At 42.3% G+C, this 72,089-nt stretch overlaps 2 protein-coding genes across 3 annotated transcripts; one reads left to right on the top strand and one right to left on the bottom strand.

Annotated features, from left to right (window-relative positions):
• The first annotated feature begins 14,776 nt into the window (after positions 1–14,776).
• On the top strand, positions 14,777–39,975 carry LOC120035758 (UDP-N-acetylglucosamine/UDP-glucose/GDP-mannose transporter-like). Of its 2 annotated transcripts, XM_038982304.1 has the most exons (12): positions 14,777–14,943; positions 15,385–15,418; positions 15,494–15,580; positions 15,662–15,729; positions 21,799–21,870; positions 26,165–26,233; positions 28,415–28,517; positions 34,140–34,232; positions 37,559–37,626; positions 37,711–37,789; positions 39,096–39,178; positions 39,299–39,975. In XM_038982304.1, the coding sequence occupies exons 1-12, from the start codon at positions 14,834–14,836 to the stop codon at positions 39,399–39,401; spliced, it is 969 nt and encodes a 322-aa protein (XP_038838232.1). In that variant the 5' UTR covers positions 14,777–14,833; the 3' UTR covers positions 39,402–39,975. The 2 variants fall into 2 exon arrangements, with proteins under 2 accessions (XP_038838232.1, XP_038838233.1); XM_038982305.1 differs by lacking the exon at positions 37,559–37,626.
• Positions 39,976–45,358: 5,383 nt separating this feature from the next.
• On the bottom strand, positions 45,359–60,244 carry si:ch211-121a2.4 (transmembrane protein 205). The gene is made up of 4 exons (XM_038982306.1): positions 60,169–60,244; positions 47,135–47,281; positions 46,881–47,044; positions 45,359–46,463 (listed from the first exon to the last, which is right to left on the bottom strand). Exons 2-4 carry the CDS (start codon positions 47,232–47,234, stop codon positions 46,161–46,163), a joined length of 567 nt encoding a protein of 188 aa, XP_038838234.1. The 5' UTR covers positions 47,235–47,281; positions 60,169–60,244; the 3' UTR covers positions 45,359–46,160.
• Between the last annotated feature and the right edge of the window lie 11,845 nt (positions 60,245–72,089).

Below are 72,089 nucleotides of genomic sequence, written 5' to 3'. Positions count from 1 at the left end.
GGCATCCTCAAGCAGTTCAATGGTGAGATGCTACAGGGCATCCTCAAGCAGTTCAATGGTGAGATGCTACAGGGCATCCTCAAGCAGTTCAATGGTGAGATGCAACAGGGCATCCTCAAGCAGTTCAATGGTGAGATGCAACAGGGCATCCTCAAGCAGTTCAACGGTGAGATGCAACAGGGCATCCTCAAGCAGTTCAACAGTGAGATGCAACAGGGCATCCTCAAGCAGTTCCACGGTGAGATGCAACAGGGCATCCTCAAGCAGTTCCACGGTGAGATGCAACAGGGCATCCTCAAGCAGTTCCACGGTGAGATGCAACAGGGCATCCTCAAGCAGTTCCACGGTGAGATGCAACAGGGCATCCTCAAGCAGTTCCACGGTGAGATGCAACAGGGCATCCTCAAGCAGTTCCATGGTGAGATGCAACAGGGCATCCTCAAGCAGTTCAATGGTGAGATGCAACAGGGCATCCTCAAGCAGTTCCAGCGGGACTTTTACGGGATCAAAGCGAGCACACAGCAGGAAAAGCTTTCTCTCTGTGACCCCCCCCCCCCCCCCCCCCCCATCCTGAGTGAGTCTGATCACACCTCTTCAAACTGTCCTACAGACGAGGATAGTCACCCCCCCCCAGCACTGAACACACCCAGGGCCCACAACTGCACTGCTCCTCCATCATTGAGAGGGATACATTCACAGAGCTGGAAAGAGACATGGTGGAGCTCAGAGAGCTAGCCCACACAATCCAGACAGAACAAACCCACAAAACAGACCAGCACAAACCCCCCCCCCCCCAACAAGATCCGGAGGGCAGAAGGTGGAGATGGATGGCTGCCTGAGAGAGCCAGCTGCTCTACGGACTGAGGTGAGGGAACTTAAAGGGGAATGGAAACATAAGGATTTAGAACTCCAGCGAACTGTAAATCCCCATATTGGCATTGTTGCATCACTGGCAGGAGAGAACATTTTGGAACTCCCAAAAATGGCTGAATTTACCGAGTAGCTCTGAGTCTGAGAATGAGTTTATTTACAGAGGATGAAATAATGTTAGTTAGGGAGCCAATAAACCTACTGAAGCCCTTCATGTTTGAGCCGATCGTTGCCCCAGATCAAAGAGTTCGTTCTAGTATTACATCCAGTCAGAGGTTCCTGTCAGTCTGTCTGGATGGTGATGTATTACATCCAGGTCAGAGGTTCCTGTCAGTCTGTCTGGATGGTGATGTATTACATCCAGGTCAGAGGTTCCTGTCAGTCTGTCTGGATGGTGACTGTAATACATCCAGTCAGAGGTTCCTGTCAGTCTGTGTGGATGGTGATGTAATACATCCAGTCAGAGGTTCCTGTCAGTCTGTCTGGATGGTGATGTATTACATCCAGGTCAGAGGTTCCTGTCAGTCTGTCTGGATGGTGATGTATTACATCCAGGTCAGAGGTTCCTGTCAGTCTGTCTGGATGGTGATCTATTACATCCAGAGGTTCCTGTCAGTCTGTCTGGATGGTGATGTATTACATCCAGGTCAGAGGTTCCTGTCAGTCTGTCTGGATGGTGATGTATTACATCCAGTCAGAGGTTCCTGTCAGTCTGTCTGGATGGTGATGTATTACATCCAGAGGTTCCTGTCAGTCTGTCTGGATGGTGATGTATTACATCCAGGTCAGAGGTTCCTGTCAGTCTGTCTGGATGGTGATGTATTACATCCAGTCAGAGGTTCCTGTCAGTCTGTCTGGATGGTGATGTATTACATCCAGTCAGAGGTTCCTGTCAGTCTGTCTGGATGGTGATGTATTACATCCAGAGGTTCCTGTCAGTCTGTCTGGATGGTGACTGTATTACATCCAGTCAGAGGTTCCTGTCAGTCTGTCTGGATGGTGATGTATTACATCCAGGTCAGAGGTTCCTGTCAGTCTGTCTGGATGGTGATGTATTACATCCAGGTCAGAGGTTCCTGTCAGTCTGTCTGGATGGTGATGTATTACATCCAGAGGTTCCTGTCAGTCTGTCTGGATGGTGATGTATTACATCCAGGTCAGAGGTTCCCGTCAGTCTGTCTGGATGGTGACTGTATTACATCCAGGTCAGAGGTTCCTGTCAGTCTGTCTGGATGGTGATGTATTACATCCAGTCAGAGGTTCCTGTCAGTCTGTCTGGATGGTGATGTATTACATCCAGTCAGAGGTTCCTGTCAGTCTGTCTGGATGGTGATGTATTACATCCAGGTCAGAGGTTCCTGTCAGTCTGTGTGGATGGTGATGTATTACATCCAGGTCAGAGGTTCCTGTCAGTCTGTCTGGATGGTGATGTATTACATCCAGAGGTTCCTGTCAGTCTGTCTGGATGGTGATGTATTACATCCAGTCAGAGGTTCCTGTCAGTCTGTCTGGATGGTGATGTATTACATCCAGAGGTTCCTGTCAGTCTGTCTGGATGGTGATGTATTACATCCAGTCAGAGGTTCCTGTCAGTCTGTCTGGATGGTGATGTATTACATCCAGTCAGAGGTTCCTGTCAGTCTGTCTGGATGGTGATGTATTACATCCAGGTCAGAGGTTCCTGTCAGTCTGTCTGGATGGTGATGTATTACATCCAGAGGTTCCTGTCAGTCTGTCTGGATGGTGATGTATTACATCCAGAGGTTCCTGTCAGTCTGTCTGGATGGTGATGTATTACATCCAGAGGTTCCTGTCAGTCTGTCTGGATGGTGATGTATTACATCCAGTCAGAGGTTCCTGTCAGTCTGTCTGGATGGTGATGTATTACATCCAGAGGTTCCTGTCAGTCTGTCTGGATGGTGATGTATTACATCCAGTCAGAGGTTCCTGTCAGTCTGTCTGGATGGTGATGTATTACATCCAGGTCAGAGGTTCCTGTCAGTCTGTCTGGATGGTGACTGTATTACATCCAGGTCAGAGGTTCCTGTCAGTCTGTCTGGATGGTGATGTATTACATCCAGAGGTTCCTGTCAGTCTGTATGGATGGTGATGTATTACATCCAGGTCAGAGGTTCCTGTCAGTCTGTCTGGATGGTGATGTATTACATCCAGGTCAGAGGTTCCTGTCAGTCTGTCTGTCTGATGATGTATTACATCCAGAGGTTCCTGTCAGTCTGTCTGGATGGTGATGTATTACATCCAGTCAGAGGTTCCTGTCAGTCTGTCTGGATAGTGGCTGTATTACATCCAGGTCAGAGGTTCCTGTCAGTCTGTCTGGATGGTGATGTATTACATCCAGAGGTTCCTGTCAGTCTGTCTGGATGGTGATGTATTACATCCAGGTCAGAGGTTCCTGTCAGTCTGTCTGGATGGTGATGTATTACATCCAGAGGTTCCTGTCAGTCTGTCTGGATGGTGATGTATTACATCCAGGTCAGAGGTTCCTGTCAGTCTGTCTGGATGGTGATGTATTACATCCAGTCAGAGGTTCCTGTCAGTCTGTCTGGATGGTGATGTATTACATCCAGGTCAGAGGTTCCTGTCAGTCTGTCTGGATGGTGATGTATTACATCCAGGTCAGAGGTTCCTGCCAGTCTGTCTGGATGGTGATGTATTACATCCAGTCAGAGGTTCCTGTCAGTCTGTCTGGATGGTGATGTATTACATCCAGAGGTTCCTGTCAGTCTGTCTGGATGGTGATGTATTACATCCAGGTCAGAGGTTCCTGTCAGTCTGTCTGGATGGTGATGTATTACATCCAGGTCAGAGGTTCCTGTCAGTCTGTCTGGATGGTGATGTATTACATCCAGTCAGAGGTTCCTGTCAGTCTGTCTGGATGGTGATGTATTACATCCAGAGGTTCCTGTCAGTCTGTCTGGATGGTGATGTATTACATCCAGGTCAGAGGTTCCTGTCAGTCTGTCTGGATGGTGATGTATTACATCCAGGTCAGAGGTTCCTGTCAGTCTGTCTGGATGGTGATGTACTACATCCAGTCAGAGGTTCCTGTCAGTCTGTCTGTCTGGATGGTGGCTGTATTACATCCAGTCAGAGGTTCCTGTCAGTCTGTCTGGATGGTGATGTATTACATCCAGGTCAGAGGTTCCTGTCAGTCTGTCTGGATGGTGATGTATTACATCCAGGTCAGAGGTTCCTGTCAATCTGTCTGGATGGTGATGTATTACATCCAGAGGTTCCTGTCAGTCTGTCTGGATGGTGATGTATTACATCCAGTCAGAGGTTCCTGTCAGTCTGTCTGGATGGTGATGTATTACATCCAGAGGTTCCTGTCAGTCTGTCTGGATGGTGATGTATTACATCCAGGTCAGAGGTTCCTGTCAGTCTGTCTGGATGGTGATGTATTACATCCAGGTCAGAGGTTCCTGTCAGTCTGTCTGGATGGTGATGTATTACATCCAGAGGTTCCTGTCAGTCTGTCTGGATGGTGATGTATTACATCCAGGTCAGAGGTTCCTGTCAGTCTGTCTGGATGGTGATGTATTACATCCAGTCAGAGGTTCCTGTCAGTCTGTCTGGATGGTGATGTATTACATCCAGGTCAGAGGTTCCTGTCAGTCTGTCTGGATGGTGATGTATTACATCCAGTCAGAGGTTCCTGTCAGTCTGTCTGGATGGTGATGTATTACATCCAGGTCAGAGGTTCCTGTCAGTCTGTATGGATGGTGATGTATTACATCCAGGTCAGAGGTTCCTGTCAGTCTGTCTGGATGGTGATGTATTACATCCAGGTCAGAGGTTCCTGTCAGTCTGTATGGATGGTGATGTATTACATCCAGGTCAGAGGTTCCTGTCAGTCTGTCTGGATGGTGATGTATTACATCCAGGTCAGAGGTTCCTGTCAGTCTGTCTGGATGGTGATGTATTACATCCAGGTCAGAGGTTCCTGCCAGTCTGTCTGGATGGTGATGTATTACATCCAGTCAGAGGTTCCTGTCAGTCTGTCTGGATGGTGATGTATTACATCCAGAGGTTCCTGTCAGTCTGTCTGGATGGTGATGTATTACATCCAGGTCAGAGGTTCCTGTCAGTCTGTCTGGATGGTGATGTATTACATCCAGGTCAGAGGTTCCTGTCAGTCTGTCTGGATGGTGATGTATTACATCCAGAGGTTCCTGTCAGTCTGTCTGGATGGTGATGTATTACATCCAGGTCAGAGGTTCCTGTCAGTCTGTCTGGATGGTGATGTATTACATCCAGGTCAGAGGTTCCTGTCAGTCTGTCTGGATGGTGATGTATTACATCCAGTCAGAGGTTCCTGTCAGTCTGTCTGGATGGTGATGTATTACATCCAGGTCAGAGGTTCCTGTCAGTCTGTCTGGATGGTGATGTATTACATCCAGGTCAGAGGTTCCTGTCAGTCTGTCTGGATGGTGATGTATTACATCCAGTCAGAGGTTCCTGCCAGTCTGTCTGGATGGTGATGTATTACATCCAGGTCAGAGGTTCCTGTCAGTCTGTCTGGATGGTGATGTATTACATCCAGGTCAGAGGTTCCTGTCAGTCTGTCTGGATGGTGATGTATTACATCCAGGTCAGAGGTTCCTGTCAGTCTGTCTGGATGGTGACTGTATTACATCCAGGTCAGAGGTTCCTGTCAGTCTGTCTGGATGGTGATGTATTACATCCAGGTCAGAGGTTCCTGTCAGTCTGTCTGGATGGTGATGTATTACATCCAGGTCAGAGGTTCCTGTCAGTCTGTCTGGATGGTGATGTATTACATCCAGGTCAGAGGTTCCTGCCAGTCTGTCTGGATGGTGATGTATTACATCCAGGTCAGAGGTTCCTGTCAGTCTGTCTGGATGGTGATGTATTACATCCAGGTCAGAGGTTCCTGTCAGTCTGTCTGGATGGTGATGTATTACATCCAGGTCAGAGGTTCCTGTCAGTCAGTCTGGATGGTGATGTATTACATCCAGGTCAGAGGTTCCTGCCAGTCTGTCTGGATGGTGATGTATTACATCCAGTCAGAGGTTCCTGTCAGTCTGTCTGGATGGTGATGTATTACATCCAGAGGTTCCTGTCAGTCTGTCTGGATGGTGATGTATTACATCCAGGTCAGAGGTTCCTGTCAGTCTGTCTGGATGGTAGCTGTATTACATCCAGTCAGAGGTTCCTGTCTGTCTGTCTGGATGGTGATGTATTACATCCAGAGGTTCCTGTCAGTCTGTCTGGATGGTGATGTATTACATCCAGGTCAGAGGTTCCTGTCAGTCTGTCTGGATGGTGATGTATTACATCCAGAGGTTCCTGTCAGTCTGTCTGGATGGTGATGTATTACATCCAGGTCAGAGGTTCCTGTCAGTCTGTCTGGATGGTGATGTATTACATCCAGAGGTTCCTGTCAGTCTGTCTGGATGGTGATGTATTACATCCAGGTCAGAGGTTCCTGTCAGTCTGTCTGGATGGTGATGTATTACATCCAGAGGTTCCTGTCAGTCTGTCTGGATGGTGATGTATTACATCCAGGTCAGAGGTTCCTGTCAGTCTGTCTGGATGGTGATGTATTACATCCAGGTCAGAGGTTCCTGTCAGTCTGTCTGGATGGTGATGTATTACATCCAGAGGTTCCTGTCAGTCTGTCTGGATGGTGATGTATTACATCCAGTCAGAGGTTCCTGTCATTCTGTCTGGATGGTGATGTATTACATCCAGAGGTTCCTGTCAGTCTGTCTGGATGGTGATGTATTACATCCAGGTCAGAGGTTCCTGTCAGTCTGTCTGGATGGTGATGTATTACATCCAGGTCAGAGGTTCCTGTCAGTCTGTCTGGATGGTGATGTATTACATCCAGAGGTTCCTGTCAGTCTGTCTGGATGGTGATGTATTACATCCAGGTCAGAGGTTCCTGTCAGTCTGTCTGGATGGTGATGTATGTATTGGACGTGTCACTAATCCTTATGAAGGACTTCCTGGCAAAAGAGGTTACTCGATCAGTCAGCAGCCGATATGCCAGTTAAATAATTGGTGAAATTTTGCTGTAGGGGCAGGACTCCGTTGTTTACTGATGGTCGTGAGCGCAGTCTAGCTGGGCCCTGAGCTCTTTAGTGATGGTCCCGGTGGACCTCTTCTCCCCCACAGCACATGAACACTCTGGCACCAAGGGGTCAGTTTGGCATGCTGTACTAACTGTTCTTTCCTGTTGGTAGAAAATAATTAAGGCATCTATTAGGCTATAGTTATATTCAAGAATCACTGCATATACTTGAACTAAACAATAGCCTTAGAAATAACATGGATTTGCATGTACCTCCTCTGCCTCCTGGACAGTTTCCTCCAGGATGAAAACATTCAGGGATGAAGATGTCATCTTGAAAATAAACAAACGTTTTGTTAACTTCTTATGGCTGCAGGGGCAGTATTGAGTAGCTTGGATGAAAGGTGCCCAGAGTAAACTGTCTGCTCCTCAGTCCCAATTGCTAATATATGCAAATAATTATTAGTATTGGATAGAAAACACTGAAGTTTCTAAAACTGTTTGAATGATGTCTGTGAGTATAACAGAATTTAGAAATCCAAACAGGAAGTGGGAAATCTGAGGTTGGTCGATTTTTTTTGGAACTCATCGCCTATCGAATACACAGTGGGATATGGATCAGTTTGCACTTCCTACGGCTTCCACTAGATGTCAACAGTCTGTAGAACCTTGTCTGATGCTTCTACTGTGAAGTGGGGCCGAAGGAGACAGGAATGAGTCAGGTCTACCATGAGCTGACCATGCTCTGACCATGAGCTGACCATGCTCTGACCATGAGCTGACCATGCTCTGACCATGAGCTGACCATGCTCTGACCATGAGCTGACCATGCTCTGACCATGAGCTGACCATGCTCTGACCATGCGCGTTCACATGAGAGGGAGCTCTGTTCCATCACACATCTGAAGTCAATGGAATTCTCCGGTTGGAACGTTATTGAAGATTTATGTTAAAAACATCCTAAAGATTGATTCAATACATCGTTTGACATGTTTTTACTGACTGTTACGGAACTTTTTGACATTTCGTCTGCTTTTAGTGAACACTTCCTGACTTTGGATTTGTTTACCAAACACGCTAACAAATATAGCTATTTGGACATAAATTATGGACATTACCGAACAAAACAAACATTTCTTGTGGGAGTCCTGGGAGTGCATTCCGGCGAAGATCAGCAAAGGTAAGTGAAGATTTATAATGCTATTTATGAGTTTTGTTGACTGCACAATTTGGCGGGTAACTGTATGGCTTCCTTTTGTGGCTGAACGCTGTTCTCAGATTATTGAATATTGTGCTTTTGCCGTAAAGGTTTTTGAAATCTGACACAGCGGTTGCATTAAGAACAAGTGTATCTTTAATTCTATGTAAAACATGTATCTTTCATCAAAGTTTATGATTAGTAGTTATGTTATTTGACGTGGCTCTCTGCAATTTCTGGCATTTCTGAACATGGTGCCAATGTAAACTGAGGTTTTTGGATATAAATATGAACTTTATCGGACAAAACATATATGTATTGTGTAACATGAAGTCCTATGAGTGTCATCTGATGAAGATCATCAAAGGTTAGTGATTAATTTTATCTCTATTTCTGCTTTTTGTGACTCCTGTCTTTGGTTGGAAAAATGGCTGTGTGTTTCTGTGATTTTGCGGTGACCTAACATAATCGTGTGTGGTGCATTCTCTGTAAAGCCTTTTTGAAATCGGACACTGTGGTGGGATTAACAAGAAGTGTATCTTTAAAATGGTGTGAAATACTTGTATGCTTGAGGAGTTATTTTAATTATGAGATTTCTGTTGTTTGAATTTGGCGCCCTGCACTTTCACTGTTGTCATATCGATCCCGTTAACGGGATTGCAGCCATAAGAAGTTTGACAACTGAACCCAAGTATATCAGTTGGCATTAACAAGCTACCTGTTGTATTCTTTGTCAACACACACACACAGCAAATACAGGGACATTTATTTTTCAGTGAACATTAGCTATGTCAACTTCAGTCTAACTAAATGAGGTGGACCTAACAACATATTACTTGACTATCTGAGGTGGAAGCTAGCTACAGTAACTACCTAACAACAGGTACACAGAGAAACTGTTGCAATTTTAGTTGCAGTTGAGTTGCTTGCTAATGTTAGTTGCTGGGGGGTGTTACACAAAACACTTCAGACGCAATTAGCTAGTTACCTTCAACTAGAGTTGCAACAAAGTTGTCCAGTGTCTAATGCTAGCCTCGTCAACAACATTCATGACCGGTTAACGTTTCCTCGGGCTCCTTTGCATTGACTCACGTCGCCTCCTCCGTTCAGTTGCTTTTGCTTGACTCTGAAGTCAGCGAAGTTGATGATGGTCGGTCGGTAGTCCCTATACCATAACCCTCTAAATGTCAAATGGAGGCCCAAGCAGAGGGCATTAAATAGGCCTATGGCTCCTTTCCATTCGGAAACTCCTGGTTGCCGCATTGAAAGTGCCCTTTATCGCTAAGCCTGCCTCCGCGAAGTGCTGTCTGCAGATCCTGCTAGCTCGAGCTGGCATGTCCTTTCTCTGCAGGACATGGAGCCACTTCTTCAAAAGTGCAGCCTATGGTAGTTTACCAAGGGATTTTTTTGGAGCCAATTCATACAGCCCGGCGCTATACAGTTCATGTTTGAATTACTATTTGTTGTTTCCATCTTCGTTGTCCGCACCTAACCTCACTCTCTTCGATTGACGCTCCGCGTAAAAACTCAATACCACAGACAATTTGATTACTGCCAGTGACGCACTGGTGTCAGTCGTTACTATGGCAATTTAAAATGGCGCTGACCATAGCTCAAATAAACTTTGTAGACGATCAAAATACTAAACATAGAGATGTTTTTATGGTAAATGCACATGTTTAGTATTAGTAGATTGTTAACTGTAAATATAAGCAGAGAATTATTCAATCACCCGACCTCAACCCAATTGAGATTGTTTGGGATGAGTTGGACTGCAGAGTTAAGGAAAAGCAGCCAACAAGTGCTCAGCATATGTGGGAACTCCCTTCAAGACTGTTGAAAAAGCAGGTTGACAGAAGGACAAAGCTGTCATCAAGGCAAAGGGTGGCTGCTTTTTTGGTTACTACATGATTTCATGTGTTATTTCATAGTTTTGATGTCTTCACTATTATTCTACAATGAAGAAAATAGTTTAAATAAAGCAAAACCCTTGAATCTGTAGTTGTGTCCACACTTTTGACTTGTACTGTATGAATGTATATATACAGTTGGAGTCGGAAGTTTACATACACAAATACATTTAAACTCAGTTTTTCACAATTCCTGACATTTAATCCTAGTAAAAATACCCTGTCTTAGGTCAGTTAGGATCACCACTTTATTTTAAGAATGTGAAATGTCAGAATAATAGTAGAGAGAATTATTAATTTCAGCTTTTATTTCTTTCATCACATTCCCAGTGGGTCAGAAGTTTACATACATTCAATTAGTATTCGGTAGCATTGCCTTTAAACTGTTTAACTTGGGTCAAACGTTCCGGGTTGCCTTCCACAAGCTTTCAATAATAAGTTGGGTGAATTTTGGCCCATTCCTCCTGACAGAGCTGGTGTAACTGAGTCAGGTTTGTAGGTCTCCTTGCTCACATACGCTTTTTCAGTTCTGCCCACACATTTTCTATAGGATTGAGGTCAGGGCTTTGTGATGGCCACTCCAATACCTTGACTTTGTTGTCCTTAAGCCATTTTGCCACAAGTTTGGAAGTATGCTTGGGGTCATTGTCCATTTGGAAGACCCATTTGTGACCAAGCTTTAACTTCCTGACTGATGTCTTGAGATGTTGCTTCAATATAGCCCCATAATTTTCCTACCTCATGATACCATCCATTTTGTGAAGTGCACCAGTCCCTCCTGCAGCAAAGCACCCACAAAACATGATGCTGCCACCCCCGTGCTTCACGGTTGGGATGGTGTTCTTCGGCTTGCAAGCTTCCCCCTTTTTCCTCCAAACATAATGATGGTTATTATGGCCAAACAGTTATATTTTTGTTTCATCAGACCAAAGGACATTTCTCCAAAAAGTACGATCTTTGTCCCCATGTGCAGTTGCAAACCGTAGTCTGGCTTTTTTATGGCGGTTTTGGAGCAGTGGCTTCTTGCTTGTTGAGCAGCCTTTCAGGTTATGTCGATATAGGACTCGTTTTATTGTGGATATAGATAATTTTGCCCTTGTTTCCTCCAGCATCTTCACAAGGTCCTTTGCTGTTGTTCTGGGATTGATTTGCACTTTTCGCACCAAAGTACGTTCATCTCTAGGAGACAGAACGTGTCTGCTTCCTGATCGGTATGACGGCTTCGTGGTCCCATGGTGTTTATACTTGCGTACTATTGTTGGTACAGATGAACGTGGTACCTTCAGGCGTTTGGAAATTGCTCCCAAGGATGAACCAGACTTGTGGAGGTCTACAATTTTTTTTCTGAGGTCTTGGCTGATTTCTTTTGATTTTCCCATGATGTCAAGCAAAGAGGCACTGAGTTTGAAGGTAGGCCTTGATATACATCCACATGTATACCTCCAATTGACTCAAATGATGTCAATTAGCCTATCAGAAGCTTCTAAAGCCATGACATAATTTTCTGGAATTTTCTAAGCTGTTTAAAGGCACAGTCAACTTAGTGTATGTAAACTTCTGACCCACTGGATTTGTTATACAATGAATTATAAGTGAAATAATCTGTCTGTAAACAATTGTTGGAAAAATGATTTGTCATGCACAAAGTAGATGTCTTAACCGACTTGCCAAAACTATAGTTTGTTAACAAGAAATTTGTGGAGTGGTTGAAAAACTATTTTTAATGACTCCAACCTAAGTGTATGTAAACTTCCGACTTCAACTATACCTCGGCCTCAGCTGTGAACAATCTGAGAGACAAGGCAAGAAGGGCCTTCTATGCCATCAAAAGGAACATAAAATTCGACATACCAATTAGGATCTGGCTAAAATACTTGAATTAGTTATAGAACCCATTTCCCTTTATGGTTGTGAGGTCTGGGGTCCGCTCACCATCCAAGTATTCACAAAATGGGCCAAACACCAAATTGAGACTGCATCAGAATTCTGCAAAAATATCCTCTGTGTACAACATAAAACACCAAATGATGCATGCAGAGCAATTATCAAAATCCAGAAAAGAGACTAAATTCTACAAGGAAGGGATTTCCAAACCTTCCTTAACAAAGCCGTAACCTACAGAGAAATTAACCTGGAGAAGAGCCCCCTAAGCAAGCTGGTCCTGGGCTCTGTTCACAAACACAAACAGACCCCACAGAGCCCCAGGACAGCAACACCATTAGAGGCAACCAAATCATGAGAAAACAAAAAGATAATTACTTAACACATTTGAAAGAATTTACCAAAAAAAACAGCAAAATAGTGCTATTTGGCCCTAAACAGAGAGTACGCAGTGGCAGAATAAAGATAGAAGGAAATCTATTTGGCTCTAAACAGAGAGTACACAGTGGCAGAATAAAGATAGAAGGAAATCTATTTGGCCCTAAACAGAGAGTACGCAGTGGCAGAATAAAGATAGAAGGAAATCATTGACTACTGTATGTACAGACTCAGTGAGCATAGCCTTGCTTTTGAGAAAGACCGCCGTAGGCAGACCACACTGCCCTTTCCCACCTGGACAAAAGGAACACCTATGTGAGAATGCTGTTCATTGACTACAGCTCAGCGTTCAACACCATAGTGCCCACAAAGCTCATCACTAAGCTAAGGACCCTGGGACAACACCTCCCTCTGCAACTGGATCCTGGACTTCCTGACAGGCCTTCAGGTGGTAAGGGTAGGAAACAACACATATGCCACGCTGATCCTCAACACCGGGGCCCCTCAGGGCTGCATGCTTAGTCCCCTCCTGTACTCCCTGTTCACCCACGACTGCGTGGCCAAGCACGACTCCAACACCATCATTAAGTTTGCTGACGACACAATAGTGGTAGGCCTGATCACCGACAGCGATGCTCACATTGAGGGAGAGGTTGTTGTCCTGGCACCACACTGCCAGGTCTCTGACCTCCTCCCTATAGGCTGTCGCATCGTTGTCGGTGATCAGGCCTACCACAGAGGCCAAGCTTCCTGACATCCAGGACCTATATACTAGGCGGTGTCAGAGGAAGGCCCAAAAAATTGTCAAAGACTCCAGTCACCCAAGTCACAGACTGTTCTCTCTGCTACCGCACGGCAAGCGGTGCCAGAGCGCAAAGGACCAAAAGGCTCCTTACCAGCGTCTTTAACAACCCTTCCTACATGTACAAATTACCTTGACTAACCTGTAATCCCGCACATTGACTCAGTACCGGTACTCCCTGCATATAGCCTCGTTATTGTTTTGTAATTTTCTTGTTATATTTCAATGTTTTTGATTTTTTTTTTCACTAGTTAATTTAGTAAATATTTTATTAACTCTATTTCTTAAACTGCATTATTGGTTAGTGGCTTGTAAGTAAGCATTTCACTGTAAGGTCTACGTATTCGGCGCATGTGACATAGCCTGTCTTCAAATCAAATGTTATGTGCACTACTCTTGTACTTTAACTATTTACACATCATTACAACACTGTATGTAGATGTAACGGATGTGAAATGGCTAGCTAGTTAGCGGGTACGCGCTAATAGCGTTTCAATCGGTTACGTCACTTGCTCTGAGACTTGAAGTAGGGTTTCCCCTTGCTCTGCAAGGGCCGCGGCTTTTGTGAAGCGATGGGTAACGATGCTTCGTGGGCGACCGTTGTTGATGTGTGCAGAAGGTCCCTGGTTCGCGCCCGTGTCGGGGCGAGGGGACGGTTTAAAGTTAATCGGTTACCATTGATGCTGTTGACCCGGATCACTGGTTGCTGCTGAAAAGGAGGAGGTCGAAAGGGGGGTGAGTGTAACGGATGTGAAATGGCTAGCTAGTTAGCGGGTACGCGCTAATGGTGTTTCAATCAGTTACGTCACTTGCTCTGAGACTTGAAGTAGGGTTTCCCCTTGCTCTGCAAGGGCCGCGGCTTTTGTGGAGCGATGGGTAACGATGCTTCGTGGGCGACCGTTGTTGATGTGTGCAGAAGGTCCCTGGTTTGCGCCCGTGTCGGGGCGAGGGGACGGTTTAAAGTTATACTGTTACATAGACATAATATGACATGTGAAATGTGACATGTGAAAATGCCTTTATTATTTTAAAACTTTTGTGAGTGTGTTTACTGTTACTTTTTTGTTTATTTCACTTTTGTTTATTATCTATTTCACTTGCTTTGGCAACGTAAACATGTTTCCCATGCCAATAAAGCCCCTCGAATTGAAATTGACAGATTTTCCGCCGAGTTGTGCCTCTCAATCCTCTTCCTCTGACGCAGGCCAAGCAAGCGATGGCTGAGAGAGAGGAGGGTTAGTGCTCTATGGGATCCTTAATACGTCCACATCCTAAATCATAACCCTAACTTTACCTTAAAGGTAGACTCAGCGATATGATATAGATGCAGAAAGTGAACAGCATAGTTGGTTAATTTCCGCAAAAACTAAGGGCGTTGAAGCGTGGGGATAACTGCTCCGCTGTTTTGGAGCCCTGGCAACAACGCCGTACACAGCGTGAAGCAACCCGTGCACATGCGCAGATACTGTCCGTGTTCGCGTGCATCAACACCGTTATGTATCATTGGTAAATTGTGACTGACTGATCTACAAATAATAATGAGTTATTTATGATGCAAGGTGATTTTTAGGTCAGTCAGTCGCCTGCAGTCGTTTTGATTATCTCGAATACAGTCCATTTCTGCGGTGCTGCTCGTGGCAACGTCATATCGTCGAGTCTACCGTTTACCGGACGTCCCAATGATCCCATTTAGACTTAGACTCTTCTAGAGAGTGGGAAAGAGGAAAGAGTGCTTGGGGATGGCGGACAAATCTCTCACGGTGTTCGTGAAGCTGTTCGCCGCGGTATTTTACGGACTCAGTTCTTTCCTCATCGTCGTGGTAAACAAGAGCATCCTCACAAACTATAGGTTTGTTTGATTTCCGTTTAGGCTGTTAGCTAGTTCCAAAAACATCTAGACACACAGCGATGCTACGTACTGTTTGATTCTGGTCAGGCTATTCATTAACTAGCTAACGTAAACTCACTTGCTAGTTAGATAATATTGCTTGGACAGGTTACGTTATTTAGCTAGTTAATTAACGTCAGCGAGCTACTTCCTACTAACGTTAGATACACATTTAGACAGTTATATTGTCTATGTAGGTAACTTAGCTACAGGTTTGAGGCTTTGGTGGCTAACGTTAAACTTTAAATAATTAACTTTGATCGCTACACTAGCTAGCTGACTACTGTAGCTTTGTCGATGTGTCACGGTTTGGGGCACCTTCATATCACAAAGTTACACGAGATGTTTGTCAATTTTCTCAAGCTGTTTTCTTGTCACAGTACGATACATTTTTACTTTCAGGTTCCCCTCGTCAATATGTGTCGGCATCGGTCAGGTAGGTGTTATTCCTGTGTTTGTGTGAGAGAGTGCGGTGTGTTACTCCAGTATAACTGAGGCGTCTGTGTTGTAGATGCTGGCCACCGTGGTCGTGCTGTGGGTGGGCAAGGCTCTGAGGGTGCTAAGTTTCCCAGACTTCGACCATAGTATACCTCGCAAGGTGAGTCAGTCAGCTAATAGGTAGGTGTGCATGTCTGTCTGTGTCCATCTTTGTGTGTGTAACGTGTTTCTCTTGTTGCAGACCTTCCCGCTCCCTTTCTTGTACGTAGGGAACCAGATAACTGGACTGTTTGGAACAAAACGGCTAAAGTATGTTATGGTTATCTGGGTTTATATGTTATGGTTATATGTAATGGATATATGTTGTGGTAGGGCTGGGCGATATGGCCAAAATCTCATATCCCGATATAGGTCATTTCAAATCCGATAACGATACATATCATGATATAGTACATTTTCTGTGAATTCAATGAATCAATAGTTTATATAAAATGACCACATGTAAAGGCCTATTTCTCATTACATTTTGAATTAAACTCAACAAATTAAAGGTTCTTAATCATATTTGATAAGTTCTCCTTTTATTTAGAAACTTTGTACATTTTCAATTAAGCCTGTAACAAAATATAAAATAATGTATAAAATCGAAAAAGGTAAATAGAAAACACTTCAACTATAGTTGCAAACGAACATGTATATATATATATATATATATATATATATATATATATATAAATTGGGGGGGTTGCCTGTGTTGCATGTTATTTTGGCATTAATACGTGTCGCATATCAATTTGGTACCTTGGGTCGGGTGTTAACTCACGAAACCCCCGTTTCTTGACCGTGTAAATTGGGGCCATGTCTTTGCAGATGTAAGTTGTAACAGCAGCTGTTATCTCCTTCCATCTTCGTGATTCTTTGCCATATGGTGTGCCGCGGGCAAACGCTATTGCAACGTCTGAGTCGGATTTGTTTTGAGCACTCAACTTTACTTTTTTGGGTCTCATCCGTAGACTGTACTGTTTCACAGGGCAGGGTAGCCTGGTGCGTTGGGACTAGTAACCGAAAGGTTGCAGGTTCATATCCCCGAGCTGACAAGGTACAAATCTGTCGTTCTGCCCCTGAACAGGCAGTTAACCCACTGTTCCTAGGCCGCCATTGAAAATAATAATTTGTTCTTAACTAACTTGCCTAGTTAAATAAAGGTAAGATAATATTTAAATAAAAAAAACTGTTTCACATGATTCTTGCGTAGGTGGTAAAAGAGGTTAGTGGTGTTTGAGCCTGTTCTCAGGACCGGCCTGCGGCATATTTTGCAAAGGACGGTTTTCTGGTCCGTGTCAGACTTTTCATACCCAAACCACGTCCATGACCGAAGTCGCTCCTCTTTTAGGTACGAGCCCCTTGTCTCCGTGCTCTATGTCACGTTCACTCCATGTTTGTGTTGCAAATTTCTAGAACGCAAAGCGTCGTCAAGTTGACTAAAAATATTGCCGTAAAGAGTGTGATTTGCGACACAACGGAATAAACGATAGATGTTTTTCTATTGTCACATGATATATATCGTCATATTGCCCAGCCCTATGGCTACCCGGGGGTTCGGAAAGTATTCAGACCCCTTCTGTTTTCCCACATTTTGTTACGTTACAGCCTTATTCTAAAAGGGATTAAAATAAACATGTTCCTCATCAATCTACACACAATACCACATAATGACAAAGCGGAAACAGGTTTTTAGCGATGTTTGTAAATGTATAAAATAAAAAAAAGATGTAAATAAAGTAAGTATTCAGACCCTTTGCTATGAGACTCGAAATTGAGCTCAGGTGCATCCTATTTCCATTGATCATCCTTGATGTTTCTACAACTTGATTGGATTCCACCTGTGGTAAATTCAATTAATTGGACAGGCATACACCTGTAAGGTCCCACAGTTGACAGCGCATGCCAGAGCAAAAACCAAGCCATGAGGTCGAAGCAATTGTCCGTAGAGCTCTGATACAGGATTGTGTCGAGGTACAGATCTGGGGAAGGGTACCAAAACATTTCTGGAGCATTGAAGGTCCCCAACATCACAGTGGCATCCATCATTCTTAAATGGAACAAGTATGGAACCACCTAGACTCTTCCTTAGAGCTGACTGCCTGGCCAAACTGAGCAATTGGGAAGGGCCTTGGTCAGGGAGGTGACTGACAGAGTTCCTCTGTGGAGATGGGATAACCTTCTTGAAGAACAACTATCTCTGCAGCACTCCACCAATCAAGCCTTTATGGTGGAGTGGCCAGACGGAAGCCACTCCTCAGTAAAAGGCACACGTCAGCCCCCTTGGAATTTGCCAAAAGGCACCTAAAGGACTCTCAGACCTTTAGAACGAGGTTCTCTGGTCTGATGAAACCAAGATTGAACTCTTTGGCCTGAATGCCAAGCGTCATGTCTGGAGGAAACCTGGCACCATCCCTACAGTGAAGCATGGTGGTGGCAGCATCGTGCTGTGGGAATGTTTTTCAGTGGCAGGGACTGGGAGATGAGTCTGGATTGAGAGAGAGATGAACCGAGCATAGTACAAAGATCCTTGATGAAAACCTGCTCCAGAGCGCTCAGGACCTCAGACTGGGGTGAAGGTTCACCTTCCAATAGGACAACGACTCTAAGCACACAGCCAAGACACAGCAGCAGTGGCTTTGGGACAAGTCTCTGAATGTCCTTGAGTGGCCCAGCCAGAGCCCGGACTTGAACATGATAACTGGAGAGACGTGAAAATAGCTGTGCAGCGACGCTACCAATCCAACCTGAGAGCTTGAGCAGATCTGCAGAGAAGAATGGGAGAAACTCCCTACATACAGGTGTGCCAAGTTTGTATCTTCATACCCAAGAAGACTCGAGGCTGTAATCGCTGCTAAAGGTGTTTCAACAATGTACTGAGTAAAGGGTCTGAATACTTATGTAAAGAAGGTATTTCTGTTTATTTTTAATGCATTTACCAAAATGTCTAAACCTGTTTTTGCTTTCTCATTATGGGGTATTGTGTGTAGTTTGAAAAGGGGGAAAACTCATTTTAGAATAAGGCTGTAATGTAACAAAATGTGGAAAAATCATGGGTCTGAATACTTTCTGAATGATGCTCTGGTAATATCTGGGGTTATATGGAATGGTTATAGGTTGGGGTTATATGAAATGGTTATAGGTTGGGGTTATATGAAATGGTTATAGGTTGGGGTTATATGAAATGGTTATAGGTTGGGGTTATATGGAATGGTTATAGGTTGGGGTTATATGAAATGGTTATAGGTTGGGGTTATATGAAATGGTTATAGGTTGGGGTTATATGGAATGGTTATAGGTTGGGGTTATATGAAATGGTTATAGGTTGGGGTTATATGAAATGGTTATAGGTTGGGGTTATATGAAATGGTTATAGGTTGGGGTTATATGGAATGGTTATAGGTTGGGGTTATATGAAATGGTTATAGGTTGGGGTTATATGGAATGGTTATAGGTTGGGGTTATATGAAATGGTTATAGGTTGGGGTTATATGGGGTTATATGAAATGGTTATAGGTTGGGGTTATATGAAATGGTTATAGGTTGGGGTTATATGAAATGGTTATAGGTTGGGGTTATATGGAATGGTTATAGGTTGGGGTTATATGGAATGGTTATAGGTTGGGGTTATATGGAATGGTTATAGGTTGGGGTTATATGGAATGGTTATAGGTTGGGGTTATATGAAATGGTTATAGGTTGGGGTTATCTGGGGTTATATGGAATGGTTATAGGTTGGGGTTATATGGAATGGTTATAGGTTGGGGTTATATGGAATGGTTATAGGTTGGGGTTATATGGAATGGTTATAGGTTGGGGTTATATGAAATGGTTATAGGTTGGGGTTATATGAAATGGTTATAGGTTGGGGTTATATGGAATGGTTATAGGTTGGGGTTATATGAAATGGTTATAGGTTGGGGTTATATGGGGTTATATGAAATGGTTATAGGTTGGGGTTATATGAAATGGTTATAGGTTGGGGTTATATGAAATGGTTATAGGTTGGGGTTATATGAAATGGTTATAGGTTGGGGTTATATGAAATGGTTATAGGTTGGGGTTATATGGAATGGTTATAGGTTGGGGTTATATGAAATGGTTATAGGTTGGGGTTATCTGGGGTTATATGAAATGGTTATAGGTTGGGGTTATATGGGGTTATATGGAATGGTTATAGGTTGGGGTTATATGAAATGGTTATAGGTTGGGGTTATATGAAATGGTTATAGGTTGGGGTTATATGAAATGGTTATAGGTTGGGGTTATATGAAATGGTTATAGGTTGGGGTTATCTGGGGTTATATGAAATGGTTATAGGTTGGGGTTATCTGGGGTTATATGGAATGGTTATAGGTTGGGGTTATATGAAATGGTTATAGGTTGGGGTTATATGAAATGGTTATAGGTTGGGGTTATATGAAATGGTTATAGGTTGGGGTTATCTGGGGTTATATGAAATGGTTATAGGTTGGGGTTATATGAAATGGTTATAGGTTGGGGTTATATGAAATGGTTATAGGTTGGGGTTATCTGGGGTTATATGAAATGGTTATAGGTTGGGGTTATATGGGGTTATATGGAATGGTTATAGGTTGGGGTTATATGAAATGGTTATAGGTTGGGGTTATATGAAATGGTTATAGGTTGGGGTTATATGAAATGGTTATAGGTTGGGGTTATCTGGGGTTATATGAAATGGTTATAGGTTGGGGTTATATGGGGTTATATGAAATGGTTATAGGTTGGGGTTATATGAAATGGTTATAGGTTGGGGTTATATGAAATGGTTATAGGTTGGGGTTATATGAAATGGTTATAGGTTGGGGTTATATGAAATGGTTATAGGTTGGGGTTATATGGGGTTATATGAAATGGTTATAGGTTGGGGTTATATGGAATGGTTATAGGTTGGGGTTATATGGAATGGTTATAGGTTGGGGTTATATGAAATGGTTATAGGTTGGGGTTATATGAAATGGTTATAGGTTGGGGTTATATGGGGTTATATGAAATGGTTATAGGTTGGGGTTATATGAAATGGTTATAGGTTGGGGTTATATGGAATGGTTATAGGTTGGGGTTATATGAAATGGTTATAGGTTGGGGTTATATGGAATGGTTATAGGTTGGGGTTATATGGAATGGTTATAGGTTGGGGTTATATGAAATGGTTATAGGTTGGGGTTATATGGGGTTATATGAAATGGTTATAGGTTGGGGTTATATGGGGTTATATGGAATGGTTATAGGTTGGGGTTATATGAAATGGTTATAGGTTGGGGTTATATGAAATGGTTATAGGTTGGGGTTATATGGGGTTATATGAAATGGTTATAGGTTGGGGTTATATGGGGTTATATGAAATGGTTATAGGTTGGGGTTATCTGGGGTTATATGGAATGGTTATAGGTTGGGGTTATATGAAATGGTTATAGGTTGGGGTTATATGGAATGGTTATAGGTTGGGGTTATATGAAATGGTTATAGGTTGGGGTTATATGAAATGGTTATAGGTTGGGGTTATATGAAATGGTTATAGGTTGGGGTTATATGAAATGGTTATAGGTTGGGGTTATATGGGGTTATATGAAATGGTTATAGGTTGGGGTTATATGGGGTTATATGAAATGGTTATAGGTTGGGGTTATCTGGGGTTATATGGAATGGTTATAGGTTGGGGTTATATGAAATGGTTATAGGTTGGGGTTATATGAAATGGTTATAGGTTGGGGTTATATGGGGTTATATGAAATGGTTATAGGTTGGGGTTATATGAAATGGTTATAGGTTGGGGTTATATGGGGTTATATGAAATGGTTATAGGTTGGGGTTATCTGGGGTTATATGAAATGGTTATAGGTTGGGGTTATATGAAATGGTTATAGGTTGGGGTTATATGGAATGGTTATAGGTTGGGGTTATATGAAATGGTTATAGGTTGGGGTTATATGAAATGGTTATAGGTTGGGGTTATATGGAATGGTTATAGGTTGGGGTTATATGGAATGGTTATAGGTTGGGGTTATCTGGGGGCGCAGGTTGGGGTTATATGAAATGGTTATAGGTTGGGGTTATATGAAATGGTTATAGGTTGGGGTTATATGGAATGGTTATAGGTTGGGGTTATATGGAATGGTTATAGGTTGGGGTTATATGAAATGGTTATAGGTTGGGGTTATATGGAATGGTTATAGGTTGGGGTTATATGGGGTTATATGGAATGGTTATAGGTTGGGGTTATCTGGGGGCGCAGGTTGGGGTTGTAGGTTGAGGCTTCATCTAGCTGTGTTGTTTTGGAGGTAGTGGATAGATGATGATATTGTTCTCTCCCAGCCTGCCGATGTTCACAGTCCTCAGGAGGTTCTCCATCCTCTTCACCATGATGGCTGAAGTTCTGCTGCTCAAGTATGATTTAAATATACTCATTTTGAATATTGGAACACTAGGTTAAACAGCGTTGTTTTCTCTACCCTCTAAAGGGAGAATCCTAACTTCTACTGTGTGATTTTCCTGTAGTCATGCATTTATGTCATTGGAGACCAAGGGAACATATTTGTTTAAGTGGCAGTTAGGATTCACCCCTAATTGACCAGTCTGTATGTCTGTAATAAAATAGTGCCTCCACCAAGTATTCACCCCTTGACTTTTTCCACATTTTGTTGTCTTACAGCCTGAATTTCAAAATGTATTAAAAACATTTTTTTGTTGTCACTGGCCTACACACAATACCCCATAATGTCAATGTGGTATTATGTTTTACAAATTCATAAAAAACTGTCAAGCTGAAATGTCTTGACTCAAATGAGTGTTAAACCCCTTTGTTACGGCAAGCCTGAATAAGTTCAGGAGTAAAAATGTGCTTAACAAGTCACATAATAAGTTTCATGGACTCACTCTGTGTGTAATAATGGTGTTTAACAAGATTTTTGAATGACTACCTCATCTCTGTACCCCACACATAAAATTATCTGTAAGGTCCCTCAGTCGAGCAGTGAATTTCACAGATTCAACCACAAAGACCAGGGAGGTTTTCCAACTCCTCGCAAAGAAAGGCACCTATTGGTAGATGGTTAAATATAAAGAAAGGCACCTATTGGTAGATGGTTAAAAAAAGCAGACATTGAATATCCCTTTGAGCATGGTGAAGTAATTAATTACATTTTGGATGGTGTATCAATACACCCAGTTACTACAAAGATACAGGCGTCCTTCATAACTCAGTTGCCGGAGAGGAAGGAAAACGCTCAGGGATTTCACCATGAGGCCAATGGTGACTTTTTAAAACAGTTACAGATTTTAATGGCTGTGATAGGAGAAAACCGATGATCAACAACATTGTAATTGATATACTAAACTAAGTGACAGAGTGAAAAGGAATCCTGTACAGAATATAAGTATTCCAAAACATGCATCCTGTTGACAATAAGGCACTAAAGTAAAACTGCACAAAATGTGGCAAAGAAATTTACTCTATGTCCTGAATACAAAGCATTATGTTTCGGGCAAATCCAACACATCACTGAGTACCACTCTATATATTTTCAAGCATGGTGGTGGCTGCACCATGTTATGGGTATGCTTGGCATGGCAAGGACTAGAGTTGTTTAGGATAAAAAACACTATAGAGCTAAGCACATGCAAAATCCTAGAGGAAAACCTGGTTCAGTATTTATTAGGATCCCAAATTAGCTGAAGAGGTAGTGGCAACTCTTCCTGCTGTCCAAACAGGAAACGACAAATAAAATACATACATAGCACCACATTTACATGACAATTCAGCCATTCAGCAGACGCTCCCGAAGAGAGCGGCCCACAGCTAGTGCATTGATCTTAAGATAGCCAGGCGAGATAACCACGTATCACATAATACACTACATAATACAAAATGCATAAAAATGTCTCTTCACAGTCCCTGTCGTGCCGTAAGGTGTTCTTTTATTGTGCTAGTCCCCATTTTCATGAGCTGAAATGAAAGATCCCAGAAATGTTGTGCATACATTTGTTTAAAAACGTCTTAGTGAGCATTTCTCCTTTGCCAAGATAATCCATCCACCTGACAGGTGTGGCATATCAAGAAGCTGATTAAACAGCATGATCATTACACAGGTGCACCTTGTGCTGGGTACAGTAAACGGCCACTCTAAAATGTGCAGTTGTCTCACACAACACAATGCCACAGATGTCTCAAGTTGGGAGTGTGTAATTGGCATGGTGACTACAGGAATGTCCACCAGAGCTGTTGCCAGATAATTGAATGTTACATTTCTCTACCGTAATCCGCCTCCAACGTTGTTTTAAAGAGTTTGGCAGTACGTCCAAACGGCCTCACATCGGCAAGCAAAGTGTAACCACCACGCCAGCCCCTTCACATCTGACTTTTTCACCTGTGGGATTGTCTGAGACGAGCACTAATTTCTGCACAAAAGGTCAGAAAAGGTCTCCGGCAAGCTCATCTGCCCGCTCGTCATCCTCACCAGGGTCTTGACCTGACTGCAGTTTGGCGTCGTAACCAACTTCAGTGGGCAAATGCTCACCTTCGATGGCTACTGGCACACTGGAGAAATGCGCTCTTCATGGATGAATCCTGGCTTCAACTGTACCAGGCAGATGGCAGACTACGTGCATTGCGTCGTGTGGGCGAGCGGTTTGCTGATGCCACATGGTGAACAGAGTGACCCGTGGTGGTGGGGTTATGGTATGGGCAGGTATAAGCTACGGACAACAAGCGCAATTTGAATGCACAGAAATACCATGACGAGATCCTGAGGCCCATTATTGTGCCATTCATCCACCGCCATAGTCTCCTGTTTCAGCATGATAATGCACAGCCCCATGTCACAAGGATCTGTACACAGTTCCTGGAAGCTGAAAATGTTTCTTCTGTGGCCTGCATACTCAGACATGTTACAGAGATACTTTTGTATATAGTGTATGTGGACACCTCTTCAAATTAGCTTGTAAATATTGTCGGTCCTCGGTTGCAACACTCACTAGAGTTCCAAACTGCCTCTGGAAGCAACGTCAGCACAAGAACTGTTCGTTTGGAACTTCGTGAAATGGGTTTCCATGGCCGAGCAGCCGCACACAAGCCTAAGATCACCATGCGCAATGCCAAACGTCGGCTGGAGTTGTGTAAAGCTCGCAGCCAATAGACTCTGGACCATTGGAAACGCGTTCACTGGAGTGATCAATCAAGCTTCACCATCGCAGTCCGACGGACAAATCTGGGTTTGGCGGATGCCAGGACAACGCTACCTGCCCGATTGCATAGTGCCAACTAAAGTTTGGTGAAGGAGGAATAGTGGTCTGGAGCTGTTTTTCATGGTTCGGGCTAGGCCCCTTAGTTCCAGTAAAGGGAAATCTTAATGCTACAGCATACAATGACATTCTAGACTATTCTGTGCTTCCAACTTTGGCAACAGTTTGAGGAAGGCCCTTTACTGTTTCAGCATGACAGTGCCCCCATGCACAAAGCGAGGTCCATACACAAATGGATTGTCGAGATCGGTGTGGAAGAGCTTGACTGGCCTGCACAGAGCCCTGACCTCAACCCCATCGAACACCTTCGGGAAGAATTTTAACGCCGACTGCGAGCCAGGCCTAATCACCCAACATCAGTGCCCGGCCTTACTAATGGTCTTGTGGCTGATCGAAATGTTCCAACATCTAGTGGTTTGCCTTCCCAGAAGAGTGTATGTTGTTATGGCAGCAAAGGGGTGACCAACTCCATATTAATGCCCATGATTTTGGAATGAGATGTTCGACGAGCAGGTGTCCAGATACTTTTGGTTATGTAATGTACCGTGACGAGATTCTGAGGCCCATTTTTTATTTTTTTTGCCTTTCATCCACCATCACCTCATGTTTCAGCATGGTAATACATGGCCCCGTGTCGCAAGGACCTGTACACAATTCCTGGAAGTTGAAAATGTTCCAGTTCTTCCATGGTCTGCATACTCACCAGACATGTCACCCATTGAGCATGTTTGGGATGCTCTGGATCGACGTGTACGACAGCATGTTCCAGTTCCTGCCAATATCCAGCAAGCTGAGTGGGACAGCATTCCACAGACCACAATCAACAACTTGATCAACTTTATGCGAAGGATATGTCACACCAGATACTTACTGGTTTCTGATCGACGCCCCTATCTTTAAAAAAATATCTGTATTCCCAGTCGTTAAATCCATAGCTTAGGGCCTAATGAATTTTTCAGTTGACTGATTTTCTTATATGAACTGTAACTTAGTAAAATCTTTGAAATTGTATGTTGCGTTTTATTTGTGTTAAGTGTAAATTGGCTTAAAAATCTGTCAAGACTTGAACATTTCTGTCTAGAAACAACCAACTTGACAGAGCTTGAAGAATAAAAAACTAACTACTGCAACTATTTTCTAATCCTGGTGTGCAAAGCTGTTAGACTTACCCAGAAAGACTTCCAAAAGTGATTCTTACATGTATTGACTCAAGGGTGTGAATGCTTATGTAAATTAGACATTTCTGTATTTCAGTTTCAATACATTTGCGACAATTTCTAAATACATGTTTAAACTTTGTTAAAATGGGTAATTTGGTGAAATCTATTGAATCCATTTTGAATTCGGGCTGTAACACAACATGGAATAAATCAAGAGGTTTGAAGACTGTCTGATGGCCTGTACTTATTAGTCTCTAACCTTTTACTCTTCAACTCTTCAGGAAGACATTCTCCAGGCCTGTCCAGCTAACAGTGTTTACTATGATCCTGGGGGCGTTTGTAGCAGCAAGGTACGTTCTACTGCTCCAGGTGTGAAGAGTCTCTGACGTCAGCTTTAGTCATGGTATATCATCTATAGGACCACTTTATTCATATGGTATATAATATCTTAGGTCAGCTTTATTCATATGGTATATAATATCTTAGGTCAGCTTTATTCATATGGTATATAATATCTTTAGGTCAGCTTTATTCATATGGTATATAATATCTTTAGGTCAGCTTTATTCATATGGTATATAATATCTTAGGTCAGCTTTATTCATATCGTATATAATATCTTTAGGTCAGCTTTATTCATATCGTATATAATATCTTAGGTCAGCTTTATTCATATGGTATATAATATCTTAGGTCAGCTTTATTCATATGGTATATAATATCTTTAGGTCAGCTTTATTCATATGGTATATAATATCTTTAGGTCAGCTTTATTCATATCGTATATAATATCTTTAGGTCAGCTTTATTCATATGGTATATAATATCTTAGGTCAGCTTTATTCATATGGTATATAATATCTTTAGGTCAGCTTTATTCATATGGTATATAATATCTTTAGGTCAGCTTTATTCATATGGTATATAATATCTTAGGTCAGCTTTATTCATATGGTATATAATATCTTTAGGTCAGCTTTATTCATATGGTATATAATATCTTAGGTCAGCTTTATTCATATGGTATATAATATCTTTAGGTCAGCTTTATTCATATGGTATATAATATCTTTAGGTCAGCTTTATTCATATGGTATATAATATCTTAGGTCAGCTTTATTCATATGGTATATAATATCTTTAGGTCAGCTTTATTCATATCATATATAATATCTTTAGGTCAGCTTTATTCATATCATATATAATATCTTTAGGTCAGCTTTATTCATATGGTATATAATATCTTAGGTCAGCTTTATTCATATGGTATATAATATCTTTAGGTCAGCTTTATTCATATCGTATATAATATCTTAGGTCAGCTTTATTCATATGGTATATAATATCTTTAGGTCAGCTTTATTCATATCGTATATAATATCTTTAGGTCAGCTTTATTCATATGGTATATAATATCTTTAGGTCAGCTTTATTCATATCGTATATAATATCTTTAGGTCAGCTTTATTCATATCGTATATAATATCTTTAGGTCAGCTTTATTCATATGGTATATAATATCTTTAGGTCAGCTTTATTCATATCGTATATAATATCTTAGGTCAGCTTTATTCATATGGTATATAATATCTTAGGTCAGCTTTATTCATATCGTATATAATATCTTTAGGTCAGCTTTATTTATATGGTATATAATATCTTTAGGTCAGCTTTATTCATATCGTATATAATATCTTTAGGTCAGCTTTATTCATATCGTATATAATATCTTTAGGTCAGCTTTATTCATATCGTATATAATATCTTTAGGTCAGCTTTATTCATATGGTATATAATATCTTTAGGTCAGCTTTATTCATATCGTATATAATATCTTTAGGTCAGCTTTATTCATATCATATATAATATCTTTAGGTCAGCTTTATTCATATCGTATATAATATCTTTAGGTCAGCTTTATTCATATGGTATATAATATCTTTAGGTCAGCTTTATTCATATCGTATATAATATCTTTAGGTCAGCTTTATTCATATGGTATATAATATCTTTAGGTCAGCTTTATTCATATGGTATATAATATCTTTAGGTCAGCTTTATTCATATCGTATATAATATCTTTAGGTCAGCTTTATTCATATCATATATAATATCTTCAGGTCAGCTTTATTCCTGGTGCAGAGAAGGGTTAGGGTCCACACCAGTATCTCCATGTATTTTCCTGTGTTATGTCCTGTTTTTGTCCCGAATGACCAGATTGGAAACAAGTGTTTACGCTTTCATGTCATCCTCTGGGTTTCTAGTAGTTTAAAAACTGTTTTAAACTGTGCATATTGTTTTACCAAAAATAAAATGAATCAATTCATAAAGCGTTTAAATGATCTCTTTGAGTTGTGCTGGAGGAGTCATGCCCTCTCTAGAATGTTGTCTTTACGGCGTGTGTTCGCTGAGTCTCTGCCCCCAGCTAAATACATGTTTCAACATGTTCACCCTCCCTTATGTTTCTGACCTGTCTCTGCGCTCTACTGACCTGCTGTGTGTGTCCGTCCGTACGTGTTCTCTCTCTCCAGTGCTGACCTGTCTTTCGACCTCCAAGGCTATGTGTTTATTCTGCTAAATGATGTTCTGACTGCAGCTAACGGAGCCTACGTCAAGCAGAAGCTAGACTCGAAGGTATGTAGCAGCTAGCTGGACTAATGTGTGTCTGTCTGTGTGTGTGTGTATATAATATATTTGTGTGTATGTATATACAGTTGAAGTCGGAAGTTTACATACACTTAGGTTGGAGTCATTAAAAATCGTTTTTCAACCACTCCACAAATTTCTTGTTAACAAACTATAGTTTTGGCAAGTCGGTTAGGACATCTACTTTGTGCATGACACAAGTCATTTTTCCAACAATTGTTTACAGACAGATTACTTCACTGTATCACAATTCCAGTGGGTCAGAAGTTTACATACACTAAGTTGACTGTGCCTTTAAACAGCTTGGAAAATTCCAGAAAATGATGTCATGGTTTTAGAAGCTTCTGATAGGCTAATTGACATAATTTGAGTCAATTGGAGGTGTACCTGTGGATGTATTTCAAGGCCTACCTTCAAACTCAGTGCCTCTTTGCTTGACATCATGGGGAAAATCAAAAGAAATCAGCCAAGACCTTAGAAATTCATCCTTGGGAGCACTTTCCAAACGCCTGAAGGTACCACGTTCATCTGTACAAACAATAGTACGCCAGTATAAACACCATGGGACCACACAGCCGTCATACCGCTCAGGAAGGAGACACGTTCTGTCTCCTAGAGAGTAACGTACTTTGGTGCGAAAAGTGCAAATCAATCCCAGAACAACAGCAAAGGACCTTGTGAAGATGCTGGAGGAAACGGGTACAAATGTATCTATATCCACAGTAAAACGAGTCCTATATCGACATAACCTGAAAGGCCGCATAGCAAGGAAGCTCCAAAACCGCCTTAAAAAAGCCAGACTACGGTTTGCAACTGCACATGGGGACAAATATTGTACTTTTTGGAGAAATGTCCTCTGGTCTGATGAAACAAAAATATAACTGTTTGGCCATAATGACCATCGTTATGTTTGGAGGAAAAAGGGGGAGGCTTGCAAGCCGAAGAACACCTTCCCAACCGTGAAGGACGGGGGTGGCAGCATCATGTTGTGGGGGTGCTTTGCTGCAGGAGGTACTGGTGCACTTCACAAAATAGATGGCATCATGAAGCAAGACAATTATGTAGATATATTGAAGCAACATCTCAAGACATCAATCAGGAAGTTAAAGCTTGGTCGCAAATGGGTCTTCCAAATGGACAATGACCCCAAGCATACTTCCAAAGTTGTGGCAAAATGGTTTAAGGACAACAAAGTCAAGGTATTGGAGTGGCCTTCACAAAGCCCTGACCTCAATCCTATAAAAAATTTGTGGGCAGAACTGAAAAAGCATGTGCGAGCAAGGAGGCCTAAAAACCTGACTCAGTTACTCCAGCTCTGTCAGGAGGAATGGGCCACAATTCACCCAACTTATTATTGAAAGCTTGTGGAAGGCAACCCGGAACGTTTGACCCAAGTTAAACAGTTTAAAGGCAATGCTACCGAATACTAATTGAATGTATGTAAACTTCTGACCCACTGGGAATGTGATGAAAGAAATAAAACCTGAAATAAATCATTCTCTCTTATTATTCTGACATTTCACATTCTTAAAATAAAGTGGTGATCCTAACTGACCTAAGACAGGGAAATTTTACTAGGATTAAATGTCAGGAATTGTGAAAAACTGAGTTAAAATGTATTTGGCTAAGGTGTATGTAAACTTCCGACTCCAACTCTATATATACATTCATACAGTACAAGTCAAAAGTGTGGACACAACTACAGATTCAAGGGTTTTGCTTTTTTTAAACTATTTTCTTCATTGTAGAATAATAGTGAAGACATCAAAACTATGAAATAACACATGAAATCATGTAGTAACCAAAAAAGCAGCCACCCTTTGCCTTGATGACAGCTTTGTCCTTCTGTCAACCTGCTTTTCCAACAGTCTTGAAGGGAGTTCCCACATATGCTGAGCACTTGTTGGCTGCTTTTCCTTAACTCTGCGTTCCAACTCATCCCAAACCATCTCAATTGGGTTAAGGTAGGGTGATTGTGGAGGCCAGGTCATCTGATGCAGCACTTCATCCCTCTCCTTCTTGGTCAAATAGCCCTTACACAGCCTGGAGGTGTGTTGGATCATTGTCCTGTTGTAAAACAAATGATAGTCCCACTAAGCGCAAACCAGATGGGATGGCGTATCGCTACAGAATGCTGTGATTCATGCAGTCTCCTCTGAAGAGTTGATGTTGAGTTGTCTGTTATTTGGGCTGCAATTTCTGAGGCTGGTAACTAATGAACCTCTGCAGCAGAGGTAACTCTGGGTCTTCTGATTGGCTCAAACGCATTAAGAAGGGAAGAAATTCCACATTGAATGAGTAAGTGTGTCAACTTTGGACTAGTACTGTATGTAGCACCCAGCTGGACTAATATACAGTACCAGTCAAAAGTTTGGGGCCCTACACATTCCAGGTTTTTTCTTTCTACTATTTTTTACATTGTCGAATAATAGTGACGACATAAAAACTATGAAATAACACATGTAGTAACCAAAAAAGTGTAAACCAATCAAAATATATTTTATATTTGAGATTGTTCAAAGTAGTCACTCTTGGCATTCTGTCAACCAGCTTCATGAGGTAGTCATCTGGAATGCATTTCAATTAACAGGTGTGCCTTGTTCAAAGTACATTTGTGGCATTTATTTCCTCAATGTGTTTGAGCCAATCAGTTGTGTTGTGACACAGTAGGTGGTATACAGAAGATAGCCCTATTTGGTGAAAGACCAGTCCATATTATGGCAAGAACAGCTCAAATAAGCAAAGAGAAAGGACAGTCCATCCCTACTTCGGAACATTAAGTTTCTTCAAGTGCTATGATGAAACTGGCTCTCATGAGGACCGCCACAGGAAAGGAAGACCCAGAGTTACCTCTGCTGCAGAGGATACGTTCATTAGAGTTACCTGCACCTCAGATTGCAGCTCAAATAAATGCTTCACAGAGTTCAAGTAACAAACACATCTCAACATCAACTGTTCAGAGGAGACTGTGTGAATCAGGCCTTCATGGTCGAATTGCTGCAAAGAAACCACTACTAAAGGACACCGATAAGAAGAATTGACTTGCTTGGGCCAAGAAAGAAGAGTAATGGACATTAGACCGGTGGAAATCTGTCCTTTGGTCTGAGTTCTAATTTGAGATTTTTGGTTCCAACCGCCGTGTCTTTGTGAGATGCAGAGTAGGTGAACGGATGATCTCCGCATGTGTGGTTCCCACCGTGAAGCATGGAGGAGGAGGTGTGATGGTGCTTTGCTGGTGACACTGTCTGTGCTTTATTTAGAATTCAAGGCACACAACCAGCATGGCTACCACAGCATTCTGTAGCGATACGCCATCCTATCTGGTTTGGTCTTAGTGGGACTATCATTTGTTTTTCAACAGGACAATGGCCCAACACACCTCCAGGCTGTGTAAGGGCTATTTGACCAAGAAGGAGAGGGATGAAGTGCTGCATCAGATGACCTGGCCTCCACAATCACCCGACCTCAACCCAATTGAGATGGTTTATGATGAGTGAAGGAAAAGCAGCCAACAAAGGCTCAGAAAAGCATTCCAGATGAAGCAGGTTGAGAGAATGCCAAGTATGTGCAAAGCTGTCATCAAGGCTACTTTGAAGAATCTAAAATATATTTTGAATGCTTTTTTTGTTTACTACATATGTGTTATTTCATAGTTTTGATGTCTTCAATATTCTACAATGTAGAAAATAGAAAAAATAAAGAAAAACCCTTGAAAGAGGTGTGTCCAAACTTTTGACTGATACCGTATGTTGTACCTAGCTGGACTAATATATTTAGCACCTAGCATTCGGAAAGTATTCAGACCCTTTCACTTTCCCCACATTTTGTTACGTTACAACCTTATTCAAAAATGTATTACATTAATTTGAGCAATCGGGGGAGAAGGGCCTTGGTCAGGGAGGTGGAGGAATAATGGTCTGGGGCTGTTTTTCATGGTTCCGGCCCCTTAGTTCCAGTGAAGGGAAATCTTAACTCGACAGCATACAATGACATTCTAGACTATTCTGTGCTTCCAACTTTTTGGAAACAGTTTGGGGAAGGCCGTTTCCTGTTTCAGCATGACAATGACCCCGTGCACAAAGCGAGGTCCATACAGAAATGGTTTGTCGAGATCGGTGTGGAAGAACTTGACTGGCCTGCACAGATTCCTGACCTCAACCCCATCGAACACCTTTGGGATGAATTGGAACATCGACTGCGAGCCAGGCCTAATCGGCCGACATCAGTACCTAACCTCACTAATGCTCTTGTGGCTGAATGGAAGCAAGTCCCCGCAGCAATGTTCCAACGTCCAGTGGAAAGCCTTCCCAGCAAAGGGGGGACGAAATCCATATTTTAATGCCCGTGATTTTGGAATGAGATGTTTGTAGAGCAGGTGTCCACATACTTTGGTCATGTAGTATATGTGGAGATAATGGAAGGCAAGCTATCCTTCACATGTTATTGTTGGATACCAGTTAGTTTAGTTCATCAGTTAATCAGACAAAACTTGTGACTGAAGTTTTAACTCAATAAATGATCAAGGCTTGTACTCCAGTAGAGCACAGGCAGGCTGAGATATGTTTAGAAAGTGACTTCTGAATGAGAGTTCATTTTGGGAGTTGACATGAGGTTGGCTGTTGCACTCATATTACACTGTCTGCTAGCTTTCTAATTCACTTTATGCTACTGCTTTGACTACTAATGTATACTTGTTTTATGATCTCTCATCACCACTAGTTATACTACTAGTTATACTATTGTACCATCAGTTATACTATCATACTATTCTACTACTAGTTATACTGTTCTACCACTAGCTATACTACTAGTTATACTATTATACTACTAGTTATACTGTTCTACCACTAGCTATACTATTCTACTACTAGTTATACCACTAGCTATACTACTAATTATACTATTCTACTACTAGTTATACCACTAGTTATACTGTTCTACCACTAGCTATAGTACTAGTTATACTACTAGTTATACCACTAGTTATACTGTTCTACCACTAGCTATACTACTAGTTATACTATTCTACCGCTAGTTATACTATTCTACTACTAGCTATACTGCTAGTTATACTATTCTACCGCTAGTTATACTATTCTACTACTAGCTATACTGCTAGTTATACTATACTACCGCTAGTTATACTATTCTACCACTAGCTATACTGCTAGTTATACTATACTACCGCTAGTTATACTATTCTACCGCTAGTTATACTATTCTACCACTAGTTATACTATTCTACCACTAGTTATACTATTCTACCGCTAGTTATAGTATTCTACTACTAGTTATACTATTCTACTACTAGTTATATTCTACCTCTAGTTATACTATTCTACTACTGCCAAAGTAATTTTTATGTACTGTTCTTTAGACTAATGATAAACCTACCAGCATAGACACTGAGGTACTCTTCTACCACCATATATGGAGTTAGCATGCCGTCCCAACAACCAGAGCAGTGAGCTGGTGACAGCTGTATGCTGGCTAGAGAGGAATGTACCATCATGAATAACCCTCTCTGTTCTCTTCTCTCCCTCTTTTTCCTGCCTCTTCTGCCCCTCCCCTCTCTCCCTCTTGCCCCTCCCCTCTCTCCCTCCCCCTCAGGAGCTGGGGAAGTATGGCTTGCTGTATTATAATGCGTTGTTTATGATCTTTCCAACAATGCTGCTAGCTCAACTCACTGGAGACGTTCAGAGGGTAAGATCTGTCTGTCTACCGGTCTGTGTGGCAGCAGTTTGTCAATGTGCTGATGTCATGGAGAGACTGAGAGGGAGGGCGCGAGACAATTGGCAAAGTGGGCAAACTTAGGCAGGAAACGTCAACAACGAACAGTTAGCCGTCGTACTCATGCATGAAAAAACTAATAATTAAAGAAAAGCATCTGTCTGTCATGTCTTTAATCTGAGCCTAGAGGAAAGTCTTTGTCCTCAGGCCTGGAGGGAAGCCAAAGTCATTCGGCTACCCAAGAGTGGTAAAGTAGCCTTTACTGGTTCTAACACCAGACCTATCAGCTTGCTGCCAACTCTTAGCAAACTGTTGGAAATACAGTACAACCAAATACAATGCTATTTCTCTGTAAACAAATTAACAACAGACTTCCAGCATGCTTATAGAGAAGGGCACTCAACATGTACTTCACGGACTTAAATGTAAAAGAAGACGATTGTGGCTGTTCTGTTAGATTTCAGTGCAGCCTTTGACCATAACCTGTTGTTGAGAGAATTTATGGATTTTCAACCTCAGATTGCAATATGGTGGATTCAGAGCTATCTAATAGAACTCAGAGGGGTTTCTTTAATGGACGCTTCCTTAATGGCAAACATTTAAGGTGTAGTGTACCACAGGGCAGCTCTTTAGCTCCGCCACTTTTTTCTATTTTGACCAATGACCTGTCACTGGCATTACAGAAAGCCTGTATGTCCATGTATGCTGATGATTCAACCAGATACTCATCAACCACAGCTAATGAAGTCATCAAAACCCTTAACAGTTGCAGTCTGTTTTGGAATGGGTGCCAGTAATAAACTGGCCCTGAACATCTCTAAAACGAATAGCATTTTATTTGGTGCAAATCATTTCCGAAGTTCTAGACCTCAGTGGCGGTTGTACAAGTTGAGGGGATTAAATTACTTGTTACCTTAGATTGTAAACTGTCATGGTCAAAACATATTCAATGGTTGTGAAGATGGAGAGCAGTCTGTCTAATAAAGAGATGCTGTGCTTTTGACACAAGTCCTGCAGGCTCTAGTTTTCTTGTCTTGATTATTGTCCGGTCGAGTGCTGCAATAAAAGACCTTGAACTCCCAGAACAGAGCGGCACGTCTTGCTCTTCATTGTAATCAGAGGGCTGATATAAATACTACAGTGCCTTGCAAAAGTATTCATCTCCCTTGGTGCTTTTCCTATTTAGTTGCATTACAACTTTTATTTGGATTTCCGGTAATAGACAAACAAAAATAGTCCAAATTGGTGGGGAAAAAACAACTTGTTTCAATAAATAAAATAAAAAAAGGAAAAGTGGTGCGTGCATATGTATTCACCCCCTTTGCTATGCAGCCCCTAAATAAGATCTGGTGCAACCAATTACCTTCAGAAGTAACATAATTAGTTAGATTGCACACAGGTGGACTTTATTTAAGTGTCACATGATCTCAGTATATATACACCTGTTCTGAAAGGCCCCAGATTCTGCAACACCACTAAGCAAGGGGCACCATGAAGACCAAGGAGCTCTCCAAACAGGTCAGGGACAAGGTTGTGGAGAAGTACAGATCAGGGTTGGGTTATTAAAACTTATCCGGAACTTTGAACATCCCACGGAGCACCATTAAATCCATTATTAAAAAATGGAAAGAATATGGCACCACATGAGGGCTGCCCACCAAAACTCACGGACCAGGCAAGGAGGGCATTAATCAGAGAGGCAAAAAAAAATAACCCTGAAAAAGCTGCAAAGCTCCACACCGGAGATTGGAGTATCTGTCCATAGGACCACTTTAAGCCGTACACTTCACAGAGCTGGGCTTTACGGAAGAGTGGCCATAAAATGGCATTGCTTAAGAAAAAAATAAGCAAGCGCGTTTGGTGTTTGCCAAAGGCATGTGGGAGACTCCCCAAACATATGGAAGAAGGTACTCTGGTCAGATGAAACTAAAATTGAGCTTTTTGGCCATCAAGGAAAACGCTATGTCTGGTACAAACCCAACACCTCTCATCACCCCGAGAAACCCATCCCCACAGTGAAGCATGGTGGTGGCAGCATCATGCTGTGGGGATGTTTTCCATCAGCATGGACTGGGAAACTGGTCAGAATTGAAGGATGGCTCTAAATACAGGGAAATTCTTGAGGGAAACCTGTTTCAGTCTTCCAGAGATTTGAGACTGGGACGGAGGTTCACCTTCCAGCAGGACAATGGTCCTAAGCATACTGCTAAAGCAACACTCAAGTGGTTTAAGGGGAAACATTTAAATGTATTGGAATTGCCTAGTCAAAGCCCAGACCTCAATCCAATTGAGAATCTGTGGTCTGACTAAAAGATTGTTGTACACCAGCGGAACCCATCCAACTTGAAGGAGCTGGAGCAGTTTTGCCTTGAAGAATGGGCAAAAATCCCAGTGGCTAGATGTGCCAAGCTTATAGAGACATACCCCAAGAGACTTGCAGCTGTAATTGCTGCACAAGGTGGCTCTACAAAGTATTGACTTTGGGGGGTGAATAGTTATGCATGCTCAAGTTCTGTTTTTTATTTCTTATTTCTTGCTTGTTTCACAAGAAAAAATATTTAGCATCTTCAAAGTGGTAGGCATGTTGTATAAATCAAATGATACAAACCCCCCCAAAAACTATTTTAATTCCAGGTTGTAAGGCAACAAAATGGGAAAAATGCCAGTCTCTCTTGGCTAAGAGTTGAGGAGAGACTGACTGCATCAGTTCTTCTTTTTATAAGAAACATTAATATTAAATTCCAGATTGTTAGCATAGTCAACTTACACACAGCTCTGACACACACACTTACCCCAACAGACATGCCACCAGGGGTCTTTTCACAGTCCTTAAATCCAGAACAAACAAGAAAACATGCAATAATGGCTCTATATAATACTGTATCTCATATTGGTCAAATGAACAGCAAACCTGGTTTAAAAAAACAGATAAAGCAACACCTCTCCCGTTTGACCTAAATAGTTTGTGTGTGTATTGAGATGCAGGCTACGTGTGCCGCTTTTGTAGTTCTGTACTTGAGCTGTACTTGTCTATTAATGTTCTGTATTATGTCATGTTTTGTGTGGACCCCTGGAAGAGTAGCTGCTGCTTTTGCAACAGCTAATGGGGATCCTAATAAGATACCAAAAGAGTGCGAGACAGAGAGACAGTGTCTGAGAGAGTGGTACAGAGTGACCTGGTTTTCCAAACTCAGGAAGTGAAGAGGCCAGCAGCCAGAAACACATAAAGCTGCCATTATGTTGTTAGCTACTACTGAATACACTTTCTCTGCTGTCTTAATGATGGTGTATGTCTACAGGCGGTGGAGTATGATGGCTGGTCAGACGTCCTGTTTCTCAGCCAGTTCATCCTATCCTGTATAATGGGGTGAGATCCTGACTCTTATCCTCTGTCTGTTCTCTACCCTTCTGTGCTGTGTGTGTGATGAATTGTGGTGTGTTTGTATTGCAGGTTTGTGCTGATGTATTCTACAGTGCTCTGTACACAATACAACTCAGCTCTAACCACCACCATCGTGGGCTGTATCAAGGTAAGCTCCCAGAACAGAACCCCATTAATAATGACAAGATAAAATGTTTTACCCTAACCCATCATTAATGAGGTGATCAAATGCTCTTAATGACATAAAATGCTCTCTAACCCATCAATAATGACTAGTGATTGGCTGATATTTTCAGATAACTTTTATTTGCGGCGTTTTAAGCATTCTAGTACAGTTAAATAGTTAACACACACACATGGACGCAGTGGTCTAAGGCACTGCATCTCAGTGCAAGAGGGGTGACTACAGTCCCTGGTTCGAATCCAGGCTGGATAACATCCGGCCGTGATTGGGAGTCTCATAGGGTGGCGCACAATTGGCCCAGCATCGTCCGGGCCGTCGTTGTAAATAAGAATTTGTTCTTAACTGACTTGCCTAGTTTTATTTTGAAGGCAAATCGCAAATTCCACCATTGTGCCTAATCCTTCTTGTGGCTAGCTTCACAACACATAACCCGGTCAGGTTGTGCCTCACTAGCCAGATGAAGCTAGCTGGCTGCTTAACCCTGTTGCCCAAAGCTAATTTATTATCATGAACAACAAGTGGCAACCTAGCTAATACTCACCAGGATTCCTAAATCATTGCTAAGAATAATGAAAATGACTGCAGTTTCTACTGGTCATTGTTTTCATGCTGGTTGTATTGGTGCTGGCTAGGTACCAAGCTAAAGCTAGCTACCCCAGAAGTTGCGATCAAACAAATGATGATGCTTTATTACCAACGCGGTGTTGTAAACACATCGTTCGTGGCCGGTGTTTACTTTTCTGTACAGCTTTGACAGTACTACTGTTTCTTTTTGACACACAAAGACCCAAACGGTGTGAAGCTAATAGCAGTGTGACTCTGGTAGGGTAACATCTGAAAAATAGCACACTTGGTAGTGTCGGCGAAAGCCAACATCACCCACGACAGAGAACGGTTGATTGTCAAGGGCAATGAATTCCATTATTTTGGCGTTAATAGATTTCACCTTTTGAGTTGTCTAGCTGAAATGTTCTTACTCTTTCAAATGACTGCTCGATCCACACAGCAGACATTGTGTGGGCTAGGTTAGGAGTGCTGTGTTGCACGTGTAACGCCATCACGTCATGTACCTACGTTATATAGGTATGCACGGTAGCTTTGACATCGGGCCGATACCGATGTCGGCAAGTTCACCGATTATATTGTGCATCCCTAATAATGACATGATAAAACGCTCTCTAACCCCAACCTGTTGACAAAACTTTTCTAACCCATTAATAATGACACGATAAAATGTTTTTTAATCCTTCTACTGCGCTCTTTCTTACAGAATATTCTAGTGACATACATCGGGATGGTGTTTGGTGGAGACTACATTTTCTCTTGGACAAATTTCATTGGTTTAAATATCAGGTATGTACCAGATATATTTGGACTTAAGTCACTATTGCACACTGAACCAGTCACACAACAGCAGAAATAGTCATTCATTTCAGACAGTTAATGGTGTGTGTGTGTGTGTGTGTGTGTCAGTATTGCAGGTAGCCTGGTGTACTCCTACATTACTCTGACAGAGGAACAGTCCAGTAAACCCTCTGAGAACGCCATGGAGATCAAGGGGAAAGTGGTGGTATGACATCATGGTGACATCAATGGTATGCCAGAGGAAAAGTCACTGGAGATCCTTTTTCAAATGTTAATGGTACAAGAGAACATTCTATTTTTGGTACATGTTGTATTTATGGACTTAACAGCTGTGGTTACCATAGCAACCAACTGGACACCCCACCGTGGCAACAGGCTCCTCCCACTGGACACATGGATTAGGAGGGCGGTGCTGGGGCAAGATGATTCCGATATTTATAACGGATCGATTTTAAAGGGTGCTTTTACTTAACTTCCTCATGTTTAGTCATTAGACGATTACATCATGGAGAGCACGGTGTTCCCGTTTTTGGTGAAATGTGTTCATGGGGATTGAATTCTCTCCTGATGTCAGAACCAAGCAGAATGTGTAGAACCAACCTGGAATGTTCCCCCAAACAGGAATGGTCCAATGGAATCTGAGGCAGTATTATGTGGGTGATGTTGACCATCATACAGTTAGAGTAGGAAGTTTACATACACCTTAGACAAATACAATACTCAGTTTCACAATTCCTGACATTTAATCCTAGTAAAACTTCCCTGTCTTAGGTCAATTAGGATCACCACTTTATTTTCAGAATGTGAAATGTCAGAATAATAGAAAGAATCACATTCCCAGTGGGTCAGAAGTTTACATACATTCAATTAGTATTTGGTTGCAATGTCTTCAAAATTGTTTAACATTGGTCAAACGTTTCCTTCCACAAGCTTCCCACAATAATTTGGGTGAATTTTGGCCCATTCCTCCTGACAGAGCTGGTGTAACTGAGTCAGGTTTGTAGGCCTCCTTGCTCACACACGCTTTTTCAGTTCTGCCCACACATTTTCTATGGGATTGAGGTCATGGCTTTGTGATGGCCACTCCAATACCTTGACTTTGTTGTCCTTAAGCCATTTTGCCACAACTTTGGAAATATGCTTGGGGTCATTCAACCCATTTGCGACCAAGCTTTAACTTCCTGACTGATGTCTTGAGATGTTGCTTCAATATATCCCCATAATATTCCTTCTTCATGCCATCCATTTTGTAAAGTGCACCAGACCCTCCTGCAGCAAAGCACCCCCACAACATGATGCTGCCACCCCCGTGCTTCAAGGTTGGGATGGTGTTCTTCGGCTTGCAAGCGTCCCCCTTTTTCCTCCAAACATAACGATGGTCATTATGACCAAACAGTTATATTTTTGTTTCAAACCGTAGTGTGGCTTTTTTATGGCGGGTTTGGAGCAGTGGCTGCTTCCTTGTTGAGCGGCCTTTCAGGTTACGTCGATATAGGACTCGTTTTACTGTGGATATAGATACTTTTGTACCTGTTTCCTCCAGCATCTTCACAAGGTCCTTTGCTGTTGTTCTGGGATTGATTTGCACTTTTCACACAAGTACGTTCATCTCTAGGAGACAGAACGCATCTCCTTCCTGAGCGGTATGACGGCTGCGTGGTCCCATGGTGTTTATACTTGCGTACTATTGTTGGTACAGATGAACGTGGTACCTTCAGACGTTTGGAAATTGCTCCCAAGGATGAACCAGACTTGTGGAGGTCTACAATTTATTTTCTGAGGGTCTTGGCTGATTTCTTTTGATTTTCCCATGATGTCAAGCAAAGAGGCACTGAGTTTGAAGGTAGGCCTTGAAATACATCCACACCTCCAATTGACATAATTTCCCAAGCTGTTTAAAGGCACAGTCAACTTAGTGTATGGAAACTTCTGACACAGTGAATTATAAGTGAAATAATCTGTCTGTAAACAATTGTTGGAAAAATGACTTGTGTCATGCACAAAGTAGATGTCCTAACCGACTTGCCAAAACTATAGTTTGTTAACATGAAATTTGTGGAGTGGTTGAAAAACAAGTTTTAATGACTCCAACCTAAGTGTATGTAAACTTCCGACTTCAACTGTATCTGAAAAGAAACTGTTTATTGTCATTCTATTTCTGAATGTCTGCTCTGGGTTTTATAAAGGGTTTGTATGTGTGACTGGGTCTCTGTAGAGGCAATTATGTTACGTTTATGATTGTCAAATCTTTTCATTTGCTTTTAAAAACAATATTATTGCACTTTTACCAGCTGTCGGTCTAGCTAGCCAATGTTAGGAGAAGGTCCGTCTGTATTTAACCAGTGTTGGGAGAAGGTGAACTATAGATGCCTTACTGTGACACGCCATGGCCAGGGTTAACTTACCCTAAAGGCTTTCACACATCGCGCCGAATGTGGATCTAGCGTTCGTGTGCCGATCGTTAGGGACCACCCACTGTAGACGTCTGACTCGTGCTTCTACATGGAAAATCGGTGCACACACTGTTCACACATTACGTTCAGAGGTGCTAAGTACTCTCTGCCACCAAACTAAAGGTGTCTGGGCCCTAAAGACCAGAGGTTAACTCCACCCTAACAATAAAAGCTCCATGTTTTCCTTAGACTTGAAGCATACAAAGACATTTAAAGGTAGACTCAGCAAAATGTTGCCACGAGCAGCACCGCAGATATTGAGATGAGCGAGATGCAAGACTTTGCTGTCACAGACAGTATGTGCACGGGTTTGTTTCATAACAACTCAAATTGAATTCTTCCGCTGCTCTATGTTCGCTACATACTTCAGTCTGAGACTGCCCTCATAATGAAGGGTGTTGTACAAAACAAAGTCATCAGATCATCTTTAACCAGGGTATCGAAGCCAATGACACATTTTCTAAACGCTGCTTTATCCAAGTGTGTTCTGGCACAGCACATCTGTCTCTGGGACCAATCAAAACGGTTAGGATGTTTGCTTTCTAGAAATCGCCGGGATCCAGACCCTTCCGTTGGCGTGGCATTTGGCCGGCGCAAGAAGTTTGGGTAGCCAGAGCACCAAAACAGCACAGAAGTTGAGTCTATTGACCCAATATGCTGTTTAGTTTTTGCATGTACGTCTTATCGCTGAGTCTACCTAGCGCAAGCGTCACTTGCTGCGAGCACGTCTCATTGATTAGTGGGTCTGTTTTAACTATAGCTGGCAGGCAACACCTTGCTTTTGTTAAAGCTTTTAGATTTGTTTCATAGTTTGGCTGTCAGAGGTCAACTTCTCCCCTAAGGGTTAAGGATGGGACTACCTTAACCCTGAAGGCTGTTTAATACTTGGTCCTTTTACATGCCATTACCCAACAACAGTCAAGTTGTCAGGTGTGGCGATATTCACCTTTTTGATATACCAATGTCTGCACTCCCCAAGGTTTTAGCTGGGTGTACTTACTTTGTGTTACTGATCTGTGTAGTAAGTTGAGTGAATCATGTTGATCACCTAACAAGGCATCTGTAACATGTCAAACTATCTTCAAAACCAGAACAATGTTTTTTATTAAAAATACCTCATCTACAACCCTTCCAAGTATTTTAGTACATAGTGAAATGGATCTTTTTTTCTGTTTATCGCACTCTGCTAGACCACTGACAGTCAGAGGCTAAACGCAGCAGGTTAAGCCTTATGTATACCTTCAATGTTCCACACCACCCCCTGGAATGAAGTGCCCCCTCATCAGGACACTAAGGGAGGTGAGTGGACGTGGAACCCTGTGCGGACTTTCGATTGAAACCCGAGGTATACAAGAAATTATTTTTATTTCTTACACTGGATTTATGTAAACAAATGACTAAAACCAAATAAAGTTAATGGAACTATATTTAACTAACAATCACAAAAAAGCTTGACAGTCAGGGAGCATTGCAATTAAGCGGTATTGATTTGTTAGAACACAGCATTAGTCATGGTAAAATGCATAGAATTGCAGGACATTTGCTTTTAAGACTGCAAAAATGTATTCTAGCACCATGGAGAAATTGGCTTAAATAAAACGTCTACCTCCGCCAAGATGGGGGGCTCAAATTCAGCCACACCCACCACCCTTTTTGATCCAGGAAAACCCCTGCATATTAGGGGTTAAATGTCTTGCTCAAGGGCACAACATATATGTTTGTTTCTTTATTTGATTAAAGCACCCCAAATTAAAAGAAATCCACTCCTACATGTAACACCAAATAAATATACAGTACCAGTCAAAAGTTGACACCTACTGCTTCCAGGGTTTTTATTTTCTACATTGTAAAATACGTGTAGACATCTATGGAATCATGTAGTAACCAAAAAAGTGTTAAACAAACAAACAAACAAATGCAAATATATTTTAGATTCTTTAAAGTAGCCACCCTTTGCCTTGATGACAGCTTTGCACACTCTCGGCATTCTCTCAACCAGCTTCACCTGGAATGCTGTTCCCACATATGCTGAGTGCTTGTTGCCTGCTTTCCCTTCACTCTACAGTTCAACTCATCCCAAACCATCTCAATTGGGTTGAGGTTGGGTGATTGTGAAGGCTAGGTCATCTGATGCAACACTCCATCACTCTCCTTGGTCAAATAGCCCTTACACAGCCTGGAGGTGTGTTGGGTCATTGTCCTGTTGAAAAACAAATTATAGACCCACTAAGACCAAACCAGATGAGATGGCGTATCGCTACAGAATGCTGTGGTATCCATGCTGGTTAAGTGTGCCTTGAATTCTAAATATATCAGACAGTGTCGCCAGCAAAGCACCATCACCTCCACGCTTCACAGCGGGAACCACACATGCGGAGATCATCCGTTCACCTACTCTGTGTCTCAAAGACACGGCGGTTGGAACCAAAAATCTCAAATTTGGACTCATCAGACCAAAGGACAGATTTCCACTGGTCTAATGTCCTTTGCTTATGTTTCTTTGCCCAAGCAAGTCTTCTTATTGGTGTGGTTTCTTTGCAGAAGTGTGACCATGAAGGCCTGATTCAGTTGATGTTGAGATGTCTGTTACTTGAATTCTGAAGTATTTATTTGGGCTGCAATTTCTGAGGCTGGTAACTAACTTTATTGCAGCAGAGGTAACTCTGGGTCTTCCTTTCCTGTGGCGATCCTCATGAGAGCCAGTTTCATCATAGCGCTTGGTTTTTGCAACTGCACTTGAAGAAATGTTTTTGCATAATATGGACTTGGTCTTTTACCAAATAGGGCTATCTTCTGTATACCATCCCTACTTTGGCTCAAACGCATTAAGAAGGAAAGAAATTCCACAAATTAACTTTTAAGACACACCTGTTAATTTAAATGTATTCCAGGTGACTACCTCATGAAGCTGGTTGAGAGAATGCAAAGCTGTCAAGAATCTCATATATTTTGATTTATTTAACACTTTTGGTTACTACATGATTCCATGTGTAATTTCATAGTTTGTCTTAACTATTATTCTACAATGTAGAAAAACAAATGGCTTCCACCATTTCAAAGTAGTCAACTAAGTGGGGTCTCTATGGGTTGGGAGTGATCAGTAAATTGTGTTGCCTATGGTTTGTAAATCTAGTAGCCAACAAATGAATCACAAGATTTGGTTCAGCAATATACGCTTTTTACAAACACAAAAGAAAATTGACAACTTTCAAATTGAGATGGCGCTACCCACGCTGTCACAGAGGAGTCCGTTCTACCTCTATGAAGCCAACACACAGGTTGGAGCGTTCTCAGGACATGACGTCAAAGACACACCTGGAGGTCCCCATGGCAGCCCCACAGGATAGGCTGAGTCCTGACCTCACCCACCCCCTAATTTCTACAGGTAGATGAGGGTTGTGTACATGTGAATTCTGTGATCTCTGATCGCTCCTCTAGTAGTAGAATAAAATACATCCCTCCCTTTCCTCCAGTAGTAGAATAAAATACATCTCTCCTCTGGTTATAAAATACATCCCTCCATCTCCCCTCTAGTATAACAAAATACATCTCTCCTCCAGTAGTTGAATAAAATACATCCCTCCATCTCTGGTAGTAGAATAAAATACATCCCTCCATCTCTCTAGTAGAATAAAATACATCCCTCCATCTCTCTAGTAGAATAAAATACATCCCTCCATCTCTGGTAGTAGAATAAAATACATCCCTCCATCTCTCTAGTAGAATACAATACATCCCTCCATCTCTCTGGTAGTAGAATAAAATACATCCCTCCATCTCTCTGGTAGTAGAATAAAATACATCCCTCCATCTCTCTGGTAGTAGAATAAAATACATCTCTCCTCCAGTAGAATAAAATACATCTCCATCTCTCTGGTAGTAGAATAAAATACATCCCTCCATCTCTCTGGTAGTAGAATAAAATACATCTCTCCATCTCTCCTCTAGTAGAATAAAATACATCCCTCCATCTCTCTAGTAGAATACAATACATCCCTCCATCTCTCTGGTAGTAGAATAAAATACATCCCTCCATCTCTCTGGTAGTAGAATAAAATACATCTCTCCTCCAGTAGAATAAAATACATCTCTCCATCTCTCCTCTAGTAGAATAAAATACATCCCTCCATCTCTCTAGTAGAATACAATACATCCCTCCATCTCTCTGGTAGTAGAATAAAATACATCCCTCCATCTCTCTGGTAGTAGAATAAAATACATCTCTCCTCCAGTAGAATAAAATACATCTCCATCTCTCTGGTAGTAGAATAAAATACATCCCTCCATCTCTCCTCTAGTAGAATAAAATCCATCCCTCCCTCTCCTCTAGTAGAATAAAATCCATCGCTCCTCTAGTAGAAGATTAAAATGGCTGAACTTTAAAAAGAACAGCTGGCTGGTGAGTGTAGGGCGGCTCATAGTAATGTGAATGGAATGGTATGAAACCATGATTTTAATGTGTCGATACCATTCATTCCAGCCACCCGTGGACTTACCATCCATATTTCGTAACTGTGCTATAGTGAAGTAAGGTTCTCTGCTAGGTAGTACAGGCTGTATGCATTGCAGGTAATGCAGCAGATGTTACACAGCGAAGACAACAGTCTGTAAAGCCACAGCCGACAAGACAGACTCCTGTATCTACCGTCTGTCTCACACAGCTTGGCGTAAGCCTCCCTATTGGTAGACAGACCAATGTCCTGGCCCAATCCTTGGGCTTGCTCCATTAGATGCATGTCTTCCATTATCTCTGATGTCATCTGACCGAACCACTGGGCGTTGACCACTGCTACCGACACACACAGGAAGTATACCCCAATCTACAGAGAGAGACAAAGTATATCAATGTATGAAAGCAGCTGCATAGCTGATTAGAGGAATGACTCCAGATGTAATCGAGTCCCTGACAAGGTTACAGATCTGGGGGAGAATCTCAATTACATACTCGTCTCCTTCTCATAAACCCATTGAGAAAGCCAGAGGTCCCTCCCTTCGGACCTTCTCCAATGGGTTATGAGGAGAGGATTCTCCCACGGTCAGGACTCCTTGTGTACCTGTAAGGTCTCCCTGGGAGAATCTGTTGCATACTTCACGTCCTCTCCTTTTCATAACCCATTGGAGGAGAAGGTCTGAAAGGAGGGACCTCTGGCTTTCTCATCCAATGGGTTTTGAGAAGGAGATGAGTATGCAATTGAAATCTTCCCTGTCATCTAGCAGGGTGGTAGGGTCAGGGTTACCTGGAAGGCCTCTCTGTCATCTAGCAGGTCTGCAGGGTGGTAGACAGCAAACAGCGTCAGGTTGAGGAAGGCACAGAGAGAGCCCAGGTGAAGGTAGAACGGAACCAGTCTGCTCTGGATCAAACCAAATGTGTGTCTGTTCAGGTGGCTGTCCATCACAAAGCCTGATCAAAAACACACAGGAGCCCTATAGGAGTACTGTCCATCATACACCCTCTCACAGGGTTAAGGGGTTTAGAGGTCAAGGTACTTACTAGATATGCAGGTAAACCAGATCTGCATGCCCCAGTAGGTGGACAGCAGCACCAGTTGCAGCAGTTTGGCCGAGAGGCTGGGATCCCCTTCAGTGGTCATTGTCAGTCCAGCCGTCTCGTTCCACCTCTTTCTCTCTGCCTGGATCCCTGTAAGCAGACACACAGGGTTATTCCTCTCTGACCCTGTCCCCCAACTAAGTCACCAGCAGTAGCAGGTTACTGGGCCAGAGGTGAAAGTCTAGTTTCAGAATGACAGCAATGTACAACTAGCTAGCTAGCTACTCCACTTAAGTCTGTTTCCCTTGTAGTTCTAAGAATCCGACTACATGTTAATTACATTCTCTAGTCGGAACGTGGCAATGCCACGATCAGGACAGCGCGAGATATGTCTTAGAAAACATACCTCAATCCAGTGATGGGAGATGTCAGTGTACTAATTATGGCAACTGACAAATCAGAAAGATTAAAAACGAGGAGCATTACAATGAAACCTTTCCATCAGCATTGTAGGCAAGCTAATATTAAAGCAACCAATGCTAGGCGTTGCATTTTCATGGACTCCAATGGGCTGCTATAGCATTAGCTAGCCTAGCATGCTGATGAAAAAGACAAACTAGCAGTACTTCAATCTTATCGATTCATCAGAGAATGCTGTTCATTGACCACAGCTCAGTGTTCAACACCATAGTGCCCTCCAAGCTCAGGACCCTGGAACTGAACACCTCCCTCTGCAACTGGATCCTGGACTTCCTAACAGGCCGCCCCTATATAGTGAGGGTAGGCAACAACACATCCGCCATGCTGACAACACGCGGGCCACTCCTGTGCACGACTCCAACATCAAGTTTACTGACAACATGACGGTGGTAGGCCTGATCACCGACGACGATAAAACAGTCTATAGGGAAGTCAGTGACCTGCCAGGACAACAACCTCTCACTCAATGTTGCAAGACAAAGGAGCCGATCATGGACTACAGGAAACAGAGGGACGAGCATGCCCCCATCCACGGGGCTGTAGTGGAGTAGGTTGAGAGCTTCAAGTTCCTGTGTCCACATCACTAAGGAATTAACATGGTCCACACACCAACAGGTGTGAAAAAGGCACAACAAAATGCCTCTTCCCCTTCAGGAGGCTGAAAAGATTTGGCATGGGTCCTCAGATCCTCAAAAAGGTCTACAGCTACACCATTGAGAGCATCTTGACTGGCTGCATCACCGCTTGGTATGGCAACTGCTTGGCATCCGACTGCAAGGAGCTACAGAGGGTAGTGTGGTAGAGCTCCCTGCTATCCAGGACCTCTATACCAGGCGGTATAAATCCCTACAAATTGTCTTAGACTCCAGCCACCCAAATCATACATATGATGCTGTCCGGTCAAAAAGATTGATATTGTTGCCACCAGTAGCATTGAATGCAAGGGAAGCAAGCAAGCATTTGGCCTCCCTTGATTAAAATAAGTGTCAAGGGAAGCCAGTTTGGATTTGGCTTCACTCCAATCAATATATAATTGACAGAAACAACTTGAATTGTTGCATCTCGTTGTGTTGTCCTCCGGTGGCTACCTAGCTAAAATTGTCCCCTTTCTAAATTAGCCATGGATGGAGATAGAGATAGGAATTTGGACTTGTGGTTTTAATTCTACATACTGGCCAATGATTATAACGGCGATTCTGATGCAACCATAAATTCATACATTGTGCCCCTGGCCTGAGAGAATGAAAGTTCAATATGTAGCTACACTGAACAAAAATATAAACGTAACATGTAAAGTGTTGGACTCATGGGCTTGAAATAAAAGATCAATGTTCCATACACACAAAAAGATTCTCTCTCATTTTGTGCACAATGTGTTTACATCCCTGTTAGTGAGCATTTCTCCTTTGTCAAGATAATCCATCCACCTGACAGGTGTGGCATATCAAGAAGCTTAAACAGCAGGATCATTACACAGATGCACCTTATGCTGGGGACATTTACATAAGCATTGACACTTTACTCAGTACTTTGTTGAAGCATCTTTGGCAGCGGTTACAGCCTCATCTTCTTGGGTATGATGCTACAAGCTTGACACACCTGTATCTGGGGAGTTTCTCCCATTCTTCTCTGCACATCCTCTCAAGCTGTGTCAGGTTTGATGGGGAGTGTCGCTGCACAGCTATTTTCAGGTCTCTCCAGAGCTCTGGCTGAGCCACTCAAGGACATTCAGAGACTTGTCCCGAAGCCACTCCTGCGTTGTGTTGGCTGTGTGCTTAGTGTCATTCTCCTGTTGGAAGGTGAAGCTTCGCCCCAGTCTGAGGTCCTGAGCGCTCTGGAGCAGGTTTTCATCAATCTGTGCCCCGGCACTCCTCTCAGAGCTCTACAGACAATTCCTTCGACTTCATGGCTTGGTTTTTGCTCTGACATGCACTCTCAACTGTGGGACCTTATATAGACAGGTGTGCCTTTCCAAATCATGTCCAATCAATTTATTTTACTCCAATTAAGTTGTAGAAACATCAAGGATGATCAATGGAAACAGGATGCACCTGAGCTCAATTTCGAGTCTCATAGCAAAAGGTTTGAATACTTATGTAAACACATGTTTTCCCCCACTGTCATTATGGGGTATTGTGTGTAGATTGTTGAGGATAAAAAATAAAATAAAAAGTAATCCACTTTAGAGTAAGTGCACTGTATATAGACACACCCTATGTTTAAATAAAATCAACTATATGTAGGCTACTAAGCTTGTCTGATGCTTTAAGCAATGTGATTAAAAATGAAGACAAATTACTAACGAGGGAGTGAGATCAATATAACCTACCCAGAAGGGGGAGAAAAATTAACTCCTTAAGTTGCTGGTAATATATACCAGCGGTCGGCAACCTTTTCCATTTGGAGTGTCAAGTTATCATGCCAATTATGATTTTCAAATGCACATTTTCATTAAATAGTTTCATTTATAATAAAGTCTTCATATCTCAACATCAATGTCATGTGGTTAACCAAAATTATACAATTCTAAAAGTAACTTTTATTGCTAACTATGTAAAAATAGTCTCTATAAAGCCAACATCCTGATAAAAATGAATACCCTATAAATCACATCGGCCTGTCTGCAACGAACTTGAAACATTGTATCAACCAGATCCAGCCCCAAACTGGTGCTAACCAACTGGCAACATTGTATAAAATATTAACCTGGTCCAGCCCCAAACTGGTGCTAACCAACTGGCAACATTGTATAAAATATTAACCTGGTCCAGCCCAAACTGGTGCTAACCAACTGGCAACATTGTATAAAATATTAACCTGGTCCAGCCCAAACTGGTGCTAACCAACTGGCAACATTGTATAAATATTAACCTGGTCCAGCCCCAAACTGGTGCTAACCAACTTGCAACATTGTATAAATATTAACCTGGTCCAGCCCCAAACTGGTGCTAACCAACTGGCAACATTGTATAAAATATTCTGTCCCCTCAGTGTTTCCTGTATCAGTGAGCTCTGGACAGACACAGCTGTAGACTATTTGCTTAAGGGATAAGAAGTCATCAGGTAGGCATATTTTATGAAGTTTCCACTGGATCAGAGCATAACATTTTTCCCTTTCATGCTGGGTGGTAGAGAACTGGAAGAGAACTGGAAATATTTCTCTAATAGGCTACTTTGAGGAATTATTGTCATTCTCAATGGATGTAAAAACAGACTTTGTTTACTTGCTGTTTGAGGAAGAAAAACAGACTTTGAGAAGCTCCACGGTGGTGGTGAGTTAAGACAATCAGACATACTATCAGATCCCCAAAAGGGACACATTTTATAGGACTACATTTGCGCGCAGGCCAGGTCACCTAGGACTACTTCTATCTGTAATCAGGTGCGTGTCCTTACTCAAGAATGGCAGGAGCGCTCCAAACAAAAGACAATTAATTGACAACTCATAAATGGAATGAAATAAACCAAAACTTGTTTCTCACAAGTGTAGCCCAGGTTGTGAGTCTGCAAACGACGTGTCCACTCCTACAATGAGAACTGTAAAATACTAATAATATATTGAATGCATAAACAGAAATTACAGTAACCAAACAAACATTGTAGATTAGAAATGATGGTAACGTTAAATGTACTACTGGTAATATTGGTGTGCCATCCCCGCGGCCTCCACAATGGATTAGTCCATCCCCGCGGCCTCTACAATGGATTAGTCCACTGAGACAGGCCTCTACAATGGATTAGTCCATCCCCGCGGCCTCTACAATGGATTAGTCCACTGAGACAGGCCTCCACAATGGATTAGTCCACTGAGACAGGCCTCCACAATGGATTAGTCCATCCCCGCGGCCTCTACAATGGATTAGTCCATCCCCGCGGCCTCTACAATGGATTAGTCCATCCCCGCGGCCTCTACAATGGATTAGTCCATCCCCGCGGCCTCCACAATGGATCAGTCCACTGAGACAGGCCTCCACAATGGATTAGTCCATCCCCGCGGCCTCCACAATGGATCAGTCCACTGAGACAGGCCTCCACAATGGATTAGTCCATCCCCGCGGCCTCTACAATGGATTAGTCCATCCCCGCGGCCTCTACAATGGATTAGTCCACTGAGACAGGCCTCTACAATGGATCAGTCCACTGAGACAGGCCTCTACAATGGATCAGTCCACTGAGACAGGCCTCTACAATGGATTAGTCCACTGAGACAGGCCTCCACAATGGATCAGCTTGAGAGGATCTGCAGAGAAGAATGGGGAAACTCCCCAAATACAGGTGTGCCAAGCTTGTAACATCATACGCAAGAAAACTTGAGGCTGTAATCGCTGCCAAAGATGCTTCAACAAAGTACTGAGTAATGGGTCTTTATCGAAATAAAACAGGGTTATACCTTACAGTGAAATGCTTACTTACAAGCCCTTAACCAACAATGCAGTTTTTAAAAAAAATAGCAAAAATAATAATAATAATAATTAACTTCTTTGGGGTAGGGGGCAGTATTTTCACGTCCGGATGAAAAGCGTGCCCAGAGTAAATGGCCTGCTACTCAGCCATAAAAGCTAGAATATGCATATTATTAGTAGATTTGGATAGAAAACACTCTGAATGAAATCTGTGAGTATAACAGAACTCATATGGCAGGCAAAAACCTGAGAAAAAATCCAAACAGGAAGTGGGAAATCTGAGGTTGGTCGATTTTCAACTCAGCTCCTATTGAAGATAGTGGGATATTGGTAATGTTGCACTTCCTAAGGCTTCCACTAGATGTCAATAGTCTTTAGAACCTTGTCTGATGCCTCTACTGTGAAGTGGGGCTGAATGAGAGGGGATTGAGTAAGGTCTACCATGACCTGACCATGCGCGTTCATGTGAGAGCGAGCTCTGTTCCATCGCACTTCTGAAGACAAAGGAATTCTCCGGTTGGTACATTATTGAAGAATTATGTTAAAAACATCCTAAAGATTGATTCAATACTTTCTCATGTTTTTACGGACTGTAATATAACTTTTTTTAACTTTTCGTCCGAAATTTCTGCTGGACCTGCCCGCGCGTCGTGAGTTTGGAAAGTGTACTGAACGCTAGAACAACAAGGAGGAATTTGGACATAAATGATGGACATTATCGAACAAAACAAACATTTATTGTGGAACTGGGATTCCTGGGAGTGCATTCTGATGAAGATCATCAAAGGTAAGTGAATGTTTATAATGTTATTTCTGACTTCTGTTGACTGCACAATATGGCTGATATATTTGTGTCTTGATTGGGCTCTGAGCGCCAACTCAGATTATTGTATGGTTTGCTTTTTAAGTAAAGCTTTTTTGAAATCTGACAAAGCGGTTGCATTAAGGAGAAGTGCATCTAAAATTCCATGTTTAATACTTGTATTTTCATCAACATTTATAATGAGTATTTCTGTAAATGGATGTGGCTCTCTGCAAAATCACCAGATGTTTTGGAACTTCTGAACGTAACGCGCCAATGTATATTCAGATTTTTGGATATAAATATGAACTTTACCAAACAAAACATACATGTATTGTGTAACATGAAGTCCTATGAGTGTCATCTGATGAAGATCATCAAAGGTTAGTGATTAATTTTATCTATATTTCTGCTTTTTGTGAATCCTCTCTTTGGCTGGAAAAATGGCTGTGTTATTCTGTGAATAGGCACTCACCTAACATAATCGTTTGGTTTGCTTTCGTCGTAAAGCCTTTTTGAAATCGGACACTGTGGCTGGATTTACAACAAGTGCATCTTTAAAATGGTGTAAAATACTTGTTTGTTTGAGGAAATTTAATTATGGGATTTCTGTTGTTTTGAATTTGGCGCCCTGCAGTTTCACTGGCTGTTGAAGAAGTGGGACGCTACCGTCTCACATACCCTAGAGAGGTTAAGGAGTAGCAGTGAAATAACAATAGCTAGGCTGTCAATTTTTTATTTATTTTTTCACCTTTATTTAACCAGATAGGCTAGTTGAGAACAAGTTCTCATTTGCAACTGCGATGTGAAGGGGCACCGGTTAGTTGAGGTGATTGAGGTTATATATACACACGTGAGTAGAGTTATTAAAGTGACTTATGCATAGATAATAACAGTAGCAGCTGCGTAAAAGAATGGGGAGGGGGGGGTCCAATGCAAGTAGTCTGGGTAGCCATTTGATTAGATGTTCAGTAGTCTTATGGCTTGGGGGTAGAAGCTGTTTAGAAGCCTTTTGGACCTCGACTTGGCGCTCCGATACCACTTGCCGTGCGGTAGCAGGGAGAACAGTCTATGACTAGTGATGCAACCAGTCAGGAAGCTCTCGATGGTGCAGCTATAGAACCTTTTGAGGATCTGAGGACCCATGCCAAATCTTTTCAGTCTCCCGAGGGGGGAATAGGTTTTGTTGTGACCTCTTCACGACTGTCTTGGTGTCCTTGGACCATGTTAGTTTGTTGGTGATGTGGACATCAAGGAACTTGAAGCTCTCAACCTGCTCCACTGCAGCCCCGTCGATGAGAATGGGGGTGTGCTAGGTCCTCCGTTTCCTGTAGTCCACAATCATCTCCTTTTTCTTGATCACGTTGAGGGAGAGGTTGTCCTTGCACCACATGGCCAGGTCTCTGACTTCCTCCCTATAGGCTGTCTCATCGTTGTTGGTGATCAGGCCTACCACTGTTGTGTCATCGGCAAACTTAATGATGGTGTTGGAGTCATGCCTGGCCGTGCAGTCATGAGTGAACAGGGAGTGGCGGATGTGTTGTTATGTGTTGTTACCTACCCTTACCACCTGGGGGCGGCCCGTCAGGAAGTCCAGGATCCAGTTGCAGAGGGAGGTGTTTAGTCCCAGGGTCCTTAGCTAAGTGATGAGCTGTAGTCAATGAATAGCATTCTCACATAGGTGTTCCTTTTGTCCAGGTGTGAAAGGGCAGTGTGGAGTGCTATTGAGATTGCATCATCTGTGGATCTGTTGGGGGCGGTATGCAAAGTGGAGTGGGTCTAGGGTTTCTGGGATAATGGTGTTGATGTGAGCCATGACCAGCCTTTCAAAGCACTTCATGGCTACAGACATGAGTGCTACGGGTCGGTAGTCATTTAGGCAGGTTACCTTAGTGTTCTTGGGCACAGGGACTATGGTGGTCTGCTTGAAACATGTTGGTATTATAGACTCAGTCAGGGACAGATTGAAAATGTCAGTTAAGACACTTGCTAGTTGGTCAGCACATGCTCGCAGTACACATCCTAGTAATCCGTCTGGCCCTGCGGCCTTGTGAATGTTGACCTGTTTAAAGGTCTTACTCACATCGGCTGCGGAGAGCGTAGTCACAGTCTTCCGGAACAGCTGGTGCTCTCATGCATGTTTGTGTTACTTGCCTCAAGCGAGTATAAAAGTAAATTAGCTCGTCTGGTAGGCTTGTGTCACTGGGCAGCTCTCGGCTGTGCTTCCCTTTGTAGTCTAATAGTTTGCAAGCCCTGCCACATCCGAGCATCCGAGCCGGTGTAGTATGACTCGATCTTAGTCCTGTATTGAGGGTTTGGCTGTTTGATGGTTCGTCGGAGGGCATAGCGGGATTTCTTATAAGCTTCCGGGTTAGAGTCCTGCTCCTTGAAAGCGGTAGCTCTACCCTTTAGCTCAGTGCAGATGTTGCCTGTAATCCATGGCTTCTGGTTGGGGTATGTACATACAGTCACTGTGGGGGGGACGTCATCGATGCACTTATTGATGAAGCTTTCCGCGATATCTTTTCCAAAGGCACTGTACGCTGCTGCTACTGTTCATCTATCTTGTTGCCTAGTCACTTTATCCGTACCTACAGTACCAGTCAAAAGTTGACACACCTACTCATTCAAGGGTTTTTCTTTATTTTTTACTATTTTCTACATTGTAGAATAATAGTGAAGACATCTTAACTATGAAATAACGCATATGGAATCATGTAGTAACAGAAAAGTGTTAAATCAAAATATATTTTGTATTTCAGATTCTTCAAGGTAGCCATGACAGTTTTGCACACTCTTGGCATTCTCTCAACCAACTTCACCTGGAATGCGTTTCCAACAGTTCCCACATATGCTGAGCCTTTGTTGGCTGCTTTTCCTTCACTCATCATAAACCATCTCAATTGGGTTGAGGTCGGGTGATTGTGGAGGCCAGGTCATCTGATGCAGCACTCCATCACTCTCCTTCTTGGTCAAATAGCCCTTACACAGCCTGGAGGTGTGTTGGGTCATTGTCCTGTTGAAAAACAAATGATAGTCCCACTAAGACCAAACCAGGTGGGATGGCGTATCGCTACAGAATGCTGTGGTATCCATGCTGGTTAAGTGTGCCTTGAATTCTAAATAAATCACTGACAGTGTAACCAGCAAAGCACCATCACACCACCTCCATGCTTCACGGTGGGAACCACACAGGCGGCTATCATCCATTCACCTACTCTGCATCTCACAAAGACACGGCGGTTGGAACCAAAAATCTAAAATTTGGACTGATCAGACCAAAGGACAGATTTCCACCGGTCTAATGTCCATTACTCGTGTTTCTTGGCCCAAGCAAGTCTCTTCTTATTGGTGTCCTTTAGTGGTTTCTTTGCAGCAATTCGACCATGAAGACCTGATTCACGCAGTCTCCTCTGAACAGTTGATGTTTAGATGTGTCTGTTACTTGAACTCTGAAGCATTTATTTGGGCTGCAATCTGAGGTGCAGTTAACTCTAATGAATGTATCCTCTGCAGCAGAGGTAACTCTGGGTCTTCCTTTCCTGTGGCGGTCCTCATGAGAGCCAGTTTCATCATAGCACTTGGTTTTTACGACTGCAATTTAAGCAACTTTCAAAATCCTTGAAATTCTCCAGATTGACTGACCTTCATGTCTTAAACAACCCTTGTGTAGTCTTAACAAAAAGGTACTGCATAGGTGTAAACATTTTTTTAGCAAGAGACAGCACTTGTATAGCCTAAGATAGAAGCAGAAATGTGAAAAAGTAGTCTTGAATGCATTTTATTGAAAGGAAACAATACATCTTGAACTTTTTTGGCAACATAGTGATATTCTTATACTGTACAATGAGGAATTCAACTACAAAATACTAGTCTTCTCACATTTTTTTAACCATTGCCCCACCCACAAGGTGTATAAACAAATAAGAATAAACTAGATACAAAAACCTGAACATAAATCAATGAAATCTAATTAGCACATGTAGGAAAGTATGCAAGTGTGTGTGCATGGACTTTGCAGATGTATTTGTTTTACAGTCCTTTGGCTCTCCCTTCTTTGAATGTGTGGGGTTACAAGTGTCTTTCCCAGCTGCTCCAGGAACACCCTCTTGTTCCGCTTATCAGGCATCCAGGTAGGGTTGATCTTGTTCCATATCACGAAGGCATTGTATGAGGACACATCAATGAGGATATGGAAGATGACCAGGGGCCAGTCATCCTGCAGCTGTAAGTTCCAATCACCTTGTCCACACCTCCTTTGTTGTGGTTGTAGTCCAGGATGATGTCTGGCTTCCTGTCCTTATGATTACTGATCTCAGCCGTTTTGTGCAGTGTGCTAAGGAGGACCATATTCTTGTTCCTCTTTGGGAGGTAAGAAACTAGAGTGGTGGTGAAGGCAAACTTTGATGAGAAGGCCTCTCTCCCCTTTGTTGCGAGGAGTGTAGGGGGGAGCTCAGGCTTGTTCTTTCTAACTGTGCCAACCATGGTGATCTTCTTCTGGAGCTGCTGGCTGAGTTGATAAGAGGTGAAGAAATTGTCACACGTGACATTGTGCCTCCTCAGTCCATCTGTCACATCAAGCACAACCCGCATCACCTGGTTCTTCTCCGGGCCTCCACCGGTCAGCTTCCCTGTGTAGACTTGAATCTTCCAAGCGTAGCTGAATTGTGTGTCACAGGCCACCCATATCTTGACGCCATACTTTGCTGACTTGCTGGGCATATACTACCGGTAGGACAGCGACCTTTTGACAAAAGAGATTACTATCAGTAATTAGTGTCAGTGTCACAGAAAACAATCACATAAATCAATGATATTACAGCAATACATAATAAAATTAACAGTGAATCACTTACATTACAGATATGAAAATAAAGATGTACCTCTGAATGGAACCAGTTGCTCATCCACTGTTACTTCAGGCCCAGGGTTGTAGAGGTACGGCAGACGCTTCACCCACTTCTTATGGCTCCAGTTTGTCTCTCACACGTCTTGACTCACAGTTATCAAATCTTTGCATTCTTGAGATCGTGTGAAAGACTTTGTGGCATCGTGGCACAGAAAATCGCCCTTCCACTCTCTGCATCCCAGAGACTACATGTAGCCTCGCCTCTGGACCTATACACACCCGCTAAGATTAGCAGCCCTATGTAGGCACACAGGTCAATCTCATCCATCCTTTTCCAGTCTCCATATTTACAGAAACCCTCCAAATTTGTCATTTCCAGGATGATTTTTTTGATGGCTGGTGTGAACAAGTAGAATGTTGAGGCAATGTCCTGGGCAACTGCATGCCTTGTGGGCCATCCTTATGACATGTGTGCTGCCATCCTGCCCTGGTTATCATATGGTGACAAGGACCATGTTATTTTGCTGCTCTTTGACAAAAATGTATCTTTCAGCTTGGGATTTCTCCATCTGAAGATGATGCATCGTGCTCTGGGTTGTGTATTCTTCCCCATCTTCTTCTTTAAATACCTCTTCTAAACCATTGTTCTCTTGTTCCTCCTGGACATCTGAAGAAAATAAAAATCAGATCTACGACCTGTTGGGCACTGAAACGTGCACTCATGGCTTCAGCAGAGAACTGGAGGGACTGTCATCTGCAGCACCTTTATAGCCTCTGACTGCATTCACCATTAGCAAACAATGTTTTCAAGAAATGTTTATTTTGTCTGAAATTGTTTTTATTTTGTCTGTGAACTTGAGTCATGTGTGGGGTCGTGAGTTCAATCAGTAGCACACAATCTCAATTTCTCATTGTTGTGGGGTTTTTTTTGGTGTGTAAATTATTTTATAACTGCCGGATCAAAAATGACCCTCAGAATCTTTGTACCCTGGTGGAGTACAGCTTTCATGTAAATATGAACAAAGGCGATGTTTACTTTTTCTAATGTTGGGGTCACTCTAGGAAAAGTCATCACATTTCAAGTTGAAAAAATATTTATGGGGTTTTCTCTGCTGTTCAACATAGTGGCGGGTCATTTTTGATACTTAAGACAATACGAGGGTTTACCAAATACGGCTATCTTCTGTACCACCCCTACCTTATCACAACAACTGATTAGCTCAAATGCATTAAGGAACGAAATTCCACAAATTCACTTTTAACAAGGCACATCTGTTAATTGAAATTCCTTCCAGGTGACTACATCATGAAGTTGGTTGAGAGAATGCCAAGAGTGTGCAAAGCTGTCATCAAGGCAAAGGGTGGCTACTTTGAATAATCTCAAATATTAAATATATTTTTTCATTTTTTTGGTTACTACATGATTCCATATGTTATTTCATAGTTTTGATGTCTTCACTATTATTCTACAATGTAGAAAATAGTAAAAAATAAAATAAAAACACTGGAATGAGTAGGTGTGTCCACATTTTCGACTGGCACTGTATACGTTATGTAACGTTACATATCTCTCAATTACCTAGTACCCTCACACATCGACTCGGTACTGGTACCCAGTGTATATAGCCACGGTATCGTTACTCATTGTGTACTTATTCCTCGTTATTTTATTTCAAATTTTTTCCTCTCTGCATTGTTGGGAAGGGCACGTAATTAAGAATGTCATTGTTAGTCTGCAGCGGTTGTTTACGAAGCATGTGACAAAATGACATTTATCTCTGCGCTGTCCTGATCCACATCGACTCGGTACTGGTAATTAACGTGTCGTCCGATTCTTACGGCTATTTCCCAACAGCTTTACACTGTTGTGTCCCTTGATTATTTCGACCCCAGAACAATGTGTTGTTGATATGCTATGTTGTTGTCTTAGGTCTCTATGTAACGTTAGTGTTGTGATGTGCGTTTTGTCCTAGATTTTTATTTAAATGTATGTTTAATCCCCGTCCCCGCAGAAGACATTTTTTGTAGGCCGTCGTTGTAAATAATAATGTGTTCTTAACTGACTTGCCTAGTTATACATGTTTTTTTTATCCGTCTGACAGCATAGAACATGACTAGCTAACTAGCTGCAGACATACTTAGCCAGCTAGCTGGTTACAGCATGCTACTTAGTTAGGCAGCTAACGTTAGCCGGCAAGCCATTTGCTCAGAGTGGAAAAAACCATAAAACAAGCCAGCTTCAATGTCACCTTCCACGAACTACGTTGGCTAGCTACTTCACTTATGTGTTGTCATGTTTCAAAAGAGGTACTGTAGCTGCTAGCTAACTGCTGGCTGCCTGGCAGGTTAGCTAGCCAATTATGAAAAGTCAAGACAGGCTTGCTACCTAAATTGTGCAAAGTTGTCTAATCGTGCATAAAGATTTCAATAATTTGTAATCAGTGCTTTTCAGGCCAACGTCCATTAATCTCTATTTAGGAAATGAATGTTATTTCAACAGCACCTCAAATAGCGATCAGTTTGTTGCAGTCTTGAAAACGACACCTTTCCTTGCTGACTGGAGGGAGAGAGAGGCGCTCTTCTTCTTCGTTGGGAATCGGTTGGCGGATTTTATCCGACTTTAAGGTGCATACACTGCCACCTACTGTACTGAAGTGTGAGGCCAGTCACGGCCAACCTATAGTACATTCAACTATCTTAATTATTCTTGTTCGTAAAATGAAATAAATATTAATAATTGCACCACCAACTAACCCTACACCTATACACCACTTTTTCATTTGAAAAAACTACACTCATTAAGAACCCACTACCCCATTCCACTACTTTGACCCTATCTGCTCCTGCACCATGCGAACGACCTGGGAGAACAGGACACCATCCCTCCCTCAGGACACCATCCCTGTAACTCTTCTGAAGTCAGATCTCGTATACCAAAATACTTCTCTGCAGCTGCCACCACAATATATATTTTCTGTGATTTACGTTCCATCTCTGCGCACAGTTGATAACCATTGCTATGAACGCTAAGAAACCAACCTTACTGAAGCATACAGGACCAGTCAAGAGTTTGGACACACCTACTCATTCAAGGGTTTTTCTTTATTTTTACTATTTTCTACATTGTAGAATAATAGTGAAGACATCATCAACTATGAAATAACACGTATGGAATCATGTAGTAAGCAAAAAAGTGTTAAACAAATCAAAATATATTTTAGATTTGAGATTATTCTATGTAGCCACCCTTCGCCTTGATGACAGCCTTTACAGTGTTCGGGAGCTGCAAAGTAGCAAGCCTATATTGGAGTCCAGAATAGCGACACTGCCTTCTGGTGTTTAATGTAAGAACTGTCATTGAACCCATTGAAAATAGGCGATCTCAGCGGAGAAATATTGTAAAACATCTTTTTTTAAACGACGAAAAATAACAAACGGAAAATTATTACAAATGAGTGCAGAAAATTAAGAAATTGCAGAAACTTCTGAAATGGCGAAAGTGAAGAATTAGATGAAAATTCTGAAAATGAAGGAAATGGCAACCATTGGTCGAGTACCAGAGTTTGAGGCCACAAAAGAGGATTTTGATTCCCATTTAGAGCGTTTTGAGCGTTGGCTGGCTGCAAATGAAATCAAAGATGAAAAGAAAGCAGATGTATTTCTCAGTGGTTTGGGTCCAACTGAGTATGGATTGCTGAAAGGTCTCATTGAACCAATAAAAGCAGTGGAGTTGACCTATGCAGGTCTGGATATTTATGGAAAATGTTTTTGATTGCTCTAAGACCCAAGTTGGTGTCAATGTTGGTATACAAGGAGTCAATATCAATTGAAAAAAACACAGTTTCTCGAGGCACACTAATTTCTTTCAATTTTGTCACAAATTCGTATGTATCCTTAATGAAGCTTTGATGTTTCCGTGACAGAGGATTTATGAAATAATCCAAATACTCCGCTATTCTATACGATTCCGAACCACAATCCGATACAATCGGCCTACCACATGGAACATCTGAAGGAATGGTCCAAGTCTCAGGAGGTTTGTGGATTTTAGGCAACAAATAAAATTGTCTGGGGCGTGGGGTATCTGGTCCAAATAGGTAAAACATTTGTTTGTCTTTAATGTAATTATTCTCATAAAGTTCCCCTATAATCCGCCTCATTTTTCTCTGGGTCTCCTGCTGCAATGAATGAGTAAGTGGTCTATAATGTTTAGAATTACTCAACTGCCTATTCGCCTCTATCAGATACTGGGTTTTATCCAATATAACAATCTTTGATCCTTTATCCGCTGGTTTTATAACTATGTTTGAATTCTTACTTAAGGATTTTAATGATTTACATTCTTGTTTTGTAAGATTATCTTTTCCTGCCATATAAAACCTAAATGTACTAAAGGAAGTAGAGTCCCTTTGAATTAAAGTCTGCATCGTATTAGACACTCCCTGTAACTTAGGCTCCCAGTGTGATGGACTAATAAATGGTATTCTTTGGTTATCAATATTATAATTAAAATGATCAAGTAATTTTAATTTTCTATGATAAGTGTGCAGATCCCTCCTGAGCTCCATACGATCTATCTTAGCGGGTGTTGGAATAAACATAAGGCCCTTCTCCAGGAGTTGCTGTTCTGCCGCTGTAAGTTTAAAAGTAATCGATAAGTTAAGTACATTAGAGTGCTGGGGAGTAATACCAATACACTCTTACCCTCTTAATAGTTTAACTGGTCTAGCCAGTAGCTTAAAAATGTTTACAGCTGTATCTGGTCTCCAATGTATTGGATCATCCTGCACTGTGTGAAATCTAAGTTTATTCAGATCCAGTAGTTCCCTACAATTTTTCTGAATATACTGGTTCAATTGATTCCGTACCTCCTGCTTTTCCCATGAAAGCTCATCCGAAAAGTGTATGATGGGAACGTAAACCTGTGCATGAGGAAAACCTTCAGTTGTTTTATTCAGTAGTGGTGTTCTGCTGGTTCAAGCCGTTAACACAACCTTCTGTGTGTTTTGCTGTTTCTCCAACTTGCCTATCACTCCTGCAATATGTCTGAAGGTTGCTCCCGGAAAGCTATCTATCTGTGTATTAGTGTCAGTAAAACTAGGAATGCGCGCAAGGTTGGAATCCCCAATAAAAACCACGGGCTTTGTAATCTCTAGAACCTGTGATCCAGAAACAGTTTCAGTTTCTACAGGTTCTAGAACAGTTTCAGTTTCTGGATCACAGGTTCTAGAACAGTTTCTATAACTGTTTTCATCAGACTTTTAGAACATGACTGGAACTTTTTTTATTTTAGGATCTTAACACTTTGCATTTTTTATTGACGTTCTTATGATAGATTTTACTGTTTAACTTGTATGTACCACAGGAAGTTGGTGGGACCTTAATTGGTGAGGACAGGCTCGTGGTAATGGCTGTAGTGGAATATGTGGCATGGTATCAAACACATGGTTTCCATGTTTCCTGTTGCCATCTGACAAGCGATGAAAATATTACAGGAATATTCTGCAAATGTTGATGAAGACGTCACTCAATACACTCAAAACAACATGCAGTCTTTCCACAAGACTCCCATGAAGTTATAGTGTGACATTATGAGTTGACGTTAAAGTGACATACTCAGAACATACTGCACTTGTTTTATACTGTTTTAGATGTATCCTCTGTTCAAACATTTAAACTCTTACAATAAGACCGTTAAAATACCAATGGGATCATTTGTTGTCTTTTATGTTGAAAAACAAGTTGTACAATTGTATATGGATATATGCTCCATAATGGTACATGGATATATTGTACTTTTCATAATAAAACTTAAAACAAGAAAAAGCACCTTAATTGTCAAACCAATTATGTTATGGATTTGACATTGGCTCTCCCAGTTGCAGGTTGATGTTTGTCATGAATCGAGCCCTGAAGGCAGAACGGAGCGATTTCCTCTAGATATGCCAGATGTCAAAATTGGCTATATCGTAAACATTTGTAGAAACGTATTTAGTTTTATGGTCTTAATTTAAGGTAGGGGTTAGCAGTGTGGTTAGGGTTAAGGATAGGTTTAAAATCCAATGTTATTACTTATTGCCTGTGCCAGCTAATGACCACTTTGCAGAACTGCCTTCAGGGTAAGATTCATGACAATAAATGCCAACATGCCTCCCAGTCATCCCCTCCCTATCTTTACAAGACTGCAGAACATTCAAGCTAGTGATGCGGGGGTTGTCTAATAACCCACAGTCCCCAAGTGGGTGGCTGGCAGACAGGTTGAATAAAAAGACAACAAAAGGCTATATAAAAAAAATACATCAATGTAGAATTATTGTGCAATTTACACTGGACAAAACATTAAGAACACCTGCTCTTTCCATGACATAGACTGACCAGGTGAAAGCTATGATCCCTTATTGATGTCACTTGTAGATGAAGGAGACGGGTTAAAGAAGGATATTTAAGCCTGGAGACAATTGAGACATGGATTGTGTATGTGTGCCATTCAGAGGGTGAATGGGCAAGACAAAACATTTAAGTGCCTTTGAGCGGGGTATGGTAGTAAGTGCCAGGTACACCGGTTTGTGTCAAGAACTGCAAAGCTGCTGGGTTTCCAACCTCATAGTCCCTCACCCAAAGCACATCCAGCCAACTTGACAACTGTGGGAAGCATTGGAGTCAACATGAGCCAGTATCCCTGTGGAACGCTTTCAACACATTGTAGAGTCCATACCCCGATGAATTGAGGAAGTAACTCAATATTAGGAAGGTGTCCTTACTATTTTGTACACTCGGTGTATAAATCAGTTAAATAAAGATTAAATAAAATAATACAAAATAAATAACCTATAAGCTACACTGTGCAGTTAGGGGCCGTCTGTAAAGGTACTATCTCTATCAGCATCATAACAGCTGATAGTATTTCAGCCACAGTTAGGGGCCATCTGTAAAGGTGCTAGCTTTATCAGCATCATAACAGCTGATAGTATTTCAACCACATCAAATATGTATCCCAGCCGAACTGAAACCTAATCAGAAACATGTTGGGCCTTTTACAACGAAGAGGCCACTAGATTACTGCCAGTTTATATTCATAACTAAAACTTCACCTCATTTTAACTTTCTGTCATAAACAACACATTCAAGTTTTCCCATCTCAAGAGGTTAAATAAATGACTATAATAAGTGCCTATTAAGTGCCAAATAAGCCTTGGCTGAATTAAGAGCCAAATAAGCCTTGGCTGAATTAAGTGCCAAATAAATGGCTTGGCTGAATTAAAAGACAAATAAATGGCTTGGCTGAATTAAGAGACAAATAAATGGCTTGGCTGAATACTTGGTTATTATTTACTGAGAGAGGTGCATCCATATTACCCAGTATGCCCAGCTAACCCTAAAACTATGAGGAGTGCCATCACGCCCATATGTTGTCTGGACTGGTACCCACAGAGGTTGGGTTAGGGGTTAACCCAAACCCTATGAGGAGTGCCATCACGCCCATATGTTGTCTGGACTGGTACCCACAGAGGTTGGGTTAGGGGTTAACCCAAACCCTATGAGGAGTGCCATCACGCCCATATGTTGTCTGGACTGGTACCCACAGAGGTTGGGTTAGGGGTTAACCCAAACACTATGAGGAGTACCATCACGCCCATATGTTGTCTGGACTGGTACCCACAGAGGTTGGGTTAGGGGTTAACCCAAACCCTATATGGGGTGCCATCACGCCCATATGTTGTCTGGACTGGTACCCACAGAGGTTGGGTTAGGGGTTAACCCAAACACTATGAGGAGTACCATCACGCCCATATGTTGTCTGGACTGGTACCCACAGAGGTTGGGTTAGGGGTTAACCCAAACCCTACGAGGGGTGCCATCACGCCCATATGTTGTCTGGACTGGTACCCACAGAGGTTGGGTTAGGGGTTAACCCAAACCCTATGAGGGGTGCAATCACGCCCATATGTTATCTGGACTGGTACCCACAGAGGTTGGGTTAGGGGTTAACCCAAACCCTATGAGGGGTGCAATCACGCCCATATGTTATCTGGACTGGTACCCACAGAGGTTGGGTTAGGGGTTAACCCAAACCCTATGAGGGGTGCCATCACGCCCATATGTTGTCTGGACTGGTACCCACAGAGGTTGGGTTAGGGGTTAACCCAAACCCTATGAGGAGTGCCATCACGCCCATATGTTGTCTGGACTGGTACCCACAGAGGTTGGGTTAGGGGTTAACCCAAACCCTATGAGGGGTGCAATCACGCCCATATGTTGTCTGGACTGGTACCCACAGAGGTTGGGTTAGGGGTTAACCCTAACCCTATGAGGAGTGCCATCACGCCCATATGTTGTCTGGACTGGTCCCCACAGAGGTTGGGTTAGGGGTTAACCCAAACCCTATGAGGAGTGCCATCACGCCCATATGTTGTCTGGACTGGTACCCACAGAGGTTGGGTTAGGGGTTAACCCAAACCCTATGAGGAGTGCCATCACGCCCATATGTTGTCTGGACTGGTACCCACAGAGGTTGCTGCTGGAAAGCGACAGTTTCATTTGGTGCGCGCAACGCGGGAACATGCTTTTGTCCATGTTATGACAAGAAAAAAAGAAAACTAGACACGTCATTAAGTGACTGTCCTTCTAACAACAACAACATGATGATGTATGACAGATAACCTACGGCAGCAACAACTGCCTCCCAATCAAACCTGCCCTTCCAGCACTGCACTGTCTCTGCCAATCAAATCTGCCCTTCCAGCACTGCACTGTCTCTCCCAATCAAACCTGCCCTTCCAGCACTGCACTGTCTCTCCCAATCAAACCTGCCCTTCCAGCACCACACTGTCTCTGCCAATCAAACCTGCCCTTCCAGCACCACACTGTCTCTGCCAATCAAACCTGCCCTTCCAGCACCACACTGTCTCTGCCAATCAAACCTGCCCTTCCAGCACCACACTGTCTCTGCCAATCAAACCTGCCCTTCCAGCACCACACTGTCTCTGCCAATCAAACCTGCCCTTCCAGCACTGCACTGTCTCTGCCAATCAAACCTGCCCTTCCAGCACCGCACTGTCTCTGCCAATCAAATCTGCCCTTCCAGCACTGCACTGTCTCTCCCAATCAAACCTGCCCTTCCAGCACTGCACTGTCTCTGCCAATCAAATCTGCCCTTCCAGCACCACACTGTCTCTGCCAATCAAACCTGCTCTTCCAGCACTGCACTGTCTCTGCCAATCAAATCTGCCCTTCCAGCATCACACTGTCTCTGCCAATCAAACCTGCTCTTCCAGCAGTCTTGAAGCAAACAAGAAAACATGTATTTGTACCATCCGGATATCCATATTTGAATAGTAACATTTTTCAAATGCCTATCCCTAGTTGCCATTTCAAAAAGCAATCACTGCTTAACAAAATGTCTCACATTGTGACTTGCGCAAATAAATCAGCCTGCCACAGCAAAGCTACTTAGCTAGGACCACGAGGCAACACATTTGCATTGCAATGTAGCTAGCTACCAGTAGCTAATTTAGCTAGCTAGCCTACCTATGGAGTTTTTAAGATTACATGTTTACATGTTCGTGTACATGTACGTGTTTGTGAGAGTCTCAGCTTTCCATAGATGGGTCATTATAGCTTCTAGCCCAAACCATTCAGTCACCACAGACGTTTTTGTGAGAAGGGTTAGGGTTGTTAGGCCACGCCCAGCTCAAACATGGCTCTGGTAAGGCCTAGGTACAAATATAGGGTATAGACAGTGTAGAGTGTAACGACCTGCTCCTTGTTAGTATGGTGGTGAGTAACCCCGCCTGTCATGTGTGGGACCGGGGTTCAATTCCCCGATGGGGAGGAATGACTGTTTTATAAGGCTAGGGTGTATGATGCAGTTAAGGCCACAAAGCATGGTTGTAATTCATGCTTTCTGATACAATTTCCAGCCTGTAGGGTTACTGCTTTCTTGCAAGGCATTGGTGGTTCAGTGGTCTTCTCTGTGTGGTGGTGGTCCTCTGGGTTGGAGGTGCTACATAGACGTCTAGGTCCTGCTCTGTGCTGAGTCTGAAATGATGCCCTTCTTTTATAGAGAAAAGGGGTGTGGTCCAGCAGGTGTCGTGGATGCTCATTGGAGCATGATGAGAGCATGCATTGTACATGTGAGGGTTATGGCTGGTTCGTCCAATCAGATCGCAGTACCAGTAGTGGCCTGCATGGGATGTCCACGTCATCTAGAGGTCAAGTGGTCTGGGGTAGAGAGTTAGCTCCATTGATTACAATGGTGAAGGCCATTACAATGGATAATAGCATTGGGCCCGGTGACCTTTCTCTTTTGGGGTGCTGTTTCCGCTGTGGGTGGGTGAGCGGTCCATGAGATGTTGGAGGTAAGGGTCGAAGTCTGTGGGATTAGAAAGAGTCATTGATGAGGTTCCTATGTGGTGTAGAAGTCCCTCAACTGGTCCTCCAAAGATGGTAGTCTTGACCTTTGCTCTGCCATAGACTTGTGTGTTAGCGTTAAGGGGCGGTAGGCTCATCCTCTCTGGTTTTAAGTGCCATATTAATTTTATGAGGGTGGCAGGTCCAGGAAGAGTCAGAAGCAAGGGTGTACACTTGAGGGGTTGGAGCCAGCCCCTGTAGAGAACTTTCTGAGGTGTTTTGTGGTCATGGCAAGCGAATAAAGATGAGTAGTTAGCTGTCTTTTCTCTCTCCCATTGACTTGTATGGGGTGTTGGGAGTGGTTAGCTCTGGTTGAAGTAGGTTCATTTCGATATTGAGTGTTGGCCTTCCCAGGGTCCAAATGATGTTTAGGGCAGATGTCCACCTTCCTAGGTAGGTGCTCCTGTAAGGGGAGGTGTTAAAGTGGTCTATACTTACCTTTGAAGTTGGGTGTCTGTGTTATCGATTCTCCATAGTCTTCCATTGTAGTGAAAGAGAGCGGTGGGCTATACTGTTGTTCTGTTGGTCTTTGCTCCTTGTCTGTATGTACCAGAATTCTGAGGCTATAACAGGATGAAGTTTACCCTTGTGGGGTTGTAGTCCACCCATTGTTTCCTTCCTGGGAGGTGTTTTACTATTTTTCCACTGTGGTTAAAATTCAGGTAGTTGTGCTGTGTTATCGGTTTCCGATAGGTATTCATTGTACCGGTGAGAGCAGTGGGCTATATCAGCGTGTTGAAGGCCTAGGCTTCTCAGGGGTGTGGGTCCGAATCCTGGGGCTATAGGAGGATGAAGATTACTCCCTTGGGGTTGTCACGAGTCTGGTCTTTTGTTCCTCCGAGGTGTTTTTCTATTTTTCCGCTGTTGTTGAAGTTGGGTAGTAGTGTGAATTCCATAGGTTTCCATTGTAGCGGTAGGAATGAAGTGCCGTGCTGAGTTCAAGTATGAGTTGGATCCTCGTAGGTGCGGGTTTTAAGATGAGGTGTCAGGGTTGGGGGTTAGGGTTAGGGGTTAGGTTTAGGGGTTAGGGGAGTTAGGGTTTGGGGTTAGGGGTTAGGGGTTTAGGGGGGTTAGGGTTAAGGGTTGGGTTAGGGGTTAGGGTTGGGTTAGGGGTTAGGGTTGGGTTAGGTTAAGGTTAGGTTTCTAGTTTTGAGTCGGTTGATCCACTTCCATCTCTGACACGTGGAAGCCGAAGGGGGGGAAGGGAAATGGGTGCACTCCACAGCATTGACGCGCGGGCCAGGGGTTTCGGGCGCACCCGGCCAAAGTTGTAGACCCCATGGTTGCCCACTTGTAGAAATGCCTGGTTGGGCTTAAAACTGTCCGTCCGTAGGGTTAAGGGATGGTTAAGGTTAGGGTTGAGGTTAGGGTTAGAATAGTTAAGGTTAGGGTTAGGGTTAGAATGGTTAAGGTTAGGGTTAGAGTGGTTAAGGTTAGGCTTAAGGTTAGGTTTAGGTAGGTCTTTCAAGGCCACTTGTCAATGGAAGTGGAAAGCATAGATCCGATGGGTTAGGGTTAGGGTTAGGGTTAGGGTTAGGGTTAGGGTTAGGGTTAGGGTTAGTTACTCACCATCGGATCCTTCTTTTTTGGCTCCATGTTGTCTATGTATTTACTTACATGTCCGTCTGTCTGTAGTCCTAGATGTTTTCAATCATAAGTCAAATTAACTTCTTGTCAATATGGGGGCGCTGTTTTCACTTTGTAAAAATTCGTTCCCAAATTAAACTGCCTCATACTCAATTCTTGCTCGTACAATATGCATATTATTATTACTATTGGATAGAAAACACTCTCTAGTTTCTAAAACCGTTTGAATTATATCTGTGAGTAAAACAGAACTCAAGTTGGAGCAAACTTCCTGTCAGGAAGTGAGAAATCTGAAATCGGGCACTCTGTTCTAGGGTCAGTTTATTAATTTGCATGTATTCTATTGGTCGACATGCACTGCATACGCCTTCCCCTAGATGTCAGCAAGCAGTGAGAATTGGAATGGAGTTGCTAGGCAGATCTGAGGCCATATAAAGGGTCTTGGTACATGGGGTGCACTCTTTTCAACGTTCGCCATGACGCGAGACAGACCTCAGGATGGCATTCTGGAACGCTCTCGTTATAGGCCTTAGATATATCCGGCTCTGATTTTATTCGATATAGGTGTTAAAAACGTCATAATGTAGTTATTTTAAACCGAGTTATATCATTTTATATCAGTATATTGCGATTTTCGGAATTTTCTTAGTGCTGCGTTATAGTGAGTTGGACACGTCTTCGCCACATGGCTAATGTTTACTGCTAATTCCAAAGTTGAAGGCGACAATCTACAACCGAGCAACGATTCTTCTGGACAAAGGACAACTTGCCCAAGATTCTGATGGAAGCTCATCAAAAAGTAAGAACTATTTATGATGTTAATTCGTTGTTCTGTTGAAAAATGTTAAACTACTATTCCGCCATTAATTTCGGTGCGGTCTCGCTTTAACGCACGCTGTATGTTGTAGTAACGTTAATTTTAAAAATCTAACACAGTGGTTGCATTAAGAACTAATGTATCTTTCATTTGCTGTCCAACCTGTATTTTTTAGTCAAGTTAATGATTAGTTATTGATTAGATTAGGTGCCTCTCCCAAGATTTCTCCCGACATTTTCTTTGCAGCTTGGCTACTATTCTCATTGTATAACCACGATTGTGCCGCTAAATATGCACATTTTCGAACAAACAATATATGCATTGTGTAATATGATGTTATAGGACTGTCATCTGATGAAGTTTTGAGAAGGTTAGTGAAAAATGTAATATCTTTTGCTGGTTTATTCGCTATCGCTAACGTGCATGAATCAATGCTGCTGTGTGGTTGGCTATTGTAGTAAGCTAATATAATGCTAAATTGTGTTTTCGCTGTAAAACACTTAAAGAATCTGAAATATTGGCTGGATTCACAAGATCTTTGTCTTTCATTTGCTGTACGCTGTGTATTTTTCATAAATGTTTTATGATGAGTATTTAGGTAATTCACGTTGGTCTCTGTAGTTATTCTAGTTGCTTTGGTGAGAGTTGTGATGGTGGCTGCAATGTAAAACTATGATTTATACCTGAAATATGCACATTTTTCGAACAAAACATATGCTATACAATAAATATGTTATCAGACTGTCATCTGATGAAGTTGTTTCTTGGTTAGTGACTATTTATATCTTTATTTGGTCGAATTTGTGATAGCTACCTATGCAGGAAAAAAATGGTGGGAAAAAAAAGTTGTGTCTTTTGCTATGGTGGTTAGCTAATAGAAATACATATTGTGTCTTCCCTGTAAAACATTTTAAAAATCAGAAATGATGGCTGGATTCACAAGATGTGTATCTTTCATTTGGTGTCTTGGACTTGTGATTTCATGATATTTAGATGCTAGTATTTACTTGTGGCGCTATGCTAGGCTATGCTAGTCAGCTTTTTTACTGATGAGGGTGCTCCCGGATCCGGGATGGTGACTCGTGAGAAGTTACTAAACTGAGAGAGTATTACTAAACTGAGAGAGTATTACTCAACTGAGAGAATATTACTCACCGGAGAGATTATTACTCAACTGAGAGAGTATTACTAAACGGAGAGAGTATTACTAAACTGAGAGAGTGTTACTAGACTGAGAGAGTATTACTAAACTGAGAGAGTATTACTAAACTGAGAGAGTATTACTCAACGGAGAGAGTATTACTAAACTGAGAGAGTGTTACTAGACTGAGAGAGTATTACTAAACTGAGAGAGTATTACTAAACTGAGAGAGTATTACTCAACTGAGAGAATATTACTCACCGGAGAGATTATTACTCAACTGAGAGAGTATTACTAAACGGAGAGAGTTTTACTAAACCGAGAGAGTGTTACTAGACTGAGAGAGTATTACTAAACTGAGAGAGTATTACTAAACTGAGAGAATATTACTCAATGGAGAGAGTATTACTAAACTGAGAGAGTATTACTAAACTGAGAGAGTATTACTAAACTGAGAGAGTGTTACTAA

The sequence above is a fragment of the Salvelinus namaycush genome, unplaced genomic scaffold (genome assembly GCF_016432855.1).
Source record: "Salvelinus namaycush isolate Seneca unplaced genomic scaffold, SaNama_1.0 Scaffold1106, whole genome shotgun sequence".
Classification (NCBI taxonomy): Eukaryota; Metazoa; Chordata; class Actinopteri; order Salmoniformes; family Salmonidae; genus Salvelinus; species Salvelinus namaycush.
Note: the sequence above shows the minus strand (reverse complement) of the source record. Positions and strands in the feature narration are given on the sequence as shown.

What these genes read in the sequence shown, in the direction of transcription:
- LOC120035758 (XM_038982304.1), top strand. Translation starts at nt 14,834, where the DNA reads ATGGCGGACAAATCTCTCACGGTGTTCGTGAAGCTGTTCGCCGCGGTA. An exon ending in AGCATCCTCACAAACTATAG is followed by an intron (nt 14,944 to 15,384) that starts GTTTGTTTGATT and finishes TTTTACTTTCAG; the next exon opens with GTTCCCCTCGTCAATATGTG. An exon ending in TATGTGTCGGCATCGGTCAG is followed by an intron (nt 15,419 to 15,493) that starts GTAGGTGTTATT and finishes TCTGTGTTGTAG; the next exon opens with ATGCTGGCCACCGTGGTCGT.
- si:ch211-121a2.4 (XM_038982306.1), bottom strand. Translation starts at nt 47,234, where the DNA reads ATGACCACTGAAGGGGATCCCAGCCTCTCGGCCAAACTGCTGCAACTG. An exon ending in CTGGTTTACCTGCATATCTA is followed by an intron (nt 47,045 to 47,134) that starts GTAAGTACCTTG and finishes GTTTTTGATCAG; the next exon opens with GCTTTGTGATGGACAGCCAC. An exon ending in ATGACAGAGAGGCCTTCCAG is followed by an intron (nt 46,464 to 46,880) that starts GTAACCCTGACC and finishes CTCTCTCTGTAG; the next exon opens with ATTGGGGTATACTTCCTGTG.